Below are 72,089 nucleotides of genomic sequence, written 5' to 3'. Positions count from 1 at the left end.
CCTTGTTGATAGACTTATACCCATAAAAGACTGAGTGCTGTAATAAAATCAAAAGGTGCTTCAACAAAGTATTAGTTTAAGGGTGTGCACACTATGCAACCATATTATTTAATTTTTATATTTTTTATTCCCTCTACCTAAAAGATTTCAGTTTCTTTTTCAATTGAGTTGTACAGTTTATAGCTCACATTAAAGGTGGAAAAAGTTCTGAAATGATTTATCTTTGTCTAATTTTTTACAGCACAGAAACCTGACATTTTAACAGGGGTGTGTAGACTTTTTATATCCACTGTATATCGCACCTCTTAATCAGTATTTTGTGGAAGCTGGTATATAGAACCCCTTAATCAATATTTGGTGGAAGCAGTTATATCGCACCCCTCAATCTGTATTTTGTGGAAGCAGGTATATCAAACCCCTTAATCAGTATTTTGTGGTAGCAGGTATATCACAGGCCTCAATCAATATTAGGTGGAAGCAGGTATATTGCACCCCTCAATCATTTTTTTGGGACAACAGGTACATCACACTCGTTTGAAATATTTGTTACAATAGCGCTTGTCCCTCTATATACCTGCGGTATCGCAGAAGAACCGCACACAACTGCTGCACAATACAAATGCAGTATATACTTTCTATGTTAGAAAGTATATTATAGGTATATCGCACCCCTCAATCAGTATTTTGTGGTAGCAGGTATATCACAGGCCTCAATCAATATTAGGTGGAAGCAGGTATATTGCACCCCTCAATCAGTTTTATTTGGGACAACAGGTATATCACACTCGTTTGAAATAGTTGTTACAATAGCGCTTGTCCCTCTATATACCTGCGGTATCGCAGAAGAACCGCACACAACTGCTGCACAATACAAATGCAGTATATACTTTCTATGTTAGAAAGTATATTATAGGTATATCACACCCCTCAATCAGTTTTTTTGGGGGCAACAGGTATATCACACCAGTTGCAATTAGTTTTTCCAATAGCATGTGTCCCTCTATATAGCTGCGGTATCGCAGCAGAGCCGCACACAACTGCTGCACAATACAAATTCACTATAATATACTTTCTATGTTAGAAAGTATATTAAAAGTATATCACACCCCTCAGTATATCACACCTATCGATAGCACACCTATACCAGTCCTTAAAAGGACGTTTGTGGCCCTATTAGCTAACGTTTGACATCCCTAACAGTCTGTCCCTGCTCCACAAAGCAACCTCTCCCTACACTGGCAAAACACAGAATGTAAAATGGCTGCCAGATCGGGTTTTGTTATAGGGAGGGGGTGTGTCCATGTGCTGAAACGTCTCAATTGGCTTGTTCTGTCTTACCTAATGTGTGTGTCATGGGTCAAAGTTCGGCACAATGCAAAAGAATATGGCGCCTGCGGACATCGCCATATGTTTGCATGTTCGCAAGGCCATCTCTATTGGCAAAGCTGACACGTTTTGCACTTCAGTTGTACTTTCTGTCCTTTTCAGTTAAGATTTATTGGCAAAAAAGGGTTAATGTAACCTGATTGTGCAACAAATTTATTACAACGTGCAGGCACCTTTCAAAGTGATGCTTAGTAATGCTGGCGTGTTAGGATGGCAGTTTTTCACATGAAATTCAGTGTAGTTGGTGGCCAAGGGAAGGAGAGACTTCTGATGACAACAGACTGTAGCAATGACATCACCAGGAGTAGGAGCTGTGCTAGGGAAACTGATAAAAGTAGTTGTTTCTGGTAAAACCATGTCTGATGTTTAGAGATATGTCTGGTTAACAAGTGAAGTCCTGGTTGCAGCCTTAGAGAAAGAGATCAGAAGTGTCACCCATGAGAAGAGAGCTTGGAACCTGATAGAGTGTGTAGAAGGTCTTAGTAGAGTTGTTGCGATACCAAATTTTTGATTTGATTTCGATACCATAAAAAGGTATTGCGATACTCGATACCATTCAATACCACGTGAAAAAGATAAAACACCCAAAAAAATCCACATGCATTCCGCATTTAAAAAAATGGCGAATCGCGCAGTATTTTTTATTTTATTTTTTCTGTTCCGGCGTTCCCCGCATAGATTTTTTTTATATTTTAATAGTATGGACTTTTCAGATTTGGCGATATGTAATATGTTTATTTATTTATTTATATATTTTATATGTAAAATTCGGAAAGGGGGTGATGTATACTTAATATTTTGGTGGGGGGGGGGTTTCACTTTTTTTTTTATAACTATTTCCCGCATTTGGGGCTAGAACCTGGGATCTTTTAATCCCTTGTCCTATTCACACTGATAGATCTCTATTAGGGTGAATAGGACTCTACACTCTCCCTGCTGCCCTGTGCATAGTACACACAGCAGCAGGGAGATTACCATGGCAGCCAGGACTTCAGTAGCGTCCTGGCTGTCATGGTAACTGATCGGAGCCCCAGGATTAGGGTCCATTCACACGTCCGTAATTTGAGTCCGCATTCGTTCCGCAATTTGCGGACCCATTCACTTCCAATGGGGCTGGAACAGATGCAAATCCACATTTCCTGGATCCGCATCCGCATTTTCGGGATCCGCATCCGTTTTTTCAGGATCCCTTTTTTTTTCGGGATCCGCAATTTCGTTCCGTTCCTGAAAAAAATAGAACATGTCCTATTCTTGTCCGCAATTGCGGACCAGAAAAGGCATTTTCTATTATAGTGTCTGTGATGTGCGGTCTGCAAAACACTTACGGACGTGTGAATGGACCCTAACACTGCTGGGGCTCCAATCAGAAGCTGCCACTGCCACCAATGGGAAGGAGGGGAGGGGACCCTGTGGCCACAGCCACCAATGAGAAGGGGAGGGGACCCTGTGGCCACTGCCACCTATTATTTTAATACTGGGGGGTGTTGAGGGGGGGGGCCCACTGTGCCACCAATGTTTTCAATACTGGGGGGGTTGAGGGGGGCGGGCGCACTGCACCACTAATGATAATTAACCTTTAATACAGAAGGCGGGTGCCGCAGCAGATCAGTGGCAGTTAACTGCCGCTGATCACAGCTCCCTGTCATAGGCAGGGTGCCGGCTATGTGATTCTGCTGCCGGCACCTGCCTCTTGTATTAAATGTTAAAGACGACCTTTCATGGGTCCGGACTTTGTTAGATTAGCAGGCTACATAGAGCGGCGCCCAGGGATTTCCCTGCACTTACTATTATTCCTGGGCGCCGCTCCGTTCGCCTGTTGTGCCCCCGTTACTGTCTCCTGCTCCGTATGCTAATTACTACTATCGGAGCAATGGGGAGGAGACATCAGATTCTCTCCTGGGCATTCCTTCTCCCTGACTGTGATGTTCTGCGCTACAGCAGGGAGAAGGAGAAGCCAAGGAGAGAAGCTGATGTCTCCTGCCCATTGCTCCGATTCTAGTAATTAGCATACAGAGCAGGAGAGAGTAACGGGGGCACAGCGGGCGAACAGAGCGGCGCCCAGGAATAATAGTAAGTGCAGGGAGATCCCTGGGCGTATCGATTGGGTATCGACATTTTGATACCCGCAACAACCCTAGGTCTTAACACTAAAGCCGAAGCAGCCGGTCCCATCTGTATTTGCGTGTATTCAGCAGTCTCAGCAGTCCACTAGTCTGAGGAGTGGGTCTGTGGAAAGCCGCCATCAGCAGCATCTGAACAGTAGTATCGTGTTTTTAGAACTGTGCCCTCTACTTGTGGAGTGAAGTGTAACCATTTTGTTTCCAAACTTCTCCAGAGTAAAGCTTGCTTATGTTTGATTTACTGTACCTCAACTGTACCTGTTATGTGGTAACCACCCCGTTACAGACCAGATGAGCAAACATAAGGATATGAGAAAGGCCAAACTATCGTGGCTAGATGACTTGGGTCAGTTCATTCCCAGGTGTGCTGTAAGAGTTACAGCAGCATAAATTGTTGAGAATGTAATCCTGACTATGAAATAAAGGTGCCAGAACATGCAGCGCATTGCAGCTTGCTGTGTATTAGGCTTCATATCCACATATTGTTCAGGGTACCCATGCTGTCCCAAGCAATGGTGGCCTAGTCTGATGAATCACATTTTCTTTTACATTGTGGGGACGACTGAATGTGTTCACTTACCTGGATAAGAGATAACAGGATACACTATGAGAAGAAGAGACATTTATGGAGGTAGTGTGAAGCTCTGGGCAATATTCTCCTGGGAAAGTTTGAGTACTGGCATTTATGTGAATGCTACTTTGGCACATGCCGTTTACTTGAACTTTGCTGCAGACCAAGTACATCCCTCCTTGTTGTGGTGTTCCCTAATGGCAGTGGTTTCATTTGGTAGACAATGTTCCCTATCACATCATAAAAACCGTTCAGGAATGGTTTGAGGAACATGACAAACAATTTAAGATGTTGACTTGGCCAACAAATTTCCTAATCTGTTTGAGCACTTTACAGGAGCTCGAGTACTTTACAGGATTTAAAAGGATCTGCCACTATTCCTTGTGTCTGTTTTAGTAAATACAGTATTTTTCGCCCTCTAAGGTTTTAGATGAGGACAATAAGAAAAAATATTTTTCATTAGACCTTAGGTCAGACCAGCAATCATAACCCCAATGTTAATTAGACCATAGATCACAGCTCCAATCAGATCCCCAATAAGACCTCAGACCCCTAGTCTCAAATCAGCCCCCATGCCTCATTTGATCAGCCCACATGCCTCTTTTCATCAGCTCATTGCCTCTTTTGAATAGCCCATATGCCTCTTTTGATCAGCCCCCCATGCCTCAGATGTGCCCCATGCCTAAGATGACATAAAATTAAAAAAATCACTTACCTCTTCTGTTTCACACTCCCAGCGCTTTTCTTCCTTCTCCTCTGTCGACTGTGCTGTGAACCGGAGCGCACAGTGTGAGGTCACAGAGCGCCCTCACGCTGTGCGCAGCCACAGCACAGCTGACATCGGAGGACCAAGAAGCGGTGAGTACAGAGCCTTCACCACTTCCCGGTCCTCTAGTACTAATTAGCGCTTCCATAATGGAAGCGCTCATTAGTATTCACCCCATGAGACACAGGGACATTTTCCCCCACTATGGGGCGAAAAATACGGTAATTGAATTCCCCCTAAAATAACTAATTCTGGAAGATCTTTTCTTAGACCTCTACTTTGCATCCATCTTTCGCCATTTCTATAAATTGACAACTGGGTGATAACTGGGTGTCCTTACAGCCTGACACAGTCCAGTCAGTGCCAACTCATACCTTTGCCAAAGGTAATGGTAACACCAGTTGTCAATTTACTCTTAGATTTCTAAGAGGAACACCAGAGTAACAAAACAATTCAGAGTTCTACAAAACAATGCTCCAGATTTGTTATTTTATGGGAAATAATGGTATTTACCAAATCAGACATGTCAGGAGAACTAACATGTCCACATTAAAGGTTCTGTTGTGACTGATTTGATGCCAGATTGCTGAAATTCAGTATACAATTATAGCAAGCTATGGGCACTGTATCATAATGCAACCAAGTATTTGGGGCCGTACCTTTTTTTTTTGTTGTCATTTTACTAATGAAGAAGCTGAGGTTTCTGTAAGTAGTAAGATAGAATAATACATGGTAAAAGTGCTATGTACAGGTGTATTGTGGTATTAATACTTCTCACTCATCCAAGGTTTATATCCAATCAGGGGAGGGGGTGGAGATGTGAATATTAGGAAAAGGGGAGTGAGAACCTGACTTCTCCACTTTTAAATAATCATTAATGTTATTTCATTTTAAGAATTAAAGGGGTTGTCTCACTTCAGCAAGTGGCATTTATCAAGAAGAGAAAGTTAATACAAGGCACTTACTAATGTATTGTGATTATCCATATTGCTTCCTTCGCTGGAAGGATTCATTTACACTGCTTGTTTTCATGGCTACAGACCACCCTGCAATCCATCAGTGGTGGTCGTGCATGCACACTATAGGAAAAAGCGTCAACCTCTCTGGTGTCCAGGACCATGGGAACGCACATAGGCTAGTGTTTTTTCCTATATTGTGCAAGCACGACCACCACTGATGGATTGCAAGGTGATCTGTAACCATGGAAACAAGCAGTGTATAATGTGATGGAAAAATGAATCCAGAGATTCACAGTTCTTACGGTAAAGAAGCCTTGACGCCTCTGAAGACTGAACATGACGCCTTGTCTTTTGAAGGGATTTTATATAAAACAGCTTTTCACTATATTTTTAGTACGGACCATTTATATATTTGTATAGGTTAATTATGCCCACCCCTCTTAGATGTTTCTTCTCAACACAAATACATTTTTTGTAATCTTTCCTCATAATTAAGAATGCCAGCCATAATCTAATTCCAGCCATTTGCTGTCAGATAGTAGAGGGAGTCAACTCTACAGGGGGCCCTGCTTCAAGTGCGGCCACATGTGTATAGTTCACACCTCACTCAGCCAGCATGGAGGCTAACTCATCCTACAGGAAAAAAAAACTGTAGGGGGTTTTAGCTAATTACCCAGATCACTCAAATCCATCAGACATCATGGAACCGGGGGTTCATAAGGAATTATGAATTGCCCATCCTTCACAGGCATAAACCAGTTACATATCTGTGACCCTGGTGCCATGACGGACATGCCCCTGGTCGTAGTTTGGGGCTAGGATGCCATGAAGGGGAGATACAGATATCTCCCAGCAGGAACCTAATACCGGCGTCATGTTTGGTCTCCACCTGTAGCCGGAACCCAGGTGGATCTGTTGGTCCCAGAGCCATCTTCCTGTGACCTTCTGTTCTGGTGCTATGGGCCATATTGGGTTTAGTGGGTCTTTGGCTACCAGGATAAAGAAGGTAGGGTTGACTCCTCCCAGAGGGAGGGAGGGGAGTGATCGACTATAGGTGAAAAGGTCCAGGCAGGCCAGAGGCCAGGGTCTTTCTTTGAAGGGGGTCACATCGAGTAATGTGTTTGGAGGGACCGTGGACAAACTGCTGACATCACTTCCCCATGCGACTACAGCAAAGCATTACAGCAACCCAGAATTCATCATAACCCAAAGGACTACTCATCCACCTGGTAACTGACCCTTGCTCATTTTAACTTGTATCATACCACCTGTATTTGTACATCCGACCACTGTATATATTCTCTGTGTATATTGTGTATTGTCTAGTGCACCCTTAAGGCAATTAAATATATAATTTAATCTTGTGCTGTCCTTGTATCTCGGTCCACGAATCCCCATGTCCGTGTTTTCGGCATAGTTATACGCTACTTCGGGTTTGGTTTTTCACCCTATATAATCCTGTTAGTGGACCGGGCTTCTATCAAACAAGGAACTGGTGGCAGTTTACCGGGCTGGGAAAGCTCTGTTTCACTGAAAGTTAAAAAGATGCTCTCTCAGTTTGTCAGGGTAGTGAGCGAGTGTGGCGTTACGCCGGAGGCCGGTGGACCACCCTCTCTCACGCCTCGTGCCTCCCTGTACCTGTGTGGACAGGAGGGTTCTGTGTAACCTGTATCAAGCTGACCTTATGTGCTCCCAGGGAGGGAATAACGTCACGTCTTGGAAACCAGTCACAAACCGTATCTCGTGGGCTCGAAGTAGTTGACGTTAGGTGGGGCCGCGAGGTGCGGTATTCGTCACACCTTCCATGCCCCTTATCAGTTTAGTTGCTCTTTTTTGTACTTTTCCCAGCTCCAAGACATCCTTTCTATGGACTTGTGCCCAGAACTGCACTGCATATTCCAGATGAGTCAACCAATATTAACCGGACAGAATAAATATCAAATAAATCGAAAAAACTGACCCGCAAGGAGCCAGGTTTACTGGCGAAACGGCGTTGGGTCAGGAGTCGGCCGAGAGATCTTTGCACCACTCAGGGTATGTTTAATCTTGTCCATGCACTCTAACCTCAATCTTTACAATTGCCTCCTTTGCACTTTGTTTGGGGCGTTGCTGTCATGAGGTTTCGAGGTATGCTTTTTTAGCTAGCATTCTTTTTTCCCTGTTGTTATTTTCGTGCACTGATCTCCCGGCCTCTCCTTGGGTCCTGCTCCTCATCTGTGTGTCCTGCCTTGTGCTGCCTTCTTTTATTATGCATGTATGTATTGTTCATATATATTTATAATAAAGTATTTTGGATTTTCTTATATACGAAAGTCAGTTTCATTTTTTGGTGAATATTCCAGATGAGGATGCACCAAAGCTTTGTATTAATTATCTTCTGGTCTCTATAGAGTACCCCTGACTTATGTGTGGCTTTTCCCAGAATCATTCAGGAAAATTTAAGACAGACTTCTGCTACAACCTGCTCATTTTCTTATAGCTAGCATCCCTACTAAGCTTGTTTGACATCTATTCTTAGAGAAAAGTGCTTCACTGGATCCTTTCTTCACCTTTCACCCTTTCTCTGTCACCTATGCTTATTTTTTTAAGATAAGTAAATTGTAAAAGTAGAGTTAACAATTAACTAGCATTTAAAGGGGACCTTTCACCTCTCCTGACATGCCTATTTTAATAGCTTCTTGCATTCCCCATGTAATAACAATTCTGGAGCATCTATTCTTATGGCTCTATGTTGTGCCATTCCTTTATTATTTCTACTAGAAGTTATGAATGAATTGCTATCAGTCTGCAGTAAGGGTACTTTCACAATAGTGTTATTCTTTTCCAGCATTGAGTTCCGTCCTAGGGGCTCAATACCGGAAAGAACTGATCAGTTTTATCCTAATGCATTCTGAATGGAGAGCAATTCATTCAGGATGCATCAGGATGTCTTCAGTTCAGTCTTTTTGACTTTTCAGGATGGAGATAATACCGCAGCATGCTGTGGTTTTATCTCCGTCCAGAATTCCGGAACACTTACCGGAATGCTGGATCCGACATTTTTTCCAGTTGAAATGCATTAATGCCAGATCCTGCACCGAGCGTTCCGGCAAAAAGGATCTGGCATTCAAAAAATTTGAAAAAAATAAATGACGGATCCGTTTTTCGGAATGACACCAGAGAGACGGATCCGGCATTGCAATGCACTTGTCATACGGATCAGGATCCTGATCCGTCTGACAAATGCCATCAGTTTGCATACATTTTGACGGATCCGGCAGGCAGTTCCGGCGACGGAACTGCCTGCCACAATTCTCTGTCGCAAGTGTGAAAGTACCCTAAGGGTACAGAGGTGGGGTAACCAGTTGGGGGGGGGGGGGGGGGGTACCTGCACAGTCTGAAAATGACAGCACTGATTAGATAAAGCGAGTCTGTGCAGGTACACGCCCCCAACTGGTTACCTCCCCTCTGTACCCTTACTGCAGACTGCTAGCAAGTCAATCATAACTTCTAGTAGAAATAATAAAGGAATGGTTGCCATAAGAATAGATGCTCCAGAATTGTTATTACATAGGGAATGCATGAAGCTATTAAAACAGATATGTCAGGAGAGGTGAAAGGTCCTCTTTAAATGCTAGTTAATTGTACTTATCTTGAAAAAAATAGGCATAGGTGACAGAGAAAGGGTGAAAGGTGAAGAAAGGATCCAGTGAAGCACTTTTCTCTAAGAATAGATGTCAAACAAGCTTAGAAATAATAAAGGAATGGCACAACATAAGGCTACTTTCACACTTGCGTTCGGGGCTCCGCTTGTGAGTTCCGTTTGAAGGCTCTCACAAGCGGCCCCGAACGTCCAGCCCTAATGCATTCTGAGTGGATACGGATCCGCTCAGAATGCATCAGTCTGGCACCGTTTGTCCTCCGCTCCGCTCAGCAGGCGGACACCCGAACGCTGCTTGCAAACGGCTGTGCGGAGGCAAACGGATCCGTCCAGACTTACAATGTAAGTCAATGGGGACGGATCCGTTTGAAGTTGACACAGTATGGCTCAATTTTCAAACGGATCCGTCCCCCATTGACTTTCAATGTAAAGTCAAAACGGATCCGTTTGCACTATCATGAACAAAAAATTTTTTATTTTTTTTTGTTCATGGTAATGCAAACGGATCCGTTCTGAACGGAGCCACCGTCTGCATTAATATGAGCGGATCCGTTCAGAACGGATCCGATCGAACGCTAGTGTGAAAGTAGCCTAAAGCTATAGGAATAGATGCTCCAAAATTGTTATTACATAGGGAATGCATGAAGCTATTAAACCAGGCATGTCAGGGGTGGTGAAAGGTCCTCTTTAACATATCTAATAGAGCTCGGAAGGTTGTGAAAACTGAAAAGTGTTAAAAGTTGTTTTGGGTGATTTAGATTAGTTCATTTAAGGTAGATTTAGATGGACAGCGCTACAGCCAGGGAGACGGAACGCCCAGGGAGAAAAGCTGATGTCTCCTCCCTGGTGTTCCGATGCCGTTACTTAGCATACAGCGCGGGAGAATGTAACGGGGGCCACAGCGGCGCAACGGAGCGGCGACCAGAAATAATAGTAAGTGCAGGGACATCCCCCATGTATGCCCTACATGTCCTGCTACTTAGTTAATAAAGTATGGACCCATGAATGCTGCAGCGGCACTTGTGTTCTCCTCTTTTGCCCAGGGTCCAATCAATATTAAAGATGGCCCTGAGTGTTTCGCTCATTCATCGGGTGATCGACTGCACCTTTAGAAGGGCAGATTGTCGGGAGAAACCATTCGCAGGAACGTTCGTTCACGATAATCTGCCCGATTATTGCCCCCTCTAAATCCACCTTTACAACCAATAGCTTGGTATATGAAATTAGAAGCTACACAACATAAAATGTGCCATAAAAAAATAATATTCCCTAAAAAAAAATTAAGGAAGTATTAAAATCTGACACAAAGAAATGCACATGTGCCAGACAAGATGCCTTCCCATGCCTTCAGTAAGGAAATTCCAGAACAAACATTTATAAACTCCTTCAGTAATGTTCTTGAATAGAGGAGCCTTGGAAGCAGATTAACATTGTGGCACATGCCGTGCCATTAAAAAACATTTTTTTTTTAAAAAAAAGGTACAGTTTGAAGGGAATGTGTCATCAGAAAATGAATCAAGTTTTTATGTTAAACATATATTTTTTTAACTTCATTTTTTTCCATGTCCCTATATTTAATAAAATCATGCAGCTTTCACACTGACCACTAGGCCTGATACTATGTCAGGATATCCTGTTCTTTAGGATTTAGAGAGGTGTTTTACGACCACAATAGACTAGAGGGGACTCACTCACTTCTATTGGACAGTTTTCTAGGACTGCTTTGTGATCTGTGGTAGGGATTAGATCAGCAATGACTGGAGGATTCTGTGTTTATTATACAGAGAATATGTAATTTGTAATCCTGTCTGTGATGATAATAAGATGACTGCTCAAAAGTAATCTGTACAGACACATATTATTAGGATTATTGGCTAGTGTGAAAATTGTAGGATAAAAAAATAAATCACAAAAGAAATTCTAAAAAAATAATAAGTTTAACATGAAACCATGATTAGCAACACCAAAGAGAAAAAAGCATAGCACAACTAATAACCAATACACTTTATTTTTTACCATAAAATGGATAAAAATACAAATACAAACAATACAGCGGTGGATAAAAGACACACAGAATAAATGGAAGATCACAATCTGGATAACATAATATGACAAATAGTAGATAGGTCGTAAAAGATACAAAAATAAATAAGTGATAAATACACAGACAGGTATAAAATGCAAAATTCTGACCTAAGACCCATAAAGCACATTGCACTTTATATATGTATTTGTATTTGGCTTAGTGTAGCGCTTTATGGGTCTTAGGTCAGAGTTTTGCATTTTATACCTGTCTGGGTATTTATCACTTATTTATTTTTGTATCTTTTACGACCTATCTACTATTTGTCCTCTCATGTTATCCAGACTGTGTGTCTTTTATCCACCGCTGTATTGTTTGTATTTGTATTTTTATCCATTTTATGGTATAAATAAAGTATATTGGTTATTAGTTGTGCTATGCTTTTTTCTCTTTGGTCTTGCTAATTTGGTTTGTAGGCGTTGCGCACATACTTATCTTTGAGCTGGTTGTTATAGGCGTATATATATAAAACCACGATTGAAACAACAGGTAATTTTCTGATGTCACATTCCCTTTAACCGCTTTGTACTTTGTACTTTGAGTTAACACTGAATGCTGTAATTGTACATCACAGTGATGCCTCGGAAGCTGGGCACACACCATCACTTGTGGGTGCCAGCTGTATTATACAGCTGGCACCTTCCTCTCAGTGCCGCGATTGGTGGTAGCTCCAATCCCAGCAGCTTAACCCCTCAGATACCATGGTCAATAGTAACCATGGCATCTGAGTAGTTAGACAATGCAAAGGAGCTTTCTCTGTTCTCCAATCAGCACCCTGCGAACACAATCATGGTATGTAGTCAGCACAAAATAGGAAGGGTGATACAAAGCCCAAACCAAGGAATAGTTACAACCGTTAAAAAGGTTGTTCCATCTGAGATATTTATGGCATATCAATACGATATGGTCCCTCTGGGACCAACTACAGTCTCCAGTGCACCCGCATTGAACGGCAAGGAAGCCACCCATGCACAGCCACCATCCATTCAATACTATGGGACTTCTGTAAATAGCCGAGTACATGTGCAGAGTGCTCATTTTAGGCCCCGCTCTGGAGATAGGACTGGGTCTCACAGGTAGGACCGCACCTATCAGACATTTATGGCATATCCTATTGCCATAAATGTCCCACATGGGACAAACCCTTAAAGAGATTGTCCACCTTTTTATATTGATGATCTATCCGACTGCCGGCACCACCACCGATCAGCTTTTTGAACAGACGGCAGCGCTCATACGACCGCTGCCTTCTCTTCAATGTTTACCTGCTTGCCATCAACATTGCAGGGACTAGCAGGTTTAATTACAACCCCGCCATCCCAATGGGATAGATCCTTACTATTCAAGTGAACACACCTGCTCATTGTTGGCATTGACAAACAGAGAAGAGAAGGCAGTGCTTGTATCAGCGCCGCATTCTCTTCAAACAGACTGCTGGCACCTCTGCTGATCTCATATTGATGACCTATCCTCAGGATAGGTCATCAATATAAAAAAGGGACAACTCCTTTAAGTATTGTAGCTATTCCCTGGCTTTGGCTGTGTGTCATCCTTCCTACAGTAGATGTGCTATCATTAATGTGGTTTCCGGTATAGGTCAACTGCAGCTACATTATACCCATCATCTTTCAATGTTATGTATACTACATGGACAAAATGTATATATGTGGATAGAGGTATATAAGGCTCTTATTTTTACATGTAAAATATATTTTTATTTATTCATATCATTATTAAAAGACTGATACAATTATCCAACACCAGAGAAATTAACATTAGTTATATGTCTACCACCATAATCCGGTATTTGTTAGATATTAAAATTTTTCTATTCAATTCTAACATCCACTTTTGCAGCTTAAGGCCTCTTTCACACTACCGTTTTTTTTTACCGTTTTGCGGTCCGTTTTTTGCGTTCCGTATACGGTCCGTATACGGAACCATTCATTTCAATGGTTCCGCAAAAAAAACGGAATGTGTTCCGTATGCATTCCGTTTCCGTATTTCCGTTTTTCCGTTCCGTTGAAAGATAGAACATGTCCTATATTTGGCCGCAAATCACGTTCCGTGGCTCCATTCAAGTCAATGGGTCCGCAAAAAAAACTGAACACATACGGAAATGCATCCGTATGTCTTCCGTTTCCGTTCCGTTTTTTCTGAACCATCTATTGAAAATGTTATGCCCAGCCCAATTTTTTCTATGTAATTACTGTATACTGTATTTGCCATACGGAAAAACGGAACGGAACAACGGAACGGAAACGGAACCACAACGGAAGCAAAAAAAACGGAACAACGGATCCGTGAAAAACGGACCGCAAAACACTGAAATGGACATACTGTAGTGTGAAAGAGGCCTAAAACAAAGGTGACGAGCAAAATGGCTGCAATAAGTGAATATACAAATGACTATTTCTGTAAATAAAAGAAACATAATCACCATCCTTTGTTTTCTTCGCTAACATTTCATTTCCTAAATTTTTGAGTAGAAATCCTATAGTTGACTATTCATTTATTTTTATTTTTTTGTTATACTGACCCAATAATCATGTAACACTCGTAGTAATAGTACATCATTATCTTATTCCTCACTTGCCATCATTCCACAGAGTGACTCTGTCTTCTGGTTTAGCCCTATGGAACCACTCAAACCACGAGCCATCATAGATAGCAGTATCTTCCTTGCCCAGAATGAATGAAGCCAGTGCCAGCTGGCACGCGGTAACGCCACGTCGACAAGTAATAGTCAGAGGCTTCTTCAGATCAATTCCCTTTTCTTGAAAAAGTTGCTTCATTTCATCTGGGGACTTCTCAAACCCTTCTTCTGTCAAGAAGCTTGTAAATACGAGGTTTAAGGATCCAGGAATGTGACCAGGAAATATCACTACAAGGAATAAATGGAGATAGGTTATTATTTTAGTAAGAACTACAATTCTTAGCATACCGTTTGAAGCTTCTGAAGGTGTACATGTGCAGGAAGGACGATCGTGAGCCATGAATATCTTTGGTGGCCCATACACATTACACATTAGTCTAAGGGCTTGTTCACACGAACGCGTGAAGCCTGTGCTGTGGACCGCAAATTGCGGTCCGCAATGCACGGGCACCATCCGTGGGGCAGGCACATGGGGATCGCAGACCCATTCACTTGAATGGGTCTGCGATCCTTCTGTCCCACAAAAAGATAGAGCAAGTTCTATCTTTTTGCGGTGCGGAGGTACGGAACAGAACCCCAGAAAGCACTGTGTAGTGCTTATGTAGTGTTCCGTTCCTCTGTACCGCACCTTTCTGCATCTCTGGATTTGCGGACCCATTGAAATGAATGGGTCCGCCTCTGTGATGCAGAATGGCCATTAAACGATGCCCGTCTATTGCGGGTCCGCAATACGGCAACGGGCTTCACACGTTCGTTTTTTTTTTCTGTTTACGGGACGTTTTTTGCGTTCCGTATACGGAACCATTCATTTCAATGGTTCCGCAAAAAAACTGAATGTACTCCGTATGCATTCCGTTTTCGCATTTCCGTTTTTCCATTCTGTTGAAAGATAAAACATGTCCTATTATTGCCCGCAAATCACCTTCTGTCGCTCCATTTAAGTCAATGGGTCCGCAAAAAAAACAGAACACATACGGAAATGCATCCGTATGTCTTCAATATCCGTTCGGTTTTTGCGGAACCATCTATTGAAAATGTTATGCCCAGCCCAATTTCTTCTATGTAATTACTGTATACTGTATATGCCATACGGAAAAACGGAATGGAAAAACGGAACGGAAACAAAAAACGGAACAACGGATCCGTGAAAAACGGACCACAAAACACTGAAAAAGCCATACGGTTGTGTGAAAGAGGCCTAAAGGTGACCAAAATAGACAATTTCAATCAAAATGAACATTTGACGGTAAGGTTTAACAACAAACTACCATTTTAGCTAACCAATGACAAACCATTACCGTTTGAAAAGAAGTCGCCTATGTTTAATATTTTCGTCAAATAGTCGGGCAAAAGATCTTTCGTTCAAAGAAAGATAATTCATAAACAAAGGATATTTCTTTGAAAAAACTTTCCCAGGAAGATGTTTCGTCCATCACCTGTTTCATTGAACATGTATGGGCAGTTTGATCAACTGTAAAGCCAATATGAACTAAAATGTGCATGGCCGTGTCTGTGAAACCAACGTTCACCAGATGTTTGTTTGTTCATCTGCTGTTCAACCATCAACCAACTTCTATCTAATGTACAGTATATGGTCAGATTTAGGGTGGGTTCACATCACGTTTTTCCCATCCGTTTAACGTATACAAAAAAGTATATGTTAACCGGATGCCTCAGACTGATGCCATACAGTAGCATCCTTCACCATTATTTAAAAAAAGACATGTTTTTGTTACCATTGAAAAAAAGAAGTATATATTTTTTTACCGGACTTTGCAGGATACAAGAACGTAGTGTGCTGTGTTTTTGTATCCTTTTTTTCTAAGGTATACGTCAAACGGAGGCATAAAACGTGATGTGGACCCACCCTTAGGGACCATATTCTGCTGGGGATCCAGGAGACCTTATACTATGGGGAGGAGGGAAGGGTTTTATTTATATAGAGGAACTCATGGTACTGGAGTGCTGGTCCTACAAAGAGCACACCGACCAGTAGCTGTTATATAGCCACGGCTGCACCTACCAGCAGGGTTGTACCATGCAGGGGCGGACTGGCCATAAACCCTACAATAAAAATTTCCTGATGAGCCGATAGCTAGGAGTGCCACCCAAGCCCTTCTCGTGGCCGCCAGCCAGGTACATGATGGTCCAATTCTCTCATACGCACCTGGCTATCAGAATCTACTGTATTGCAGTTACAAGGACAGCGATACAGTTGAATAGTGTGGCGCAGGTGACAGTATATTGTGCTGCATTGTGGTTTTTTGAGTCAACTGGGGTGGTATATTGCTCTTACCTACTTCTGCTGTCTCTGCCTAATTATGTTGTCCTGCCTTCTGTCAATTTGGACCCGCCTGCAACATGGGGCCACATTTAGTTACCAGTCCGCCACTGGTACCATGCCACAGATGTGAAGCATCATGTTAAAGGTTCCATAGTAGGTGAGGGTAACATCACAGGGGGGATAAGTCCCCTTTGTGGCATGTGGTGATGTCACAGTAGTAGAGATATCAAAGGAGTCATGCCACTAGAAGTATTTAGAGCACCATCACCATCGTTCTAGACCAGTAACTATTTTTTTCAAACACATCTCTAGCTCAAGAGACCAATACACAAAACACTTCTGAAAATAGTACTTCCATCCCTGGTAAAAATAATAAGTAAAGTTATAAGGTCCTTAAACATGGGCTGAGGATCAAAATATTTATCGGGTATGAGTGTTCATATTATTGCCACCTAATGGATTTCCATCAGGTAAGTGGCTGCAACATCAGAAGTGAGTTTCTGTCAGGTAAGTTGTTGGGACATCGAAGGGGAGTTTGGAGAGGTCAGCTAACATGAGTCCGTGACATCACAAGCAGACTTTCATCATGTGGCAGGTCTTACATGGCAAGTGTGTTTCCTTCAAGTAAGGCTACTTTCACACTAGCAGCACGGACCTCCAGCAGGCTGTTCCGTCGGGTGAACAGCCTGTCGGATCCGTCCTGCCGCTAGTGACCGTGTGCCCCCGGACTGCAGCTAAAACTACGACATGTCCGAAATTTTTTCCGTCAGCCTCTCGCCGTGCCTCCGCCGGAACTCCACCCCCGCCTCCATTATAGTCAATGGGGAGGGAGCTGCAGTCCGGGGGCACACGGTCACTAGCGGCAGGACGGATCCGACAGGCTGTTCACCCGACGGAACAGCCTGTCGGAGGTCCGTGCCTCTAGTGTGAAAGTAGCCTAAGGCCTCTTCCACACAACCATATGGCTTTTTCAGTATTTTGCAGTCTGCAAAAAATGGATCCACAAAAAATATGGATGACTTCCGTGTGCATTCCGTTTTTTTGCAGAACAGAACAGCTGGCCCCTGAACAGTACTATCCTTGTCCGCTAGGGCTCTTTAAGGCTACATGCACACGACCGTATGTGTTTTGCGGTCTGCAAATTGCGGATCCGCAAAAAAAAAACGGATGACATCCATATGCCATCCGTTTTTTTTTTTGCGGATCCATTGTAACAATGCCTAAAATGGACAAGAATAGGACATGTTCTATTTTTTTTGCGGGGCTACGGAACGGATATACTGATTTTTGCGTACACACTGAAATGAATGGGTCCGCATCTTATCCGCCCAAAAAAACGGAATGGACACGGAAACAAACAACGTTCGTGTGCATGTAGCCTAACATGAACGTTATTTGCGTTCCGTATATGGGCTTTTTTTTGCGTTCCGTATACGGTCCGTATACGGAACCATTCATTTCAATGGTTCCGCCAAAAAAACGGAATGTACTCTGTATGCATTCCGTTTCCGTATTTCCGTTCCGTTCAAAAATAGAACATGTCCTATTATTGCCCGCAAATCATGTTCCGTGGCTCCATTCAAGTCAATGGGTCACATACATGTTATTGCGGAACCATCTATTGAAAATGTTATGCCCAGCCCAATTTTTTCAATGTAATTACTGTATACTGTATGAGCCATACGGAAAAACAGAACAGAACTGGAAACACTACGAAAAAAAACACAGAAAAACGGATCCGGTTAAAATGGCCCGCAAAACACTGAAAAAGCAATACGGTCGTGTGAACGAGCCCTTATGCGGACAATAATAGGACATGTTCTATCTTAGAACGGAACGGAAAAATGGAAATGGAAGGCATACAGAGTACCTTCCATTTCTTTTGCGGATCCATTGAAATGAATGGTTCCGTATATGGAACGCAAAAAAAGGAACGTAAACGGGAAAAAAAAGTGTGCAAGAGGCCTAAGGCTAATTTCACACTAGCGTTTTTTGCGGATCCATCATGGATCTGCAAAAACGCTTCCATTAAAATAATACAACCGCATGCATCCGTCATGAACGTATCCGGTTGTATTATGTCTTCTATAGCCATGACGGATCCGTCTTGAACACCATTGAAATTCAATGGGGGACAGATCTGTTTTCTATTCTGCCAGATTGTGTCAGAGAAAACGGATCCGTCCCCATTGACTTACATTGTGTGCCAGGACGGATCCGTTTGGCTCTGCTTCATCAGGCGGACAGCAAAACACGTCAGGCAGCATTTTGGTGTCCGCCTCCAGAGCGGAATGGAGACTGATCGGAGGCAAACCGATGCATTCTGAGCGGATCCTTTTCCATTCAGAATTTATTAGGGCAAAACTGATCCGTTTTGGACCGCTTGTGAGAGCCCTGAACGTATCTCACAAACGGAAAGCCAAAACGCCAGTGTGAAAGTAGCCTTATGTGCTATGAAATCAGATGTGGTACAGTCCAGGAGGCGGTCCTATCAGTGATTGACAGCCATCTCTATATACACAGTCATAGAGGGAAGGCCGTCTATCACTAATAAGTTCTATGGAATCTTTTCCCATAAAACTAAATACCAATCTGCTCAGCTCCTCCGGCTCTATAACATGCTATGTGCAGATTATTTAGCATTTCCATGGTGACCGGTTCCCTTTAAACTTCTGTGACAGGTGTGATTCCATCGACAAGCTGCCTCAGGTAAGCTCCTTCCATCAGTAAGCAGCTGTAACATCACAAGTGTGTTTCCATGAGGCAAGCTGTTCTGACAGCACAAATGTGTTTTCGTCAGGTACTATAAGGTGCTGTGACATCACTAGTGTACTGTAAGGTGCTGTGACATCACTAGTGTACTGTAAGGTGCTGTGACATCACAAGTGGCTTTTATCAAGTGAAGGTGCTAGAATATCACAAGTGGATTTTAGTATATTAAGATGACTTGACATCAGAAGTGGGCGTCTGCCAGGTAAGGGTGCGTTCTGGATTCCGTTATGGCTTTACGTTATAACATGGTTATAACGGAAAATAACGGAATCCATAAGACGGAAGTAAAAACGGAAGCCTTAAGACTAAGAGGCATTCAGTTTTGATCCGTCTTAATAGAAGTCTATGGGAATCATAACGGATCCGCCTGGGTCCCGTTATGCAAGACGGAAAACAAAGTCCTGTCGACAGAACTTTTTTCTCCGTTCTGCATAACGGAAACCAGACGGATCCGTTATGCTTCCCCATAGACTTCTGTTAAGACGAAAAGCAAAACGGAATACCTTTTAAAGGCTTCAGTTTTGCATTCCGTCATAATACTAGTCTATGAGCAGCAGAACAGATCCGTCCTTCCGTCTTATGGATTCCGTTATATCCATTTTATAACGGAAAGCCATAACGGAATCCAGAACGCAGATGTGAACCCACTTAGCTGCTGTGATATCACAGCTGGGTTTCAAATGAATCAGTTAAGCAACTGTGACATCACAAATGTGTTTCCGTCATGTTCATTGCTGTGACATCAAAAGTGAATTTCCAAAAAGTGAGCAACTTTGACATCACTAGTCTGTTTCTGTAAGGTTTACTGCTGTGACATCACTAGTCTGTTTCTGTAAGGTACACTGCTGTGACATCACTAGTCTGTTTCTGTAAGGTACACTGCTGTGGCATCACTAGTGTGTTTCTGTAAGGTACACTGCTGTGACATCACTAGTCTGTTTCTGTAAGGTATACTGCTGTGACATCACTAGTCTGTTTCTGTAAGGTTTACTGCTGTGACATCACTAGTCTGTTTCTGTAAGGTTTACTGCTGTGACATCACTAGTCTGTTTCTGTAAGGTACACTGCTGTGGCATCACTAGTGTGTTTCTGTAAGGTACACTGCTGTGACATCACTAGTCTGTTTCTGTAAGGTATACTGCTGTGACATCACTAGTCTGTTTCTGTAAGGTTTACTGCTGTGACATCACTAGTCTGTTTCTGTAAGGTATACTGCTGTGGCATCACTAGTGTGTTCCTGTAAGGTATACTGCTGTGACATCACTAGTCTGTTTCTGTAAGGTTTACTGCCGTGACATCACTAGTCTGTTTCTGTAAGGTTTACTGCCGTGACATCACTAGTTTGTTTCTGTAGGGTTTACTGCTGTGACATCACTAGTGTATTTCTGTAAGGTTTACTGCTGTGACATCACTAGTCTGTTTCTGTAAGGTATACTGCTGTGGCATCACTAGTGTGTTCCTGTAAGGTATACTGCTGTGACATCACTAGTCTGTTTCTGTAAGGTTTACTGCCGTGACATCACTAGTTTGTTTCTGTAAGGTTTACTGCTGTGACATCACTAGTGTGTTTCTGTAAGGTTTACTGCCGTGACATCACTAGTTTGTTTCTGTAAGGTATACTGCTGTGACATCACTAGTTTGTTTCTGTAAGGTTTACTGCTGTGATATCACTAATGTGTTTCTGTAAGGTATACTGCTATCACCACATGTGTTTCTGTAAGGTATACTGCTATCACCACATGTGTTTCTGTAAGGTATACTGCTATCACCACATGTGTTTCTGTAAGGTTTACTGCTGTGACATCACTAGTGTATTTCTGTAAGGTACACTGCTGTGACATCACTAGTTTGTTTCTGTAAGGTATACTGCTGTGACATCACTAGTGTGTTTCTGTAAGGTTTACTGCTGTGACATCACTAGTGTGTTTCTGTAAGGTATACTGCTGTGACATCACTAGTGTGTTTCTGTAAGGTATACTGCTGTGACATCACTAGTGTGTTTCTGTAAGGTTTACTGCTGTGACATCACTAGTCTGTTTCTGTAAGGTTTACTGCTGTGACATCACTAGTGTGTTTCTGTAAGGTTTACTGCTGTGGCACCACTAGTGTGTCCCTGTAAGGTATACTGCTGTGACATCACTAGTGTATTTCTGTAAGGTACACTGCTGTGACATCACTAGTTTGTTTCTGTAAGGTATACTGCTGTGACATCACTAGTGTGTTTCTGTAAGGTTTACTGCTGTGACATCACTAGTGTGTTTCTGTAAGGTATACTGCTGTGACATCACTAGTGTGTTTCTGTAAGGTATACTGCTGTGACATCACTAGTGTGTTTCTGTAAGGTTTACTGCTGTGACATCACTAGTCTGTTTCTGTAAGGTTTACTGCTGTGACATCACTAGTGTGTTTCTGTAAGGTTTACTGCTGTGGCACCACTAGTGTGTCCCTGTAAGGTATACTGCTGTGACATCACTAGTGTGTTTCTGTAAGGTATACTGCTGTGACATCTCAAGTGTGTTTCTGTAAGGTATACTGCTGTGACATCACTAGTGTGTCCCTGTAAGGTTTACTGCTGTGACATCACTAGTGTGTTTTTGTCATATATACTGCTATCACCACATGTGTTTCTGTAAGTAAGGTATACTCCTGTTTTAGTATACTTTTTTTTTTTTTTTTTGCAATTTAGGTTTTATTTGTACAGGTAAAAACTGCAAAAACTGTCCTGTTTACCCGATGTAAAAAAAAAAGTCCAAACAGGCATAGCAGCGAAAGGGTTAAAACTGGATGCAAAACAGCAGCTGAAATCAACACTTTATATGATAAACATGCCAGGGTGTGGTACATCCACACCCTGCATATCAGACAGGCACATCCACTGGAACACAAAATCATATTCTTCGGTAGAAAAATTAAGAAAAAAACACTAAGGCTACTTTCACACTAGCGTTCATAGGTCCGTTCGTGAGCTCCGTTTGAAGGGGCTCACGAGCGGACCCGAACGCAGCCGTCCAGCCCTGATGCAGTCTGAATGGAGCTGATCCGCTCAGACTGCATCAGTCTGGCGGCGTTCAGCCTCCGCTCCGCTCGCCTCCGCACGGACAGGCGGACAGCTGAACGCTGCTTGCAGCGTTCAGCTGTCCGTCTGGCCGTGCGGAGGCGAGCGGATCCGTTCAGACTTACAATGTAAGTCAATGGGAACGGATCCGCTTGAAGATGACACCATATGGCTCAATCTTCAAGCGGATCCGTCCCCCATTGACTTTACATTGAAAGTCTGGACGGATCCGCTCAGTCTACTTTCACACTTAGAATTTTTTCTAAGTTATTAATGCAGACGGATCCGTTCTGAACGGAGCCTCCGTCTGCATTAATATGATCTGATCCGTTCAGAACGGATCCGATCGAACGCTAGTGTGAAAGTAGCCTTACATCGCTTCTTTCCTGTTCCACATACTGTATAGAGCCAACATGCTCCACAGCGCAGTACACAGTTATTACTGATTCCTGTACCCAGTGGGTCACAAAAGAATTTCCATATCACAAACACACACACATATATACACTAGTAGTAATGTCATAGAAAGCCAATGAACCTATGGAAAACCATAGATTAAACCCTTAAAGGGAGTTTCTACCTTTTGGATATTAATGACCTATCCTCCAGCTTGGTCATCAATGTCATATTGGTGAGGGTACGACGGCCTCCTCGATCAGCTGTTTGCATCCAACAGTGGATGGAGCCGGAAGCAGAATCGTCCGTCCACTGTGTAGTGGCAGTGCCGGTGGTCTGGCAGATTTCTATACCTTACCAAAACGCTATACTGGAAGTGACGCGGCCGCACAGGAATCAGCTGGAGGAGGGTATGTGCGGCGCTGCGCAAGCACACATCCACTGAATTAGCAAACAATCATTGCAGCGCATGCACGAAGAACTTCATGCGCGTGCATGAAACCGTACACCGCGCGTGCGCACTTAGGGGTAGGTACATTTTCCAGGACAAAATGTTCCATCAGATCTCCCTACCCCTGAGTGCGCACGCGCGCACAAATCATAAGGAGCAGTTAATCCTTACCGCAGAGCTGAGTGCAGAATATCGAGGTCACCACATAGCAGAGCTGAGTGTGGGGGGGGAGGAGGAGGGGAGGAGGAGAGGGGAGGAGGAGAGGGGAGGAGGAGGGGGGAGGAGGAGGGGAGGAGGAGGGGGAGGAGGGGAGGAGGAGGGGAGGAGGAGGGAGGAGGAGGGGGGAGGAGGGGGAGGAGGAGGGGGGAGGAGGGGGGAGGAGGAGGGGGAGGAGGAGGGGAGGGAGGAGGGGGAGGAGGAGGGGAGGAGGAGGGGAGGAGGAGGGGGAGGAGGAGGAGGAGGGGGAGGAGGAGGGGGGAGGAGGAGGAGGAGGGGAGGAGGAGGAGGGGGGAGGAGGGGGGAGGAGGAGGGGAGGAGGAGGGGGGAGGAGGGGGGAGGGGGGAGGAGGAGGGGAGGAGGAGGGGGAGGAGGGGGGGAGGAGGGGGGAGGAGGAGGGGAGGAGGAGGGGGGAGGAGGGGGGGAGGAGGAGGGGGAGGAGGGGAGGAGGGGGGGAGGAGGAGGGGAGGAGGAGGAGGGGAGGAGGAGGAGGGGAGGAGGAGGAGGGGAGGAGGAGGAGGGAGGGAGGAGGAGGAGGGGAGGAGGAGGGGAGGAGGAGGGGCAGGGGGGGGAGGGGGGGAGGGGGGCTGTGCGCTTATGTGGATAGGGGGCTCTGTCCTTAGGGGTACTGTGCGCTTATGTGATGGGGGCTCTGTGTTTTGGGGGCTGTGCGCTTATGTGGATAGGGGGGCTCTGTCCTTAGGGGTACTGTGCGCTTATGTGATGGGGGCTCTGTGTTTTGGGGGCTGTGCGCTTATGTGGATAGGGGGGCTCTGTCCTTAGGGGTACTGTGCGCTTATGTGATGGGGGCTCTGTGTTTAGGGGGGCTGTGCGCTCATGTGATAGGGGGGCTCTGTCCTTAGGGGTACTGTGCGCTTATGTGATGGGGGCTCTGTGTTTAGAGGGGCTGTGCGCTCATGTAATAGGGGGGCCGTGCGCTTATGTGATAAGGGGGCTCTGTGTTTAGGGGGGATGTGCGCTTATGTGATAGGGGGGCTCTGTGCTTAGGGGCGCTGTGTGCTTATGTGATAGGGGGCTCTGTGTGTAGGGGGGCTGTGTGCTTAGGGGCGCTGTGCGCTTATGTGGATAGGGGGCTCTGTGCTTAGGGGAGCTGTGCACTTATGTGGATGGGGGGGCTCTGTGCGCTTATGTGATAGGGGGGCTCTGTGCGCTTATGTGATAGGGGGGCTCTGTGTTTAGGGGGGCTGTGCGCTTATGTGATAGGGGGGCTCTGTGTTTAGGGGGGCTGTGCGCTTATGTGATAGGGGGGCTCTGTGTTTAGGGGGGCTGTGCTCTTATGTGATAGGGGGGCTCTGTGTTTAGGGGGGCTGTGCGCTTATGTGATAGGGGGTGCTAAAAAATTCTTTAATAAAAAATGGTCCAGTGTGCGGTTCCAAAGTCCGCCCGGACCACAGAAACCTCGGAAGGCTACACTTCCCTTCAAGCTGACTTTGTAACAGCACACTGGGCCATTGTGAACGGATTTACGCTGGACACATGATAACTCAATGTAAGTTTTTTATGTTAGTTTTTTTTGTAATTCTTTTGACTTGTGATTGCTTTTATACATATGCTTGACGGCTGAGATGTGGTGGTCTTCCATGTGGATGGTCTGATGGCGACATATATAGTTTGACGGATCGGACATCATTACACGCAGTTCCCTAGGCGCAAGGCAGGCATGCACTAATTTTCTTTTACACTTACACATACTTCACTATATGATATTTCTTGTTTTTAATTTGAATATACTATTCTGAGTAGGGTTGAGCGAACCCGAACTGTACAGTTCGGGTTTGTACCGAACTTTAGGATTTTTGGAACCCGGACCCTAAAGTTTGGGTTTGGGGTTCGGCAAGTTAATGGCGCTTTTTGAAAGGCTGCAGAGCAATCAATCAACTAGTGCTTAACTTGTGTGCCCTTAGAAACCATTACAGCAATGTCTACTAATGGCATGTCTGTGATTGGCCAGTGCAGCATATGACCCAGCCTCTATATAAGCTGGAGTCAGGTAGCGCTGCACGTCACTCTGCTGTGCTTATTGTAGGGAGAGGATGCTGCTGATGTGAGGGAGAGAATAGGACAGAATCTTTAATCTGAAGTGCTTGTTAACTCTTAGCGATCTACCTAGATTTAGTTGTGTGGGTGCAGTGCACAATCTATTTACCCTGCCCTGAGCCCAGTGACACAGAAAAATAACTTTTATCTGTCTGTTAGTTAGGTGGGCGGCGGCGGCCATTTAAGTTCAGTGCACCAGCACAGCATATGTGCATTTGTGACAGTCAAATATAAGCTTGAAATACTGCAATTATATACTGGGTTTCAAAAAGCCACCCATTTTTGGCAACACCCTCCATCTGGGGTCTTTGCAGCATTTGTCAGTGTGAAATTTAAGCTTGAAATACTGCAATAATTTTCAGGGTTTTAAAAAACACCCATTTTGGGCAAAATACTAAATTTGCGGTCTTTGCTGCTTCTGTCAGTGTGAAATACACGTGTTAGATACTGCTGTTATATTCTGTTCTTCTAAAAACACTCAAGATCTTAAATTTGCAGAGAATGAGGAGAGCGTCAAATAAGGGACGTGGCTCTGGTTGTGGTGCTGCTGGTGGAGCTCCTGTTGCAGGGAGAGGACGTGGTCGATCTGTGCCAGCTACACGCACAAGTGAAACACCTTCCTCAGGTGCGAGTAGGCGATAGAACCTTCAGAGTTATTCGGTCGGGCCTAATTCGGCTCTACGAATGGTGAGGCCTGAACAAGTACAGGCGATAGTAGATTTGGTTGCTGACAGTGCCTCCAGTTCCTTCACATTGTCTCCCACCCAGTCTCCTGCTGAAAGATCCGAGTTGGCACCTGCAGCCCATGGCCATCAGTCTTTCACCTCACTCCCTTGCAAATCAGCTAAGCAGTCAGAGCCCCAAGTCATGCAGCAGTCTCTTCTGCTTTTTGATGACTCTGTTAGCAGGGTTTCCCGGGGCCATCCACCTAGCGATGCCCCAGAAGTGGAAGAGATTGAGTGCACCATTGCCCAACCACTTATGTATCAAGATGAGTACATGGGAGGACCATGGCAGCACATGTCGGATGATGACAAAACACAGGTGCCAACTGCTGGGGCTTTCTGCAGTGTGCAGACCGACAAGGAGGGGTGAAGACTGGGTGGAAGATGATGTGGAGGACAATGCGATGAGGTCCTTGACCCCACATGTAATCAAGGTCAGGCGCGTGACCTGTGTAGTTCGGAGGAAGAGGCGGTAGTCGCACAGAGCCACCAGCACAGCAGAAGAGGGAGCAGGGTGCAAAAGTGGAGCGACTGTCCTCTAGACAGTACGCCTGCTACTGTCCACCACACCAAGGGACTGAGCACACCAAAGCCAGCTCTAAGGAGTTCCCTGGCGTGGCAGTTCTTCAGACAATGTGCTGACGACAAGACACTGCAGCTGGTGTATTATCTGAACGTGTGTTTAGCATGGCAGGGAGCCCCCCTATCACATGAGCGCACAGCCCCCTAAACACAGAGCCCCCTATCCACATAAGCACACAGCCCCCCTAAGCACAGATCCCCCCTATCACATAAGGGCACAGAGCCCCCTATCACATAAGCGCACAGTGCCCCTAAACACAGAGCCCCCCTATCCACATAAGCGCACAGCGCCCCTAAACACAGAGCCCCCCTATCACATGAGTGCACAGCCCCCTAAACATAGAGCCCCCTATCCACATAAGCCAAAGCCCCCCTAAGCACAGATCCCCCTATCAAATAAGCGCACAGATCCCCCCTATCACATAAGCACACAGCCCCCCTAAGCAGAGAGCCCCCCATCCACATAAGCGCACAGCCCCCCTAAGCACAGATCCCCCCTATCACATAAGCGCACAGTGCCCCTAAACACAGAGCCCCCTATCACATAAGCGCACAGTGCCCCTAAACACAGAGCCCCCCATCACATAAGCACACAGCCCCCCTAAGCACAGATCCCCCCTATCACATAAGGGCACAGAGCCCCCTATCACATAAGCGCACAGTGCCCCTAAACACAGAGCCCCCCTATCCACATAAGCGCACAGCGCCCCTAAACACAGAGCCCCCCTATCACATGAGTGCACAGCCCCCTAAACACAGAGCCCCCTATCCACATAAGCCAAAGCCCCCCTAAGCACAGATCCCCCCTATCAAATAAGCGCACAGATCCCCCCTATCACATAAGCACACAGCCCCCCTAAGCAGAGAGCCCCCCATCCACATAAGCGCACAGCCCCCCTAAGCACAGATCCCCCTATCACATAAGCGCACAGTGCCCCTAAACACAGAGCCCCCTATCACATAAGCGCACAGTGCCCCTAAACACAGAGCCCCCCTATCCACATAAGCGCACAGCGCCCCTAAACACAGAGCCCCCCATCACATGAGTGGACAGCCCCCTAAACACAGAGCCTCCTTTCCACATAAGCGCATAGTCCCCCTAGACAAGGAGCCCCCCTATCCACATAAGCGCTCAGTGCCCCTAAACACAGAGCCCCCCTATCCACATAAGCGCTCAGTGCCCCTAAACACAGAGCCCCCCTATCCACATAAGCGCACAGTGCCCCTCCCCCTCGTCTCTCTCTCACCTAGGACTACTAGCTTGATACAGCATTTTTCCACGCACAGGACACTGAGCATGTATTATGCAAATGTAGGTGGGTCCTGGACGTCTCCTCGTATTTTAATATAGACGTGTCAGGACATACAAATAGTAAAAAGTTTCAGGATAGTGACTGGATATTTGAAGAGGTGTGTTCCTGTGTGTGAGGCTGCTGATTGGTGGATTTCCGGGTGTGTGAAAGCAGCGAGAGGAGAATCACATCTTGATAAGGTCCACCAGAATGACAGAACACCGGTGTTCTGCGGCTCAGGTCCTATTAAAATGAATGTAGTACGATGTCATGGTCACTACACAGTGGATGGGAGGTGGGTGTTGGACCCCTACAGATCCCCTGGATAGATTAATATCTAAAAGGTGGAAACCCCCTTTAAAGCACTATAAGGACCTCCAGACATGGCATTCAGCCAGTTCCCCCAGGTTCTCCAGATCCGGTTGTTAAAAGTACAGCGGCAGCTGGAGATGAGCACTTCCATTCCATCGTTTAGCTCCTTAGGCTTTTTAAAAGTTGGGTGGTATATGTGTGTATTGTATATTTGGTGTATTTATGTGTATGTGTGTTGCATATATATGGTGTATGTATATGTAAACATGTGTCGTGACGCCGCATGTCCGCCGTTGAGTAGGGAACCTGTTAAAAATTTGAATCCCACCCCTGAGGACCGCCCAAAAACCCATACACAGTCTAATAAGAGATATTCTATAGATTGTAAAAGTACCAGGACATTTTACATCAGTTATTTCCTGCAACAAAATTGTATGCAAATTCATGTATTTCACATTTTGAACAAAAAATAGGCCGTGGGGCATACAGTACATGCCCACCACATATTTCCCTAAAATGCACAGATTTGGTCCCCATATTTTGTAGCATGTGTGTTTGAATTTCTAAATCCCCTCGCACTTTACAATGGCTTTTTTACAGCAAAAACACAACCTTTTGAATGTGGATAAAATGTACCACAAATGGTCCAACAGGGACTTACCAGTATAAACATCATCTCATCTGCCTCCTGTGCTGTGAGGGGGTTAATGCTGGACTGTAGCTACTTACATAGCTGTTAATTATATACAGCTCAGTAGCTACTTGTTCTAAAGCTTCTGTCAGCTAGAAGGACAGTCACCTGTTCTGCTTCCAAACAGAGACACGTAGACTGTCCACATGCTGTTACATATCTTGCCATGTATTAAATTATGCTACTTGCTACTTGAAGTCTCACCTTCTCCAGGTTCTGGCTCTGTACCCTTGTATCGCCCTTCAGAACGTGAATCTACCAGCTGAAATTCTTTTGTATTCATGTTCCTCTGAATGTCCTCAAATGTCTTCACCAGGGCAGGGTTCAGCACTGCTCGAAAAGACTCCGGCTTCGGCTTCACCACCTCTGATGTCACAGGAAGGCCTTGCATTACCCAGTTTCTGAAGCCCCCATTCAGAACAGATACCTTACTGTGCCCGAATACCCTAAACATCCACCAGGCTCTTGCAGCGTAATAAACACCAACTTGATCAGCATCATAAATCACAACATGAGTATCATTGTTAATGCCAAGATTGCCCACGTATTTGGCAAAATAAGACTCACTGGGGATCATCACTTCATATGGAGATGTCTGGTCTTTGCATTCATCTATGTCAAAATACAAAGCTCCTGGTATATGTTTTTCTTCATACTCCTTCCGTCCATCTCTGATAGGTGGGTAGTAGAAGGAAGCATCCAGAACACATAGAGCTGGACCTGGTTTGCAGGTTTTCAAGGCCTCAGAGAGCCAGTTTATGGACACCAGGGCTCGGGAGAGAAGTTGCTGAGACATGCTGCAAGTTCTCTCTATGGTTTGGCAGAGTCCAGTGTGTTTTTTTTATAGCATGGAGATTAGGTGCAGGCGTACAACGCACACTTGGATTGCTTCCCGGAAGCTAAACTACAGCGCTGTATTTGTCAAACTTTTTCTACCTCCTCAGCCTTTTTTTTTAAACTGCATCACGAGTTACAGTCTGTGCTTCAGCTGAGAAATCTGTACAAGTATAAGGTGCAAAACACGTGCAGAAGAATATGGCATACCTCCCAAGTGTACCTCTTTTCGAGGGACAGTCTCTACTTTTGACCCAAGTCCCTTTGTCCCTCTTTGCTCCTTAAAGGGGTTATCCCATGACTAATGTAAACAATATAAATCAGACATCATATAGTACAAGTCTCTTTCTAACAAACTACCCTGTACCTCACATGGATCCAGAGATCTCCACATTCATTGCTCTGCTAGATTTATACCAAACTGACAGCTGAAGGGGAGTGTCTTCTCTGCTGCAGCTCAGGGGGCGTGTCTATGCTGCACCTATCACAGCTCAGGAGGCAGTTGAAGGATGAAACTGAGCATGTGCGGCCATCTCAGTGAGCAGGACAAAGAAATAAGAAAAAGACCAAACAGCAGGTGGTGCTATAGAGATACATTTTATTGGCTATACTAAATATTCAATTACATGCAATTACAAAAGAATTCAGATCCAGGTGCTGGTTTGAAAACTGTAGAATATTTTTTGTGGGACAACCCCTTAAAATGTCCCTCTTTTTGATCTGAAGTATAGATTTGCATTATTACATTTACATTATTGTTCCAGAAAGGGTTGTCTGGTTCCTCTCTGTATGTTAGACCCCCACCTTGTATATTATTTAATTATCTGATGGAATTCGGATTTTAGAAGTTTCTATATTCTGATAATTGTTGTACTATTGAGTAAAAGAAAACTAATAAAGTGTATAAATATGCCCAAAAAATTGATCTTTCACACAATGAACCATAAGTGTCCCTCTTTGACTTTCCAAAAAGTTGAGATGTATGATATGGGTGGTTGTGGGCTTCAACATAAGACTTTAATGTGAAACTAGCAGTAAACGGTGAATATAACTGAACAGAAAGCTAAATTCAGCAAACAATCCCGAGTTAACCCTGTCTTCAGCCCCACACCTGTGTGAGAGATGTCTCCCTCTCTCACACGTAGTCTCTCAGGGTATATCTCTGCACAGTGGAGAAGATTTATCAAAACTGGTGTAAAGCAGAACTGGCTTAGTTGCCCATAGCAACCAATCAGATTCCACTTTTCATTTTACAAAGGAGTTCTGAAAAATGAAAGTTAGAACATGATTGGTTGCTATGGGCAACTAAACCAGTTTTCCTTTGAACCAGTTTTGATAACTCTCACCCAATATCCCTTAAAAATAACCAAGGACCTAGGAACAGCTTATGAGATATTTTAACTGAATAACTGACTAACTTTAGGGGGAAATGACGCTTAAAAAACAACGTTTCATTCCTTTACCACACCCAAGAGTACTTCCCGCCCTAGGAAGGGCTACGTCCACCGTCCGTTGTGTGCACACATGTGCCACTATGGTCGACAGATCTCAGGTGCTCATCTCTGGATTCCCTGTTGCTGAACAAATGTTGGAATCCCCTGGTCCAGCTCTCACCCTCATCTGTGGCCTTCTCTGTTGGTAGAAGATGCTCCTTCAATAGTCCAGGTCCTCCACCTCTCTCCCCTGGGTCCTGGCTTTCTCCAGATAGCTGCCTACATATGGGATCGCTCCCTCTGCTATCTTGGGGGTAATCCTGTGGCATTACACAAGTACCCCCTATAATCATTTACCTATTCTGGGAGCTATGTCAGCTACTTGATCTTTAAACCACAAGTGAATTTTGTATTTTTTAGACTCCACTCCATGTTTGCAGAGGCTTCGAAGTGGCGAGCAGCAGAGTACCGCTCACAGTCACAGGGGCTTAGAAAACAACCAGTGCTGGAGGAGACGCATGCCTGTCGGTGGATAGTGCCCGTTGATACCTCTGGTGGAGCAGAGGGCCCATTACTCTGATATTAAGATACATAGATCAAATTCAAAATAACAAATCATAACTCCATCAACAACTGTATTTCAAATAATCATCAATTTTATTAGTACTCACAGAGTTTTTTCTTACATACCAGGGGCTTGCCACCGGATCTGGTTGATCTTCTGATGAGGCTATTAGACTATGTGTTGAGGCACAATTATTTTTCATTTAAATATCAGCATTATTTACAAAAGCGAGGAGTGGCGATGGGTGCGACATGCGCACCCTCGTATGCAAATCTATTTTTAGGGAATTGGGAACGACAGGTTGTACAGGTATCTATGGATAAAGTGGATGGGGAGGTAATTTCATGGATGCGATTTATAGATGATGAGACTCTCGCAGGGGTCACGAGAGTCTTTGAATTTGTTTTTGGAAAAGCTGAATAAGAATGAATGGAACATCATCTTAACTAATACGGTGAGTCAAAAGGAGATAGAATTTTTGGATATAAGTATCAAAATAACAACAAATGGTGACCTGGGAACTTCGGTCCATAGAAAATCTACTGTCGTCAACTCTCTGCTTCATGCTACCTCCTTTCACCCTAAGCATCAGAAAAGCTCAATACCCTTTGGCCAATTTTTAAGGGCAAAACATATTTGTACATCAAGAGAAGACTTTGAAAGGGAGTCGGATACCCTAAAGAACCGATTTACACAACGTGGTTACAATCAATGCGACATACAACATGGGTATATGCGTGCTATTAATACGTCGAGGGAGTCTCTACTATCTTCAAAAACTCAAAATGACTCATCAGCGCTGTCCACTGTACGTATGATAACCAACTACAATACACAGTGGCACAGCATGAGAGGTATTTTTAAAAAATTCTGGCCAATTTTGAAATCGGATGTTGATTTGGGAAGAATATTAACACCCACCCCTATGTTTGTGGCGAAACGCAGTAGGAATCTTAAGGATATCCTGGTGAGGAGCCACTACATACCACCTAAATCTGGATTTATATTTGAATCCAAGGGCCCCAAATAGGGATCAGTACCATGTGGACTCTGTACAACATGTAGAGCCATCGTGAAGACCAAAACCTTTGAGGATTCCTCTGAGAAAGTGAGTTAAAATATTGTACATTTTATTAACTGTAGTGTTACAGGTGTTATATATAATGCCACATGTCCGTGTGGCCTGATATATATTGGTATGACGACCCATGGATTACGGATTCGCATACAAGAACATCAAAAAGATATTCGGGCGGCAGCTAAGATAGGTGATGAGGACAGGGACAAACTTTTAAAGCTCAAACCGATTGCGAAACATTTTCGCCAAAAACACAACAATTGTTGGCAAGATCTAAAATTTAGGGGGATAGATAGGGTCTCCCTCGGTGCGCGGGGTGGAAACCTATTCAGATGACTGGAGCAGGTTGAAAGCAAGTGGATTGTGAAATTGAATACGCAAACACCATATGGCCTAAATGATAAGATCCCATTTGCTTTGTTCTTGCAGGGTGCAGCATCATCCTTGAATTGTGGTGTTTTAAGTAGTGTAATAATAATAAAAACTTATTGTTTTAGTATCCCTCTAGCCGGGATTGTGTGGTCATGAGTTGTGATAGTTACTAATGTGTCTTCTCCCTTACCTTCATATGTAGGATATATGTGTGATATGACCATGGAATAAGAACATTGGAAGCCCATCTCCTCCATGATGCCTTTGTCACCATTATTTGCACCTAGTGGGCTCTGTGTTAGACACATATAAGTTATAATATGATAACATTTTATAATTGGGTATAATCTATGTTTCCATATGGTGGTGGATGTGGGGGCTGGGCTTCGGGGTTGGGCGTTCCGATTTTTCCGGGGCGCGCACCCCTGGACCCCATGGATCCCCTACATTCACGAGTATATCCATCGATGTATAATTTTCTCCTTTTTTCTGAATTGTATTTCTGTAGGTTGTGATTTTGGACATTATCATTCTATGTTATGGACTGGAATGATAAGTCAGTATGGAGCACACACACATACAATCCATGTCATGCACGTGTGTATTAATTGGGTCTATGATATGGATTGTAGTGATGTAGGGGTATATATTTAGTACAATGGGTCACCCTGTGGTGGATCCGCTTAAAAGGTTGTAACAACACATGCACTGTCACTTTAAATGCATTGAGATAGATATAAAAAATGGAGGACTATATAATCAGGACAATTGATCATTATGTGACGAATTCGTCAACATTTTTAAATGATTGGATGCACTGTCACTTTAAATGAATTGTTGTAGCAAATTTCACTGTAATCTTATATATTACAATGACTTTAGATTTATTGTATTAATACAAGAGAACACTGTTATATTTGATGTCACGTATTAAGTATGGTATATTTCCTCTGGGATTCTAGTGAATATTTTATAGATGCAGTATACCTGTGTCTATTATCGTTGTGGTCTTTTAGACTTTGGGAGGGGGGAGATGGGTTTAGAATTGTGATATCACGGTCATAGTACAACTCTGTTTTTTACATGCAGCTCAAATGATGAGCTCAAATCCTGAATAATGGCGAAGTGTGAGGGTGATATTTGGACACACTGTAGGGTCGGATGAAGTCTATTCCCTTACTCAAGATGGTGTTCGTAGTGCGCGCGCCCTTCTGCTCAGCCACGGGCGTGCTGGCGCTGTCAGGGCTCTGACGTGGGACGCTCTGTGCTCCAAGGAGCGCGGCCATCCTGCGTCATCGCTGCGACCGCGAATGCAGGCACCAGCGGTGTGCGGAGGTTCGCGCTCCACATTAAATGAAATCGGTAATTTGAACTTGTGCAGATGAGGACTTATATCGCCCGTCCCATCACTGGTCTGAACATCACTTATTGGTTGAATGTATCAAACTCCGCCCACTCTTGTGGCCATATATACCTGGCTAGGTACCTAATATCATTACCCCTTGAAAAAGCTGACGGCGAAATGCGCGTCGGGGCACAGTCTGACGGGTTGTGGCAGATTTTTGGGTCAGTATGCTTATTTACCTGCTAGATAAATGTTATCCTATTATGGCAGTGTGTATGTTAAGGTCCGGTGGATCCAGGATCGGAAGTCTGATTCCGTGACCATACATTGTGGACAGGAGAACATTACTTGTATGCACTGATTGTATTTTCCCATATATACTGTTGCACTTGCACTTTATATGAATGAATTATAAATTGCCATATACCCGCAGTCTGATTAGGATTTTTAAATGTTCTTAATGTCTGTGAGGCCAGAAATGGTTATAACTCTGTGAGTACTAATAAAATTGATGATTATTTGAAATACAATTGTTGATGGAGTTATGATTTGTTATTTTGAATTTGATCTATGTATCTTAAGATTGGTTACGCTAAAGGTGATACCGGATCGCTTACGCAGTAAGTATAGGGAAACAAGTGTTGGTTGTTTACCATTAGGCCTCATGCACACAACCGTTGTGTGCATCCGTGGCCGTTGTGCTGTTTTCCGTTTTTTTTTTTCGCGGACCCATTGACTTTCAATGGGTCCGTGGAAAAATCGGAAAATGCACCGTTTTGCAGCCAAGACCGTGATCCGTGTATCCTGTCTGTCAAAAAAATAGGACCTGTCCTATTTTTTGGACGGACAACGGTTCACGGACCCATTCAAGTCAATGGGTCCGTGAAAAAACACGGACGCACACAAGATTGGCATCCGTGTCCGTGGCCGTAGGTTACTTTCATACAGACGGATCCGAAGATCCGTCTGAATAAAAGCTTTTTCAGAGCTGAGTTTTCACTTCGTGACCAGTGTGCGGCCTCCCTCGCCCCCCCCCCTCTATTGTATTAATACGTTGGTGGCACAGTGTGCGGCCTCCCCCGCCCCCCCTCCCTCCCTTGTAATAAGAACATTGGTGGCTAGTGTGCGGCCTCCTCCGGCCCCCCCCTCCCTCTATTATATTAATACGTTGGTGGCGCAGTGTGCGGCCTCCCCCGCCCCCCCTCCCTCCCTCTATTGTAATAAGAACATGTGGTGGCAGCGGAGTTCCGATCGGAGTCCCAGTTTAATCGCTGGGGCTCCGATCGGTAACCATGGCAACCAGGACGCTACTGCAGTCCTGGTTGCCATGGTTACTTAGCAATAGTAGAAGCATCATACTTACCTGCTGGCTGCTGCGATGTCTGTGTCCGGCCGGGAGCTCCTCCTACTGGTAAGTGACAGGTCTGTATGGCGCATTGCTAAATGAACTGTCACTTACCAGTAGGAGGAGCTCCCAGCCGGACACAGACATCGCAGCAGCCAGCAGGTAAGTATGATGCTTCTACTATTGCTAAGTAACCATGGCAACCAGGACTGCAGTAGCATCCTGGTTGCCATGGTTACCGATCGGAGCCCCAGCGATTAAACTGGGACTCCGATCGGAACTCCGCTGCCACCAATGATCGGGGGGGAGAGGGGAGGCCACACACTGGCCACCAATGTTCTTATTACAATAGAGGGAGGAATGGGGGGCCGGGGGAGGCCGCACACTGTGCCACCAACGTATTAATACAATAGAGGGAGGGAGGGGGGTCCGCACTGGCCACCAATGATATTCAAACTGGGGGGGGGGGTCTGCTGATCAGGGCCCCCTGTAAGAGATCGGGTGCTGCCAGGCAGCAGGGGGCAGTCATGTACACAGTTTGTAGTATATTTTAACTAGAAACGTCCCCATCACCATGGGAACGCCTCTGTGTTAGAATATACTGTCAGATATGAGTTTTCACGATGTAACTCACATCCGACAGTATATTCTAACATAGAGGCGTTCCCATGGTGATGGGGACGCTTCAAGTTAAAATATACCATCGGATTGGAGAAAACTCCGATCCGATGGTATAAATGGGACTCCAGACTTTACATTGAAAGTCAATGGGGACGGATCCGTTTGCAATTGCACAATATTGTGTCAACGTCAAACGGATCCGTCCCCATTGACTTGCATTGTAATTCAGAACGGATCCGTTTGGCTCCGCACGGCCAGGCGGACACCAAAATAACTTTTTTTTTATGTCCGTGGATCCTCCAAAAATCAAGGAAGACCCACGGACGAAAAAACGGATCATGGACCAACGGAACCCCGTTTTGCGGACAGTGAAAAAATACTGTCGTGTGCATGAGGCCTTACTCTGATAGACCCCAGAATGTCTGTGGTCTACTTGGGTGGAAGTCGGCTGATGAAGTCAGTGCCCAGCACAGGTGGCACAGGGGCGTCACTGCATTGTGCTGCCAGAGACGGACGGCAGGAAGAAGTGAGTGGGGACTGGGATAGGTGAGTTTCAGCTTTTTTAAAATTTCCATTTGTGCAGCAATTTTCTATGTTTGCATTTTCATTTTTTACTCCCTGCCTTCCCGGAGCCATAACTTTTCCGTTCACATAGACGTATGGGGGCTTTTTTTTGCGGGATAAGTTGCACTTTCTATTGGCACTATTTTATATCGCGAACGTTATAGCGGGAAGCTGAAAAGAATTCCAAATGGTGTGGAATTGGAAAAAAATTCAATTCCGCCAGATTTATGGGTTTTGTTTTTATGGTATTCCCTGTGCCGTAAAACAGACCTGTTACCTTAATTCTCCGGGTCAGTATGATTACAGCGAAACCACATTTATATAGTTTTTCTTGTGTTTGAAAATAAAAAAACTTTGGGAAAAATAAGTTTATTCTTTGCATCTCCATTTTTTGACCCTCATAACTTATTTATATTTACATCTAAAGAGCTGTGTGGGGGATAATTTTTTGCGGGCTGATCTGTAGTGTTTATTGATACCACTATGGGGTGTTGTATTACTTTTTAAAAAATTATTTTGGGAGGTGAATCGACAAAAAAACACTAAATCGGCTATATTGATTTTTTTTTTCATTATGAGTTTCACTGTATGAATAGCTACGACTATTTTTATATTTTTTATCTTTATTTTTACTTTTTTGACACTCAGGATAGGTCATCAATACCTGATCGGTGGGGGGCTGACACACAGCACCCCCTGCCAATCAGCTGTACGAAACCACATCAGCACTCGGGTGAGCGCCTCAGCCTCCCAAGAACAGCGCCCTCCAATGCATAGCGACTGTGCTTGCTATTGCAGCTCAGCCCCATTCACTTGACTGATTTATGTGACTGATTTATGTGATGTCAAATGACCTAGGGAGAGGTCGCAGTTCTCACTAAAATGCCGCAGTCTCTTCAAACAGCTGATCAGAGGGGTTGCCGGGTGTCAGATCTCTACTGATCTGATATTGATAACCTATCCTGAGGTTAAGTCATGAATATTAAAGGGCATCTGTCAGCAGATTTGTACCTATGAACCTGGCTGACCTGTCACATGTGCGCTTGGCAGCTGAAGACATCTGTGTTGGTCCCATGTTCATATGTATCTTTATTGCTGGGAAAAATTTATTAATATATGCAAATGAGCCTCTAGGAGCAATAGGGGTGTTACCATTACACCTGGAGGCTCTGCTCTCTCTGCAACTGCCGCGCTCTTCACTTTGATTGACAGGACCAGCCAGGCATGATCACATTTTTATTGCAGATCCATAGAGAGCAGAGCCTCTAGGTGTAATGGCAACGCCCCCATTGCTCCTAGAGGCTCATTTGCATATATAAAACATCATTTTTCTTAGCAATGCAGGCACATGAACATGGGACCAACACAGATCTATTCAGCTGCCATTAGCGCACATGCAACAGATCAGCCAGTGTCACAGGTACAAATCTGCTGACACATGCACCTTTAAAACTCCTTTAAGGAGTGACTGGGGCCCCCAGATATAATTTTGCTTGGGGCCCCAGAGAAACCAAATACACTCATGTAGTGGTTGAATCCTATGCATTCCTTTCTACAACTTACTAGGCCCTCTGAGGAAGCCACACATGTTCCATGTTCCTAGGAGCTAATAATTGTTATTCTACTACTTCCCCACGTGACTGCAGCTCACATTGATCACGTGACATCGTCTCCTTCACTGGAAAGAGTCCAGGCTCCATTCCCCGGATCATACCATTGTAGCGTGGGGGACACTATCGTTGCGTGCTCTCTTCGGGCGAGCTTATTTTTATTTTCAATGAATTCTTTGCCACCTCCCTCAGTTACCGAAGTGAGCTGCTCCTACACTACTGTGTTGTGTGGCTGCATTCCTCTTTCGCACCCCATCCCCTTTTCCCCAATTGGTTTCGTCCTGAGACGTGCTGTGCTGCAGGCGGTGAGTGGGCACTGACCAGGAAGTGTCTGGTACTGGAGGCCGAGGAGGGAGGGAGGCGGGACCCGGGATGTGACAGGAAGGACAACGACAGCTGGCAGAGGTGACAGGCTGTGGTGAGTGCTCCGAGGACCGTGCCGGGATAACATATGCAGTATATACCTGTACTGCAGCTATTTTAGCTCAGCTTGTTGGAAGCAGTATGTAGCAGACTTGCTGGGCGTTGTAGTACTGCAGTTATGGGCTCCAGGCTTGCAGGGCAGTCCCTCTTGCAGGTTTGCAGCCACTGTGCGGTTGCATTTGCACTAGTTTCAGGGTCTGGGGTGCAGGGCGTCTTCAGGTGCCGCTTTAGGAGTAGTTTGGGGTGTATTAAAGGGAGTCTACACCTAAAATCACCATTATAGAGCACTAACCTCAGGATCTCCATTCCAGTCCCCATATTAGAATGCTGCCTTCCATATTGCCGTCCATTGCAGTTTTTTCTCAGGAAAAACACTTTTTTCATTCAATTTGTTAATTAGCTTCTATAGGTGCCCAGGGGCGGCGTTCATGCGGCCTTTGCCCAGGCCCCTCGTCGCTTTTTATACCAAACCCCTCCCCTTTCACCCCTCTCTCCTGCCCTGGGTTCTGCTGATTACGTCCTCCTCTTAGTGAGAAACCCAGCGCCGTTCAACAGATTTGCCGCGCCTGCGCACTTCATTCCCCATTATGGGCAGAGGCACGAGGCCGGCCAGATCGGGATGAACGGGCTGGCACATGCGCATTAAACGCTCTTGTGCCTCTGCCCATAATGGGGCATGAAATGCGCAGTCTTCTGGATGTGGAGGACCCAGGGGGCAGAGTTATCAGTGAATCAACACCATTTCCCCCCCCCCCCCCCTTTTTTTTGTAAATATATCAAAGTATCATTTTCAGATTGATCACCAAATTTACGAAGCCACTGGTGCTAAGAATGGGTCTGGAAAAGTTGACAGGACGGAGGACAATAGCAGACTTAGGGGTCATTTATCAAACTGTTGCAAAGTAGAACTGGTTTAGTTGCCCATAGCAACCAATCAGATTCCTTCTTTCATTTTCCAAAGGAGCTGTGAAAAATGAAAGGTGGAATCTGATTGGTTGCTATGGGCAACTAAGCCAGTTCTACTTTACCCCAGTTTGATAAATGACCCCATTAGTCCTCACAACTGTATTATTCATCCATGTGCTAGGCGCTTATTTTGCAGAGGGCACACTGACCCATTCATTTCTATAGGGCAGGGCTAGACAAATTTCCTTGGTATCTAGGAGCCAGCTAAAAAAGTTAGGAGCCAGGCGGAGCCGCATCATAAAGCCCCCAGTAGATGCCCCCATAGTGCTCCCCGCCCCCCAATAATGCTGTATACCATGGTACACATGCAGTGTACATGTGCTGTATACCATGGTACATATACCGTGGTACATGTGCTGTATACCGTGGTACATGTGCTGTATACCGTGGTACATGTGCTGTATACCGTGGTACGTATACCGTGGTACATGTGCTGTATACCGTGGTACATATGCAGTGTACATGTGCTGTATACCGTGGTACATATGCAGTGTACATGTGCTGTATACCGTGGTACATATGCAGTGTACATGTGCTGTATACCGTGGTACATATGCAGTATATAGGACTATGACATTCAGTGTACGTGCTGTATACCATGTTACATACGCAGTATACAGGACCATGATATATGTACAGTATATAGGACTATGGCATACACTGTATACTGTGGTACATATGCAGTGTACATGTGCTGTATACCGTGGTACATATGCAGTGTACATGTGCTGTATACCGTGGTACATATGCAGTGTACATGTGCTGTATACCGTGGTACATATGCAGTGTACATGTGCTGTATACCGTGGTACATATGCAGTGTACATGTGCTGTATACCGTGGTACATATGCAGTATATAGGACTATGACATTCAGTGTACGTGCTGTATACCATGTTACATACGCAGTATACAGGACCATAATATATGTACAGTATATAGGACTATGGCATACCGTGGTACATGTGCTGTATACCGTGGTACATGTGCTGTATACCGTGGTACATGTGCTGTATACTGTGGTACATATGCAGTGTACATGTGCTGTATACCGTGGTACATATGCAGTGTACATGTGCTGTATACCGTGGTACATATGCAGTATATAGGACTATGACATTCAGTGTACGTGCTGTATACCATGTTACATACGCAGTATACAGGACCATGATATATGTACAGTATATAGGACTATGGCATACAGTGTACATGTGCTGTATACCGTGGTACATATGCAGTATATAGGACTATGACATTCAGTGTACGTGCTGTATACCATGTTACATGCGCAGTATACAGGACCATGATATATGTACATTATATAGGACTATGGCATACAGTGTACATGTGCTGACACCTCAGGCTCCTGCCTCACTTGGATGAGAGTAGTAGTAATGTGTAGGGGTGCACCGAAATGAAAATTCTGGTGCGAAACCGAAAATTCAGGATACCCCTTAACCGAAACCGAAACTGCCTTTTTGCCCAAATACTTTTAAAAGACCCCCCACCCCATAACAGTGCCATCCACAGACCCCCCCACCTCATAACAGTGCCATCCACAGACCCCCCCACCTCATAACAGTGCCATCCACAGACCCCCCCACCTCATAACAGTGCCATCCACAGACCCCCACCCACCCCATAACAGTGCCATCCACAGACCCCCACCCACCCCATTACAGTGCCATCCACAGACCCCCACCCACCCCATAACAGTGCCATCCACAGACCCCCACCCACCCCATAACAGTGCCATCCACAGACCCCCACCCACCCCATAACAGTGCCATCCACAGACCCCCCCACCTCATAACAGTGCCATCCACAGACCCCCCCACCTCATAACAGTGCCATCCACAGACCCCCCCACCTCATAACAGTGCCATCCACAGACCCCCCCACCTCATAACAGTGCCATCCACAGACCCCCCCACCTCATAACAGTGCCATCCACAGACCCCCCCACCTCATAACAGTGCCATCCACAGACCCCCCCACCTCATAACAGTGCCATCCACAGACCCCCCCACCTCATAACAGTGCCATCCACAGACCCCCCCACCTCATAACAGTGCCATCCACAGACCCCCCCACCTCATAACAGTGCCATCCACAGACCCCCACCCACCCCATAACAGTGCCATCCACAGACCCCCACCCACCCCATAACAGTGCCATCCACAGACCCCCACCCACCCCATAACAGTGCCATCCACAGACCCCCACCCACCCCATAACAGTGCCATCCACAGACCCCCACCCACCCCATAACAGTGCCATCCACAGACCCCCACCCACCCCATAACAGTGCCATCCACAGACCCCCACCCACCCCATAACAGTGCCATCCACAGACCCCCCCCCCCCCCATTGTACAATTAATAGAAAATAGCGGGGAGGGACTGGGAGGAGGAGCTGGGGGCCGGTGCGTTCACTGTGCTCCGGCCTCCAGCTCCAGTAGTTATAAAATGTTGTACAATTAATAAGCATTCTATTCATGAGGCCCCCTCTGCAGTATTACATTCAATACAGCCACATCCTACTCACAGGGCTGTGCTGGCCGGCCGGGCAGAGGAGCGGCAGCGTCACGACTGACGTCATGTGCCCGGCCTACTTTCTGAATGAAGGAGGCGGCGCAGGCATGTGACGTCAGTCGTGACGCTGCCGCTCGGCTGCCCGGCCGGCCAGCACAGCCCTGTGAGTAGGAAGTGGCTGTATTGAATGTAATACTGCAGAGGGGGGCCAAATGAATAGAATGCTTATTAATTGTACAACATTTTATAACTACTGGAGCTGGGGGCCGGAGCACAGTGAACGCACCGGCCCCCAGCTCCTCCTCCCAGTCGCTCCCCGCTATTTCCGGCCGATATGTAAAAATATCGGCAGAAACAGATTAGGTGCATTTTCGGCCGATATTTTCGGCCCACCCCTAGTAATGTGCACTGGGGGTAGTTACCTGCAGGTGAACCTGAGAGCCACCAGGAGGGCGCAGGTCAGTGCTATGGCCCCGCACAGCAGGCCAGGCCTCCGGCCCATCAGACACAGGAGCCGCTTAATGTGCTGCCAGGCCGGACTCTGCATTCCGCTTATAAAGCAGATGGGAGGCCCGAGCCCGCTGGGAGCAGGACGGAGCTTCTCCTCATCACACCCCGGGGCCGCCACCAGCGCGAACCAAGCGCCGCCACAGTGGACTTCCGCCGCGTACGCTCAGCCATGGGCGGGGAGCGTGTCCAAAGAGCAGCTGGGTATAGGGAACCTAAGGCACCGTCGCACAGCCCTCCGCTCATCTCCACTCCTGTGCTGCCTCCGGACAGAACGGCGCTCCGCACCCATCGCCCATACCCAAGCGCCAGGACTAAATTCCTGGTCGCCATGGCAACCTGGCGCCTGGGATTTGTCGAGCCCTGCCATAGGGTTATGCACACGTCCCATATTTTTTTGCAGATTCGTGTGTCTGTTTTGCAGATTATAAAACATGTGCTATTCTGCTCCGTATTGTGGAGGAGGATAGTGGGAATATGGCCGCCTTATCATGTGCTCGCTGCCCTATGTGTGCCGTAAGTAGTTGCCTGCAGCCAGTCAGTTAGAGATGAGCGAATTTCTGCTTATGAAATTCGTTCACGCTTCGTTTGGTGGTAAAAGGTGAATTTCATTATGGAGTCCGTTTAACACGGACTATAATACAATTCTATGAGGGAATGCCTTTAGAAGGCATTCCGTTATTAATTCCGTCATAATAGAAGTCTATGGGCTGCATAACGGATCCATCCCATTTCCGTTATGCAGGAGAGGACTTCTATTATGACGGAATTAATAACGGCATGCCTCTAAAGACATTTAGTCATAGAATTGCATTATGGTCCATGGTAACGGACTCCATAACGAAATTCACCTTTTACAACCAAACAAAGCGAGAATAAATTTCCGGTAATGAAATTCATTCTCTGTGGTCAGTAGTTTCCCCCCCCCCCCCCCCCCTCCCCCCTGCTCCTGCAGAAATGGCTCCGCTCTATTACATATGAGCAATTTAACACTGTGTCCGCTGCACTTTGCCGCCTCATTAGCTGCAGTTGCCAGTGTACACAGTCCTGATAAAGTCCAGGGAGTGTTTATCTGCTTTTTTTATGGCCAGGCCATTGCCCTTCAGTGCCCACGTCATGCCACCATGTGCACAGGGCTCACAGCTGCTCTATACACTGAGAGAGAATACAATCCAGACCTTGTGCGGTAAAATGTATAAAAAGAGGAGAGGGGCGAGGAGATGTATATGGATTTTTACACTGAAGCCTCAATTACACATCAGTGATTGTGAGCCCAGAACAGGTGCCAATCTTGCCCCTATACCTTATGTCTGTGGAGGCTCCAGTCCTGGTTTTGACCGAACAGTGATGTGAGTAAGGGATAGGGGGGGGGGGGGGGGGGGGGGGTTCACATCAGCGTTATGTATTCCGTTATAATGGGAAATAACGGCATCCATAAGACCGAAGTCAAAACGGAAGCCTTTAGGAGGCATTCCGTTTTGATCCTTCATAATACAAGTCTATGGGCAGTATAATGGATCCATTATGCAGGAGTCCAGTCCTGCATAACCGAAACTAGGACGGATCGGTTATGCTGCCCATAGACTTGTATTATGACGGAATGCAAAACGGAAGGCATTCCGTTTGATCAGTCATAATAGAAGTCTATAGGAATCCTAACAGACCCGTCTGGTTCCCGTTATGTAGAACGGACACAACAGTTCTGTCGACAGGACTTTGTTTTCCGTCTTGCATAACAGGAACCAGATGGATTCATTATGATTCCCATAGACCTCTATTATGACGGATCAAAACGGAATGCCTCTTAAAGGGGTTATCCAAGTTATTTTTTTTGTTCTTTCTATGTTCCTAACTAAGCAAATATAAAAGCTTTCCAATTAACTCACTTATCTCCAGTGGCTGGTTTCTCATGTGTCACTGAGGGTCACATGACCTGTACTGTCAGCTTCTCTCCCTGCTCTGATAAAGGTCGTTTATAAGCCTGTAAACAAGTCACTGTGCTGGCCACGCCCCCTTAACTGCCGTCTTCTCTCTGCTAGGATTCTTAACCCCGTCAGCTGCACATACTGGGTAGCTCTGCAGGCAGTGAGGAGACAATTCTGGGCACAGGAGCTGAAGGACTAGAGAGAGCATTGCACAAGAAGCTAGGGGGAAGATCCTGTGTGTATTAGCAGTGTCATTATACAGCTGGGACTTGTAGTCCTACACATACAACATGCTGCAGAGTCTCCCAGCAGGCAGACATGTCACTCAGGGCAGCTCTTGTAGCCACTCCCTTAGCAGTGCAGGGCCAGAACAGAACCAGGGAAATTGGGAAATTAGGATATATATATATATATATATATATATATATATATATATATATATATATATATATATTTTTTTAAACTTGCTTAGCTTAGTTGCCCATCAGATTTTCAGTGTGTGAGCCGCCGCCATCAGCAGTGTGTGTCAGCTCTATGCTGACACTGCTGTAACCCCATAGATGCCGCAGTAGCATCCATGGGGTTAATAGAGGGAGGGGGCTTTGCAAAGGCTTCCGGTTGCCATGGCATAGGCGTCCGGTGCTGCCACCTACAGGGCATCTGATTGTATTATACTTTGCAATGCAAGATCCAAGAGGGAACTGATAAATAATAAAAGTTAAAATAAATAAATAAAAATTTAAAAAATTAATTGCCTTTTCCTATAAAAAACAAAACAAAAAACACACATATTAGGTGTCACCGCGTCCGTAATGACCATCTCTATAAATATATCACATCATCAACCCCGTCCAATAAACACCATAAAAAATAAAAACGGTGTAAAAAAATAAGCCATTTTTGTCACCTTACATCACAAAAAGTGCAACACCAAGCGATCAAAAAGGCATATATACCCCAAAATAGTACCAATGAAACCGTTACCTCATCCTGCAAAAAATGAGCCCATATTTAAGACAATCGCCCAAAAAATAAAAAAGCTATGGCTCTCAGACTATGGAGACACTAAAACATCATTTTTGTGGGATTTTAGAAATGCTATTATTGTGTAAAACTTAAATAAGAAAAAGTATACATATTGGGTATTGCCACGTCCGTAACGATCTGCTCTATAAAACTGTCACATGACCTAATCCTTCAGATGAACGCTGTTAAAAAAATTAATAAAAAACTTTTACAAAACAGCCAATTTTTGGGCCACCTTGCCCCATAAAGTGTAATAATGAATGATCAAAAAATCATATGTACCAAAAATGGTACAAATAAAAACCTCAACTCTTTCTGCAAAAAACGAGCCCCTGCACAAGACGATCGGTAGAAAAATAAAAAAACATATGGCGTTCAGAAAACCAATCCAGCAAAATCTGCCTTCCAAAAACCATACGGTGTTCCTTTCCTTCTGCGCCCTACCGTGTGCCCTTACATCAGTTTACGACCACATGTGGGGTGTTTCTGTAAACCGCAGAATCAGAGTAATAAATATTGAGTTTTGTTTGGCTGTTAACCCTTAATGTGTTAAAGAAAAAAATAAATAAAATAGAAAATCTGCTAAAAAAAAGTGAAATTTAGAAATTGAATCTTCATTTTCCTTTAATTCTTGTGGAACACCTAAAGGGTTAATAACGTTTGTAAAATTGGTTTTAAGTAACTTGAGGGGTGTAGTTTCTACAATGGGGTCATTTATGGGGGGATTTCCACTATGTAAGCCCCATAAAGTGACTTCAGACCTGAACTGGTCCTTAAAGTGGGTTTTGGAAATTTTCTTACAAATTTTAAGAATTGCTTCTAAGCCTTGTAACGTCCTAAGTACAATGTGTCACGAGAAAACAATCTCAGAATGGCTTGGATAAGTAAAAGTGTTCCAAAGCTATTACCACATAAAGTGACGCATGTCAGATTTGTAAATTTTGACCTGGACACTAGGGCATCAATTCCCTTTGGTCATGAAAGGGTTAAACAGGAGTAAAAACTACTCCAGTCAGGCACAGACCTCATCATAAATTGGGTCATTTGTCTGGCAGCGCAGGGGGGAAACGAAGAACGGTGTAACATGTAAACTAACCCTACTGTGCACAGAGCCTCAAAGGGGTTTTCTGGATTCAGATCTGAACCTGGACATACTCATATTTTCACCTAGACAGCCCCACTGATGTTAGCATCGGAGAAAGACATGACTGGATCGCGCAGGGCAAGGGCTCTTTTATTTACTACTTGCTGAAGGACGGTTTTTCTCTTTTGCCTGATGCATCCTGAACGGATTACTCTCCATTCAGAATGCATGGGGATATGCCTGATCAGTTCTTTTCCGGTATAGAGCCCCTGTGACGGAACTCTATGCCGGAAAAGAAAACCGCTAGTATGAAAGTAGCCTAGGATGCAGAATCGCACAAACGTGACATTTTACAGATTTTGAAATTTTACAAAACTATGCAGTGTGTGTGAAGATGAGATTTGGCACATCGCATTCTCACATTCACTTTGCTGGTACTGTATAAGGCCTCTTTTACACTGGCGTGTGCGCCCCGTGGTCGTGCTGCGGCCCGCAAAATGCGGGCCGCAATGCACGAGCACAGTCCGTGGGGCAGCGGATCGCGGACCCATTCACTTGAATGGGTCTGCGATCTGGCCATTCCGCAAAAAGATAGAATAGGTCCTATCTTTTTGCGGAACGGAAGTACAGGACGCAACCCCACGGAAGCACTCCACAGTGGTTCCGTTCCGTGGTTCCATTCCGCAACTCCGGATTTGCAGAGCCATTCAAGTGAATGGGTCTGCATCCGTGATGCGGAATGGCACCCGTGTATTGCGGATCTGCAAATGCGGTCCGCAATACGGCAACGGGGCGCACGCGCCAGTGTGAAAGAGGCCTTCCTTTTTTCTTTTTTTTTTTTTCTGTGCAGAAAAACTGCATGTAATCTGCAACGTGTGCAGTGACCATTTAGGTTATTTTGGTTCATAACTCTAGTGTCTTTTATAGATGCTTTATGCAAAACTAAGTGCAGCCTATTTAACAGCACGTTCCTAAATTAGTTTTTTGTTGGCCTACGTATGTACCTAGTTCTCCTCTGTGAACAGCTCTTACATTTATCTGTATTTTTGTCTTAGTTCTGTTCTAGTACTTTCATCATGACCCAGCTTCTGCCCCGTGCCGTGGTTTCTCCTCGATGGCTGTGGGAATCTATACGGCCTGGCTCATCTGTAAAGGGAACCCTTCGTATTCTTGATGCTTCATGGCATCTTCCCAAAACTGGACGGGACGCATGGCGTGAGTACAAGGAACGCCATATTCCTGGAGCTTACTTCTTTGACATTGATGCTTGCAGTGATCGTACCTCCCCATATGACCATATGCTACCCACCGCAGAACAGTTTTCTGAATATGCAGGACGGCTTGGGGTATCCAATAACAGCCATGTCATTGTATATGATGCAAGTGATTTTGGCTCTTACAGTGCTCCTCGGCTGTGGTGGATGTTTAGAGTATTTGGACATCCCCGTGTCTCGGTGTTGGATGGTGGCCTTAAAGCTTGGCTTAGAGAAGGACATCCAGTAAACTCTGGGAAGGAGCCCCGTCCACAGCCAACTGAGTTCCAAGCAATGCTGAACACATCCCAAGTTGTAGGACATGAGGAGATGGTAGAGAATGTGGAAAACAAGACATTTCAAATGGTAGATGCAAGAGTGGAGGGAAGATTCAGAGGGCTTGAACCTGAACCCAGAGAAGGTGAGGTTGGGTTTGTATGTAAATCATATTTGTTGTTAGTTTAATGTCATCATGCTTTAAACACCTTATTTTTATTCTGATTATCATCACGTGTAAAAGAACGGTAGGTTTGCACTTCTTTAAATGCCATTAGGCTGCCCTCCTCACTTAGGTATACCGCTTTTCAGTCATAAATAATGACTGAAATCTACAGCACCTACAGGCGGTATAGATTTCATTCTGGGTGCACGGACAGCTGGAGGATCTATTTTAATTTATGGCAAGGCGTGCACACAGGTCTTGATAAATCTCGCCCTTAAAGGGAGTCTGTCACCACATTTTGACATTATAGACCGCTTGCATAGCGCTGTAGCATGACTGTAGATGATTCAAATGGTACCTTTTTGTTGTGTTCTTCTAAAGTTCACCCGAGGCAAAAAACGGGGGATTTTTCGTATGTAAATTGGAGCTCGCAAGTGCCCAGGAGCGGCATTCACTTCGTTGGAGCCCAGGTTGCTCTGCCTCTTTTTTTGCTCTTATCTCTGCTGGCCATACATTTTAGTCTTTCGTCAGCCGAACCTGCTGAGAATGGGTAGTTCAGCCAACACACTAATTTGTGTGGGGCACTATTGACTCACCTGACAGATAATGTTGGGGGGGAGACAAGGATCAGACAAAGCCACCGGAGAAGTGTCTGCCAGAGGCTTTCTCCACTCTCCCAATAGAATATACAGACACGTTCATCCAAACGTGTATGGGGAAGACTGGAGGGAGGCGGATAGCGGTCAGCCAAATAGATCATGCAACAGTTATTCAAAGTGTATGGCCAGTTTTAGCTTCTATGCTTTAGGATAAATCATTGTGTTTGATGCTGTGGTGCCTTCATGCTCACGATCCAGACCACCACAGATCATATATATTGCTTCCCCACCTTAGTTTTCGCTTCCCGGCTACCCAATTGTGCAGTAAAAGTATCACCGAGGTAGAGAAGAGCTGTGGCGCCTTAATCTCAGGATTGGTTGGGGTCCCAGTGAATAGACCCCACAATTCGTAAAGTGATGGCTTATCATAGCCATAAGCCATCCCTTTACAAGATGGGAAAACCACTTCAGTAAGCGTTTAAAGGCACCTGTAAGTTACTAAGGGTCCACAAAGTGCATAGGATCTTGTTAAGCAGGTAGAGTAGACCATGTATTACTTAGACTTGGGCTACATTCACATGAACGTATTTCGTTTGTGTCCGTTACGTTTTCTTCTTTTTTTTTTTTTTTTTTGTGGATAGGATGTAGGCCCATTCATTTCAATGGATCCACAAAAAATAATAATAAAGTGTACAGCTCACCGTGTGCTATCCGTATGTCTGTTCCGTAGCCCTACAGAAAAAAAAATAGAACATGTTGAACATGTCCATTTTGTTACAATGGATCCGCAAAAAAATGGCTGACATCAGTGTTTTTGCAGTCCGCAAAAAGTCTTTTTTGCGGATCCATTGTAACAAAATGGATGTAATTTTAAATTATTATATATTTTTTTTTTTTTCTTTCAGATCCATTGAAATTAATGGGTCTGCATTCTATCCGCAAAAAAAAAGATTTTAAAAAATGGAACGGACACAGAAACCAAATACGTTCGTGTGAATGTAGCCTTAACCTCTAAGTCCCCATATTGATGGACTCGTCACTCACACGGTCAGCATTTGATTTTGATTTTTCAGAGAAGAGCCATAGATCTTTCTACTTTTGCCCTGGGGTTCACTTCTGGTTTTAGCTTGCATTTGGCTGGAAAATCTGCCTCAAAACCTCCTCCAAAAAACTTCGTGAACCTACCCTTAGGCGCCTTTTGCATGAGCGAGTTTTCCGCGCGGGTACGATGTGTGACGTGAACGCATCACTTGTGCGTTGCGTAAAAATCGCAGCATGTTCTATATTCTACGTTTTTCACACAACACAGGCCCCATAGAATTAAATGGGGCTGGGTGAAAATCGCAAGCAAGTGCGGATACGGTGTGATTTTTCACGCACGGTTGCTAGGAGACTATCGGGATGGGGACCCGATCATTATTATTTTCCTTTATACCATGGTTATAAGGGAAAATAATAGCATTCTTAATACAGAATGCATGGTACAATAGGGCTGGAGGGGTTAAAAAAAAAAAATATAAAATAATATAACTCTCACCTTAATCCACTTGATCACGCAGCCATGCTTCTCTTCTGTCTCCTTCTTTGCTGTGCTCAGGAAAAGGACCTTTGATGACATCACTATGCTCATCACATCATCCATCACCATGGTAAAAGATCATGTAATGGACCATGTGATGAGCGCAGTGATGTCATCAAAGGTCCTATTCCTCAAAGAAGAAGACAGAGATGCCGGCTGCGCAAACAAGTGGATTAAGGTGAGTTAAATTATTTATTTTTTTGTACTATGCATTCTGTATTCAGAATGCTCTTATTTTCCCTTATAACCATGTTATAAGGGAAAATAACTCTGTGAAGAAGTTCGGGTCTGGGTACCACATTCAGTTTTCTTTTTCACGCGCGTGCAAAACACATTGCACCCGCATGATAAAAACTGAACAACTGAACGCAATCGCAGTCAAAACTGACTGCAATTGCGTACCTACTCGCACGGGTTTGGTGCAACACATCCGGACCTTATCCAGACACACTCATCTGCAAGGGGCCTTAGGGTGCATTCACACGAACCTAGTTTGGTTCCGCATCGGAGCCGCAAAAATGATTGATCATGTCCTGTTCTTGTCTGTTTTGCAGACAAGAATAGGCATTTCTATAATGGGCCGCCCGTTTCGTTTTGCTTTTGTGTCCTCCGTTTATGATTCGTTCCTGGCTTTGGCTTCAAAAACTGCATAAAAAAAAAAACTTGCACATCTTATGGAATTTAACAAATATCTGTCTACTTTATTTGCTTCGTTATAAGGATGGAGTCAGTGTAATCAGCCATCCGTTTAACTGTCTTTCTGTATCTTCATTTTGAAGGCATTGAACCTGGACATATCCCTGGGTCATTAAATCTCCCTTTCCCAAGCTTCCTCACAAGTGATGGCAGTGAGAAATCACCTGAAGAGCTCCGGAGTCTGTTCCAGGAGAAAGGCATCGACCTCTCTAGTCGTCTTGTAGCCTCGTGTGGCTCTGGAGTCACAGCCTGCCATATTGCCCTGGCCGCGTTTCTCTGTGGGAAAGAGGACACTGCCATATATGATGGATCTTGGGTTGAATGGTACATGAGGGCAAAGCCAGAAGATGTGGTTTCAGAGGGTAGAGGAAAGACTGTATAAATAACTATGACCACCTGCCTTTTTTTTTTTTTTTTTGGACCAGTGTATTAACACTTGGTGTGTCTAGCATATTTGTGTCAGTGCCTTAACTGTCTTACTAGAAGTCCGCATGTCCACTCGTGGTGGGTGGGTGATATCTGAAGATCACACAAGGCTTATAATATCTTTCAGTGACTGTGGACACAAGCAAAAACTTCTGTACCAATCCGAAAAAAGACGGCAGAATGAATTGTTCTCTCTAATAATCCTGACTGTGATAAAGCTGAAATCTGTATGACTAATCATTGATAAGAAAGTCACCTGTCTACATGCTCCCTGGCGTGACATTATGTATGTGAGTGGAATGCAATGATTCTGTATGGGGGACTGCGCAGCGATACACTTGGTGATGGGTGCTTATGAAGTTGTCATTTCCTATAACTAATTGCAACGTTTTGTAGTAAGCAGCGGTTATTGTAGTGGTTGTTGTGACTGACAGTATATGGGGATTATTATGTATTAAATCATGGCTGATGGTATGTCAGGTATATAGACTAAGTATACCAACACAGAGTTGTGAAGGTTCAAGCAATTGCCATAAATCTATTTTGTACACGTATTAGAAGAAAATAATTGTTTGAGCTCATGTGCCCCTTTTATGTTCTTGCCAGTTACATTGTAAAGGTAATAAACTGGTTGGCCACTTTTGGTCAACTTCTTTTAAACAGTTCAACCTAGCAGATTTACATATAGGGGCTCATCTACTATACAGAAATTAGCCTACGGTTGCAAGAAAAAGTATGTGAACCCTTTCGAATGATATGGATTTCTGCACAAATTGGTCATAAAATGTGATCTGATCTTCATCTAAGTCACAACAATAGACAATCACAGTCTGCTTAAACTAATAACACACAAAGAATTAAATGTTACCATGTTTTTTTTATTGAACACACCATATAAACATTCACAGTGCAGGTGGAAAAAGTATGTGAACCCCTAGACTAATGACATCTCCAAGAGCTAATTGGACTCCAGTTGGCTGACACCTCCAATCAATGAGATGAGATTGGAGGTGTTGGTTACAGCTGCCCTGCCCTATAAAAAAAACACACACCAGTTCTGGGTTTACTTTTCACAAGAAGCACTAAAGAGCTCTCAGAAGACCTACGATTAAAAAGTATCTCCAAAAGCCTTGCTGTTCATCAGTCCACGGTAAGACAAATTGTCTATAAATGGAGAAAGTTCAGCACTGCTGCTACTCTCCCTAGGAGTGGCCGTCCTGTAAAGAGGACTGCGAGAGCACAGTGCAGACTGCTCAATGAGGTGAAGAAGAATCCTAGAGTGTCAGCTAAAGACTTAGCATATGCCAGAGACTTTTGTCACATCCCTGTTAGCGATTCTACGATACGTAAAACATTAAACAAGTACATTAGCTTAAAAGTACCGGAAACCCTCTTTAAGGATAGATGACTTCTCAGAGTAAGGCCTCATGCACACTAGCGTTTGTTTCCGTGTCTGTTCCGTGTGTTTTTTTTTTTTTTTTTTGGCGGCTAGGATGCAGACCCATTCGTTTCAGTGGGTCCGGAAAAATCAGTATGTCCTATTCTTGCCCGTTTTAGGCATTGTTACAATGGATCCGCCCAAAAAAAAAGTATGGCATTTTGTGGACCGCAAAACACATATGGTCGTGTGCATGTTGCCTTATCCATAGTGTAGAATGAGTATTTTGCAAAATTAGTGTTATTGACCTAAATGTGCAACGAGGCCCTGCATTTAACGAAGTGCAGGATTTTAATAATATTTTTTTATTGCTGTAGCATCAGCATATGCCGCTTCACTTTTCAGAGCCTCCACATATATAAAAAAAATAATAATCAGAGTTTACAAAGTTAGTCAACTGTGGGCCTCCAATTATAGCATTTCTTTCATATGGACTTCTCCCGATATTACGCTGCCATTTGCCAAAGGCTTTTTTCAAAGGTGAATCCTGGTCATCCATGAGTCATATAGAGGGTTGAGACCGGCTTAGTCACTCGCACCCTAGCCAAACTGAGACATACAAGCATGGTGGAGTGCCTAATCCTGATACCAGGCAGTATCTAGTGAAAAAGATCAGCACTCGACTTCTACTCCGCACAGGAAAAGAGAGAGCTCCAAGACAGCAGTAAAGGAATCCCAGCGGACAACGGCGTCTTCAATTCATATGCTTGATATTTATTCCATCAATATTAACAATAAATGGACGCGCTTTGGCCCGTCCAGCCTTCGTCAGCAAAAATTTTGCAAAATGATGCTAATCTCAAGTTATAGTAATTCCCCCCCCCCCACACACACACACACACACACACGTGGGGTGATGTCATACGCCCAGATAAGGCGGCCATAGCCATCTGTCAATCACAAGTGGTAGGTGTATACACCAGCCTACACAGAAAGTAATGGAATCTATACAAAGTATAACAATCTAATACCAAAATTATTCATAATCAAATACAAACTTGCAAAATGATAATAAAGATAAAGTATCAAATATAAAACGATCCGCAAAATCGCAAGTGTCATCTTGAATACGCCGTCTGAAAGGGGAAACAAATAACCATTAATACATTATATACATCATGTGTAGGGATGAGCGAACTCGAACTGTATAGTTCGGGTTCGTACCGAATTTTGGGGTGTCCGTGACACGGACCCGAACCCGGACATTTTCGTAAAAGTCCGGGTTCGGGTTCGGTGTTCGTCGCTTTCTTGGCGCTTTTGTGACGCTTTCTTGGCGCTTTTTGAAAGGCTGCAAAGCAGCCAATCAACAAGCGTCATACTACTTGCCCCAAGAGGCCATCACAGCCATGCCTACTATTGGCATGGCTGTGATTGGCCAGAGCACCATGTGACCCAGCCTCTATTTAAGCTGGAGTCACATAGCGCCGCCCGTCACTCTGCTCTGATTAGCGTAGGGAGAGGTTGCGGCTGCGACAGTAGGGCGAGATTAGGCAGATTAACTCCTCCAAAGGACTTGATTAACTGATCGATCTGCAGCTGTGGATCATTGAGCTGCTGATCCTCAATTGCTCACTGTTTTTAGGCTGCACAGACCGTTTGTCAGTCTCATTTTTCTGGGGTGATCGGCGGCCATTTTGTGTCTTGTGGTGCGCCAGCACAAGCTGCGACCAAGTGCATTTAACCCTCAATGGTGTGGTTGTTTTTTGGCTAAAGCCTACATCAGGGTGAAGCTGTCACACCAAGTGCATTTAACCAGCAATAGTCTGTTCATTTTTTGGCCATATACAAAATCAGGGGCAAGCTGCGCCTGTCACCAAGTGCATTTAACCCTCAATGGTGTGGTTGTTTTTTGGCTAAAGCCTACATCAGGGTGAAGCTGTGACACCAAGTGCATTTAACCAGCAATAGTCTGTTCATTTTTTGGCCATATACAAAATCAGGGGCAAGCTGCGCCTGTCACCAAGTGCATTTAACCCTCAATGGTGTGGTTGTTTTTTGGCTAAAGCCTACATCAGGGTGAAGCTGTCACACCAAGTGCATTTAACCAGCAATAGTCTGTTCATTTTTTGGCCATATACAAAATCAGGGGCAAGCTGCGCCTGTCACCAAGTGCATTTAACCCTCAATGGTGTGGTTGTTTTTTGGCTAAAGCCTACATCAGGGTGAAGCTGTCACACCAAGTGCATTTAACCAGCAATAGTCTGTTTATTTTTTGGCCATATCCCAGTCTAATTCTGTCACTAAATCCATACCGGTCACCCAGCGCCTAAATACTAGGCCTCAAATTTATATCCAGCTAAATCTGTCCCTAGTGCTGTAGCTGGGCGAGTTATTTAGTGTCCGTTCAAGCACATTTCTTGTTCTGGGTTGAAATACAATTCCCAATTTAGCAATTTCATAATTTAGTGGTTCCTGCTATATCAGAGCTATTTGAAATCTATCCCAAAAAGGGTATATAATATTGAAGGTGCACATTGGGTCATTCAGAATAACTTCACACACACCCGCTACTGTGTATTTCCAAGTCTAATTCTGTCACTAAACCCATACCTGTCACCCAGCGCCTAAATACTAGGCCTCAAATTTAAATCCCTCTAAATCTCTCGTTACCGCTGTACTGTTGTTGCTGGGCAAGATATTTAGTGTCCGTCAAAGCACATTTTTTGTTCTGGGTTGAAGTACAATTCCCAATTTAGCAATTTCATAATTTAGTGGTTCCTGCTATATCAGAGCTATTTGGAATCTATCCCTAAAAGGGTATATAATATTGAAGGTGCACATTGGGTCATTCAGAATAACTTCACACACACCCGCTACTGTGTATTTCCAAGTCTAATTCTGTCACTAAACCCATACCTGTCACCCAGCGCCTAAATACTAGGCCTCAAATTTAAATCCCTCTAAATCTCTCGTTACCGCTGTACTGTTGTTGCTGGGCAAGATATTTAGTGTCCGTCAAAGCACATTTTTTGTTCTGGGTTGAAGTACAATTCCCAATTTAGCAATTTCATAATTTAGTGGTTCCTGCTATATCAGAGCTATTTGGAATCTATCCCTAAAAGGGTATATAATATTGAAGGTGCACATTGGGTCATTCAGAATAACTTCACACACACCCGCTACTGTGTATTTCCAAGTCTAATTCTGTCACTAAACCCATACCTGTCACCCAGCGCCTAAATACTAGGCCTCAAATTTAAATCCCTCTAAATCTCTCGTTACCGCTGTACTGTTGTTGCTGGGCAAGATATTTAGTGTCCGTCAAAGCACATTTTTTGTTCTGGGTTGAAGTACAATTCCCAATTTAGCAATTTCATAATTTAGTGGTTTCTGCTATATCAGAGCTATTTGAAATCTATCCCTAAAAGGGTATATAATATTGAAGGTGCACATAGGGTCATTCAGAATAACTTCACACACACGCTTCTGTGCATTTCCAAGTCTAATTCTGTCACTAAATCCATACCGGTGACCCAGCGCCTAAATACTAGGCCTCAAATTTATATCCCGCTAAATCTCTCGTTACCGCTGTACTGTTGTTGCTGGGCAAGATATTTAGTGTCCGTCAAAGCACATTTTTTGTTCTGGGTTGAAGTACAATTCCCAATTTAGCAATTTCATAATTTAGTGGTTCCTGCTATATCAGAGCTATTTGAAATCTATCCCAAAAAGGGTATATAATATTGAAGGTGCACATTGGGTCATTCAGAATAACTTCACACACACCCGCTACTGTGTATTTCCAAGTCTAATTCTGTCACTAAACCCATACCTGTCACCCAGCGCCTAAATACTAGGCCTCAAATTTAAATCCCTCTAAATCTCTCGTTACCGCTGTACTGTTGTTGCTGGGCAAGATATTTAGTGTCCGTCAAAGCACATTTTTTGTTCTGGGTTGAAGTACAATTCCCAATTTAGCAATTTCATAATTTAGTGGTTTCTGCTATATCAGAGCTATTTGAAATCTATCCCTAAAAGGGTATATAATATTGAAGGTGCACATTGGGTCATTCAGAATAACTTCACACACACGCTTCTGTGCATTTCCAAGTCTAATTCTGTCACTAAATCCATACCGGTGACCCAGCGCCTAAATACTAGGCCTCAAATTTAAATCCCTCTAAATCTCTCGTTACCCACCGCTGTACTGTTGTTGCTGGGCAAGATATTTAGTGTCCGTCAAAGCACATTTTTTGTTCTGGGTTGAAGTACAATTCCCAATTTAGCAATTTCATAATTTAGTGGTTTCTGCTATATCAGAGCTATTTGAAATCTATCCCTAAAAGGGTATATAATATTGAAGGTGCACATAGGGTCATTCAGAATAACTTCACACACACCCGCTACTGTGTATTTCCAAGTCTAATTCTGTCACTAAACCCATACCTGTCACCCAGCGCCTAAATACTAGGCCTCAAATTTAAATCCCTCTAAATCTCTCGTTACCGCTGTACTGTTGTTGCTGGGCAAGATATTTAGTGTCCGTCAAAGCACATTTTTTGTTCTGGGTTGAAGTACAATTCCCAATTTAGCAATTTCATAATTTAGTGGTTTCTGCTATATCAGAGCTATTTGAAATCTATCCCTAAAAGGGTATATAATATTGAAGGTGCACATTGGGTCATTCAGAATAACTTCACACACACGCTTCTGTGCATTTCCAAGTCTAATTCTGTCACTAAATCCATACCGGTGACCCAGCGCCTAAATACTAGGCCTCAAATTTAAATCCCTCTAAATCTCTCGTTACCCACCGCTGTACTGTTGTTGCTGGGCAAGATATTTAGTGTCCGTCAAAGCACATTTTTTGTTCTGGGTTGAAGTACAATTCCCAATTTAGCAATTTCATAATTTAGTGGTTTCTGCTATATCAGAGCTATTTGAAATCTATCCCTAAAAGGGTATATAATATTGAAGGTGCACATAGGGTCATTCAGAATAACTTCACACACACGCTTCTGTGCATTTCCAAGTCTAATTCTGTCACTAAATCCATACCGGTGACCCAGCGCCTAAATACTAGGCCTCAAATTTAAATCCCTCTAAATCTCTCGTTACCCACCGCTGTACTGTTGTTGCTGGGCAAGATATTTAGTGTCTGTCAAAGCACATTTTTTGTTCTGGGTTGAAGTACAATTCCCAATTTAGCAATTTCATAATTTAGTGGTTTCTGCTATATCAGAGCTATTTGAAATCTATCCCTAAAAGGGTATATAATATTGAAGGTGCACATAGGGTCATTCAGAATAACTTCACACACACGCTTCTGTGCATTTCCAAGTCTAATTCTGTCACTAAATCCATACCGGTGACCCAGCGCCTAAATACTAGGCCTCAAATTTAAATCCCTCTAAATCTCTCGTTACCCACCGCTGTACTGTTGTTGCTGGGCAAGATATTTAGTGTCCGTCAAAGCACATTTTTTGTTCTGGGTTGAAGTACAATTCCCAATTTAGCAATTTCATAATTTAGTGGTTTCTGCTATATCAGAGCTATTTGAAATCTATCCCTAAAAGGGTATATAATATTCAAGGTGCACATTGGGTCATTCAGAATAACTTCACACACACGCTTCTGTGCATTTCCAAGTCTAATTCTGTCACTAAATCCATACCGGTGACCCAGCGCCTAAATACTAGGCCTCAAATTTATATCCCGCTAAATCTCTCGTTACCGCTGTACTGTTGTTGCTGGGCAAGATATTTAGTGTCCGTCAAAGCACATTTTTTGTTCTGGGTTGAAGTACAATTCCCAATTTAGCAATTTCATAATTTAGTGGTTCCTGCTATATCAGAGCTATTTGAAATCTATCCCAAAAAGGGTATATAATATTGAAGGTGCACATTGGGTCATTCAGAATAACTTCACACACACCCGCTACTGTGTATTTCCAAGTCTAATTCTGTCACTAAACCCATACCTGTCACCCAGCGCCTAAATACTAGGCCTCAAATTTAAATCCCTCTAAATCTCTCGTTACCGCTGTCCTGTTGTAGCTGGGAAAGTTATTTAGTGCCCGTCAAAGCACATTTTTTGTTCTGGGTTGAAGTACAATTCCCAATTTAGCAATTTCATAATTTAGTGGTTCCTGCTATATCAGAGCTATTTGAAATCTATCCCAAAAAGGGTATATAATATTCAAGGTGCACATTGGGTCATTCAGAATAACTTCACACACACGCTTCTGTGCATTTCCAAGTCTAATTCTGTCACTAAATCCATACCGGTCACCCAGCGCCTAAATACTAGGCCTCAAATTTATATCCCGCTGAATTTGAATACAATACATTGGGCCAAATAATATATTTGTTGTTGTGGTGAACCATAACAATGAGAAAAACATCTAGTAAGGGACGCGGACGTGGACATGGTCGTGGTGGTGTTAGTGGACCCTCTGGTGCTGGGAGAGGACGTGGCCGTTCTGCCACATCCACACGTCCTAGTGTACCAACTACCTCAGGTCCCAGTAGCCGCCAGAATTTACAGCGATATATGGTGGGGCCCAATGCCGTTCTAAGGATGGTAAGGCCTGAGCAGGTACAGGCATTAGTCAATTGGGTGGCCGACAGTGGATCCAGCACGTTCACATTATCTCCCACCCAGTCTTCTGCAGAAAGCGCACAGATGGCGCCTGAAAACCAACCCCATCAGTCTGTCACATCACCCCCATGCATACCAGGGAAACTGTCTCAGCCTCAAGTTATGCAGCAGTCTCTTATGCTGTTTGAAGACTCCGCTGGCAGGGTTTCCCAAGGGCATCCACCTAGCCCTTCCCCAGCGGTGAAAGACATAGAATGCACTGACGCACAACCACTTATGTTTCCTGATGATGAGGACATGGGAATACCACCTCAGCATGTCTCTGATGATGACGAAACACAGGTGCCAACTGCTGCGTCTTTCTGCAGTGTGCAGACTGAACAGGAGGTCAGGGATCAAGACTGGGTGGAAGACGATGCAGGGGACGATGAGGTCCTAGACCCCACATGGAATGAAGGTCGTGCCACTGACTTTCACAGTTCGGAGGAAGAGGCAGTGGTGAGACCGAGCCAACAGCGTAGCAAAAGAGGGAGCAGTGGGCAAAAGCAGAACACCCGCCGCCAAGAGACTCCGCCTGCTACTGACCGCCGCCATCTGGGACCGAGCACCCCAAAGGCAGCTTCAAGGAGTTCCCTGGCATGGCACTTCTTCAAACAATGTGCTGACGACAAGACCCGAGTGGTTTGCACGCTGTGCCATCAGAGCCTGAAGCGAGGCATTAACGTTCTGAACCTGAGCACAACCTGCATGACCAGGCACCTGCATGCAAAGCATGAACTGCAGTGGAGTAAACACCTTAAAACCAAGGAAGTCACTCAGGCTCCCCCTGCTACCTCTTCTGCTGCTGCCGCCTCGGCCTATTCTGCTGCTGCCGCCTCGGCCTCTTCCTCCGCCTCTGGAGGAACGTTGGCACCTGCCGCCCAGCAAACAGGGGATGTACCACCAACACCACCACCACCACCTCCGTCACCAAGCGTCTCAACCATGTCACACGCCAGCGTTCAGCTCTCCATCTCACAAACATTTGATAGAAAGCGTAAATTCCCACCTAGCCACCCTCGATCCCTGGCCCTGAATGCCAGCATTTCTAAACTACTGGCCTATGAAATGCTGTCATTTAGGCTGGTGGACACAGACAGCTTCAAACAGCTCATGTCGCTTGCTGTCCCACAGTATGTTGTTCCCAGCCGGCACTACTTCTCCAAGAGAGCCGTGCCTTCCCTGCACAACCAAGTATCCGATAAAATCAAGTGTGCACTGCGCAACGCCATCTGTAGCAAGGTCCACCTAACCACAGATACGTGGACCAGTAAGCACGGCCAGGGACGCTATATCTCCCTAACTGCACACTGGGTAAATGTAGTGGCAGCTGGGCCCCAGGCGGAGAGCTGTTTGGCGCACGTCCTGCCGCCGCCAAGGATCGCAGGGCAACATTCTTTGCCTCCTGTTGCCACCTCCTCCTTCTCGGCTTCCTCCTCCTCTTCTTCCACCTGCTCATCCAGTCAGCCACACACCTTCACCACCAACTTCAGCACAGCCCGGGGTAAACGTCAGCAGGCCATTCTGAAACTCATATGTTTGGGGGACAGGCCCCACACCGCACAGGAGTTGTGGCGGGGTATTGAACAACAGACCGACGAGTGGTTGCTGCCGGTGAGCCTCAAGCCCGGCCTGGTGGTGTGTGATAATGGGCGAAATCTCGTTGCAGCTCTGGGACTAGCCAATTTGACGCACATCCCTTGCTTGGCGCATGTGCTGAATTTGGTGGTGCAGAAGTTCATTCACAACTACCCCGACATGTCAGAGCTGCTGCATAAAGTGCGGGCCGTCTGTTCGCGCTTCCGGCGTTCACATCCTGCCGCTGCTCGCCTGTCTGCGCTACAGCGTAACTTCGGCCTTCCCGCTCACCGCCTCATATGCGACGTGCCCACCAGGTGGAACTCCACCTTGCACATGCTGGACAGACTGTGCGAGCAGCAGCAGGCCATAGTGGAGTTTCAGCTGCAGCACGCACGGGTCAGTCGCACTACAGTACAGCACCACTTCACCACCAATGACTGGGCCTCCATGCGAGACCTGTGTGCCCTGTTGCGCTGTTTCGAGTACTCCACCAACATGGCCAGTGGCGATGACACCGTTATCAGCGTTACAATACCACTTCTATGTCTCCTTGAGAAAACACTTAGGGCGATGATGGAACAGGAGGTGGCCCAGGAGGAGGAGGAGGAGGATGAGGAAGAGGGGTCATTTTTAGCACTTTCAGGCCAGTCTCTTCGAAGTGACTCAGAGGGAGGTTTTTTGCAACAGCAGAGGCCAGGTACAAATGTGGCCAGCCAGGGCCCACTACTGGAGGACGAGGAGGACGAGGATGAGGAGGAGGTGGAGGAGGATGAGGATGAAGCATGGTCACAGCGGGGTGGCACCCAACGCAGCTCGGGTCCATCACTGGTGCGTGGCTGGGGGGAAAGGCAGGACGATGACGATACGCCTCCCACAGAGGACAGCTTGTCCTTACCCCTGGGCAGCCTGGCACACATGAGCGACTACATGCTGCAGTGCCTGCGCAACGACAGCAGAGTTGCCCACATTTTAACCTGTGCGGACTACTGGGTTGCCACCCTGCTGGATCCACGCTACAAAGACAATGTGCCCACCTTACTTCCTGCACTGGAGCGTGATAGGAAGATGCGCGAGTACAAGCGCACGTTGGTAGACGCGCTACTGAGAGCATTCCCAAATGTCACAGGGGAACAAGTGGAAGCCCAAGGCCAAGGCAGAGGAGGAGCAAGAGGTCGCCAAGGCAGCTGTGTCACGGCCAGCTCCTCTGAGGGCAGGGTTAGCATGGCAGAGATGTGGAAAACTTTTGTCAACACGCCACAGCTAACTGCACCACCACCTGATACGCAACGTGTTAGCAGGAGGCAACATTTCACTAACATGGTGGAACAGTACGTGTGCACACCCCTCCACGTACTGACTGATGGTTCGGCCCCATTCAACTTCTGGGTCTCTAAATTGTCCACGTGGCCAGAGCTAGCCTTTTATGCCTTGGAGGTGCTGGCCTGCCCGGCAGCCAGCGTTTTGTCTGAACGTGTATTCAGCACGGCAGGGGGCGTCATTACAGACAAACGCAGCCGCCTGTCTACAGCCAATGTGGACAAGCTGACGTTCATAAAAATGAACCAGGCATGGATCCCACAGGACCTGTCCGTCCCTTGTCCAGATTAGACATTAACTACCTCCCCATAACCATATATTATTGGACTCCAGGGCACTTCCTCATTCAATCCTATTTTTATTTTCATTTTACCATTATATTGCGATGCTACCCAAAGTTGAATGAACCTCTCCTCTGCCTGTGTGCTAGGCCTAAATATATGCCAATGGACTGTTGCAGTGGTGGCTGACATGAAGCCTGATTCTCTGCTATGACATGCAGACTAATTCTCTGCTGACATGAAGCCAGATTGTCTGTTACGGGACCTCTCTCCTCTGCCTGGGTGCTGGGCCTAAATTTATGACAATGGACTGTTGCAGTGGTGGCTGACGTGAAGCCTGATTCTCTGCTATGACATGCAGACTGATTCTCTGCTGACATGAAGCCAGATCCTCTGTTACGGGACCTCTCTCCTCTGCCTGGGTGCTGGGCCTAAATTTATGACAATGGACTGTTGCAGTGGTGGCTGACGTGAAGCCTGATTCTCTGCTATGACATGCAGACTGATTCTCTGCTGACATGAAGCCAGATCCTCTTTTACGGGACCTCTCTCCTCTGCCTGGGTGCTGGGCCTAAATTTATGACAATGGACTGTTGCAGTGGTGGCTGACGTGAAGCCTGATTCTCTGCTATGACATGCAGACTGATTCTCTGCTGTCATGAAGCCAGATTGTCTGTTACGGGACCTTTCTCCTCTACCTGGGTTCTGGGCCTAAATTTATGAAAATTGACTCTTACAGTGGTGGGTGACGTGAAGCCTGATTCTCTGCTATGATATGAAGACTGATTCTCTGCTGACATGAAGCCAGATTGTCTGTTACGGGACCTTTCTCCTCTGCCTGGGTTCTGGGCCTAAATTTATGAAAATTGACTCTTACAGTGGTGGGTGACGTGAAGCCTGATTCTCTGCTATGATATGAAGACTGATTCTCTGCTGACATGAAGCCAGATTGTCTGTTACGGGACCTTTCTCCTCTGCCTGGGTTCTGGGCCTAAATTTATGAAAATTGACTCTTACAGTGGTGGGTGACGTGAAGCCTGATTCTCTGCTATGATATGAAGACTGATTCTCTGCTGACATGAAGCCAGATTGTCTGTTACGGGACCTTTCTCCTCTGCCTGGGTTCTGGGCCTAAATTTATGAAAATTGACTCTTACAGTGGTGGGTGACGTGAAGCCTGATTCTCTGCTATGATATGAAGACTGATTCTCTGCTGACATGAAGCCAGATTGTCTGTTACGGGACCTTTCTCCTCTGCCTGGGTTCTGGGCCTAAATTTATGAAAATTGACTCTTACAGTGGTGGGTGACGTGAAGCCTGATTCTCTGCTATGATATGAAGACTGATTCTCTGCTGACATGAAGCCAGATTGTCTGTTACGGGACCTTTCTCCTCTGCCTGGGTTCTGGGCCTAAATTTATGAAAATTGACTCTTACAGTGGTGGGTGACGTGAAGCCTGATTCTCTGCTATGATATGAAGACTGATTCTCTGCTGACATGAAGCCAGATTGTCTGTTACGGGACCTTTCTCCTCTGCCTGGGTTCTGGGCCTAAATTTATGAAAATTGACTCTTACAGTGGTGGGTGACGTGAAGCCTGATTCTCTGCTATGATATGAAGACTGATTCTCTGCTGACATGAAGCCAGATTCTCTGTTACGGGACCTCTCTCCTCTGCCTGGGTGCTGGGCCTAAATTTATGACAATGGACTGTTGCAGTGGTGGCTGACGTGAAGCCTGATTCTCTGCTATGACATGCAGACTGATTCTCTGCTGACATGAAGCCAGATTCTCTGTTACGGGACCTCTCTCCTCTGCCTGTGTGTGTGCTGGGCCTAAATATATGCCAATGGACTGTTGCAGTGGTGGCTGACGTGAAGCCTCATTCTCTGCTATGACATGCAGACTAATTCTCTGCTGACATGAAGACAGATTCTCTGTTACGGGACCTCTCTCCTCTGCCTGGGTGCCGGGGCCTAAATATCTGAGAATGGACTGTTCCAGTGGTGGGTGACGGGAAGCCAGATTCTCTGCTATGGAACCTCTCTCCAATTGATTTTGGTTAATTTTTATTTATTTAATTTTTATTTTAATTCATTTCCCTATCCACATTTGTTTGCAGGGGATTTACCTACATGTTGCTGCCTTTTGCAGCCCTCTAGCTCTTTCCTGGGCTGTTTTACAGCCTTTTTAGTGCCGAAAAGTTCGGGTCCCCATTGACTTCAATGGGGTTCGGGTTCGGGACGAAGTTCGGATCGGGTTCGGATCCCGAACCCGAACATTTCCGGGATGTTCGGCCGAACTTCTCGAACCCGAACATCCAGGTGTTCGCTCAACTCTAATCATGTGTCATCCAATTGAGTAATTTCATAATCCCTATTGAGTCCCCTGAGCTGTAAAGTGCCCAGGATATGGATCCAATAGGCTTCCCTACGTAATAATCGTTTCTTAATATCTCCACCTCTCCTATGCCTTGTGACCTGCTCCAATACTTGAAGTCTCAATTGAGAAATGGAATGACATGCACTATGAAAATGGGCTGGTATTGGTAATAATAAATTCTAAGTCCGTATTGTGGACTTATGTTTACATATACGATCCCTTACAGTCTGCATGGTCTCCCCAATATACACTAGGCCACATGGACATTTAATTAAATGATTACCTTAGTTGATTCACATGTAAAGAAGCCCTGTATATTAAAAGATTTACCCGTATATGGATGGTGGAAAGAATCACCCCTAATGATATGGGCACAATGTAAACAGGGGTAAGTACCATTTCTCTGAGTCGTCAGCATGCTTTGTCGCATGCTCTTCTTAAAGGGGCCAACGTCAGCTTTAGCTAGATGGTCACGATAATTCTTCATGCGTGACCAATGTTTCCGAATAATATAATTAAATTTCCTATTAAAGGGATGAAATTTATGTACAAAAGCCACTCTAGGGCCTCTATCAAATTTTTTTAAATCTTTTACCTGCGTAAGAGCAGCTTCCATCAAGATCTTATCTGGGTATCCTCTCTAAATCTATCCATCATCTCATTCAATCTCATTTCCTGAGTATCTGGATCCGAAACGATCCGTTTAACCCGTTGTATTTGGAATTTTGGGATAGACCTCTTTAAAGACAAAGGATGAGCACTCTTAAAATGTAATACACTATTTCTATCTGTTTCTTTTCTAAACAGATCCATGTGTAAAAAAACATCATTGTCCTTGATCAACATCGTATCTAGGAAACTGACTTGCGTCTGACTATATGTGATAGTAAATCTCAAACCAGGTACCACGTTATTGATGTATTCATGGAAGACCAGGAGGGCTTTAAGTGGCCCCGCCCACACGCAAACAATATCATTAATAAATATTTTCCATAATAAAACGTTTTTTTGATAGTTCAAATCCGTATATACAGGTCCTTCTAAAAAAATTAGCATATTGTAATAAAGTTCATTATTTTCTGTAATGTACTGATAAACATTAGACTTTCATATATTTTAGATTCATTACACACCAACTGAAGTAGTTCAAGCCTTTTATTGTTTTAATATTGATGATTTTGGCATACAGCTCATGAAAACCCCAAATTCCTATCTAAAAAAATTTGCATATCATGAAAAGGTTCTCTAAACGAGCTATTAACCTAATCATCTGAATCAACTAATTAACTCTAAACACCTGCAAAAGATTCCTGAGGCTTTTAAAAACTCCCAGCCTGGTTCATTACTCCAAACCGCAATCATGGGTAAGACTGCCGACCTGACTGCTGTCCAGAAGGCCATCATTGACACCCTCAAGCAAGAGGGTAAGACACAGAAAGACATTTCTGAACGAATAGGCTGTTCCCAGAGTGCTGTATCAAGGCACCTCAGTGGGAAGTCTGTGGGAAGGAAAAAGTGTGGTAGAAAACGCTGCACAACGAGAAGAGGTGACCGGACCCTGAGGAAGATTGTGGAGAAGGACCGATTCCAGACCTTGGGGGACCGGCGGAAGCAGTGGACTGAGTCTGGAGTAGAAACATCCAGAGCCACCGTGTACAGGCTTGTGCAGGAAATGGGCTACAGGTGCCGCATTCCCCAGGTCAAGCCACTTTTGAACCAGAAACAGCGGCAGAATCGCCTGACCTGGGCTACAGAGAAGCAGCACTGGACTGTTGCATGTCATTCGGAAATCAAGGTGCCAGAATCTGGAGGAAGACTGGGGAGAGGGAAATGCCAAAATGCCTGAAGTCCAGTGTCAAGTACCCACAGTCAGTGATGGTCTGGGGTGCCATGTCAGCTGCTGGTGTTGGTCCACTGTGTTTTATCAAGGGCAGGGTCAATGCAGCTAGCTATCAGGAGATTTTGGAGCACTTCATGCTTCCATCTGCTGAAAAGCTTTATGGAGATGAAGATTTCATTTTTCAGCACGACCTGGCACCTGCTCACAGTGCCAAAACCACTGGTAAATGGTTTACTGACCATGGTATTACTGTGCTCAATTGGCCTGCCAACTCTCCTGACCTGAACCCCATAGAGAATCTGTGGGATATTGGGAAGAGAAAGTTGAGAGACGCAAGACCCAACACTCTGGATGAGCTTAAGGCCGCTATCGAAGCATCCTGGGCCTCCATAACACCTCAGCAGTGCCACAGGCTGATTGCCTCCATGCCACGCCGCATTGAAGCAGTCATTTCTGCAAAAGGATTCCCGACCAAGTATTGAGTGCATAACTGAACATAATTATTTGAAGGTTGACTTTTTTTGTATTAAAAACACTTTTCTTTTTTTGGTCGGATGAAATATGCTAATTTTTTGAGATAGGAAATTTGGGTTTTCATGAGCTGTATGCCAAAATCATCAATATTAAAACAATAAAAGGCTTGAACTACTTCAGTTGGTGTGTAGAGTTGAGCGAACACCTGGATGTTCGGGTTCGAGAAGTTCGGCCGAACATCCCGAAAATGTTCGGGTTCGGGATCCGAACCCGATCCGAACTTCGTCCCGAACCCGAACCCCATTGAAGTCAATGGGGACCCGAACTTTTCGGCACTAAAAAGGCTGTAAAACAGCCCAGGAAAGAGCTAGAGGGCTGCAAAAGGCAGCAACATGTAGGTAAATCCCCTGCAAACAAATGTGGATAGGGAAATTAATTAAAATAAAAATTAAATAAATAAAAATTAACCAAAATCAATTGGAGAGAGGTTCCATAGCAGAGAATCTGGCTTCCCGTCACCCACCACTGGAACAGTCCATTCTCAGATATTTAGGCCCCGGCACCCAGGCAGAGGAGAGAGGTCCCGTAACAGAGAATCTGTCTTCATGTCAGCAGAGAATTAGTCTGCATGTCATAGCAGAGAATGAGGCTTCACGTCAGCCACCACTGCAACAGTCCATTGGCATATATTTAGGCCCAGCACCCAGGCAGAGGAGGGAGGTCCCGTAACAGAGAATCTGTCTTCATGTCAGCAGAGAATTAGTCTGCATGTCATAGCAGAGAATGAGGCTTCACGTCAGCCACCACTGCAACAGTCCATTGGCATATATTTAGGCCCAGCACACACACAGGCAGAGGAGAGAGGTCCCGTAACAGAGAATCTGGCTTCATGTCAGCAGAGAATCAGTCTGCATGTCATAGCAGAGAATGAGGCTTCACGTCAGCCACCACTGCAACAGTCCATTGGCATATATTTAGGCCCAGCACACACACAGGCAGAGGAGAGAGGTCCCGTAACAGAGAATCTGGCTTCATGTCAGCAGAGAATCAGTCTGCATGTCATAGCAGAGAATGAGGCTTCACGTCAGCCACCACTGCAACAGTCCATTGGCATATATTTAGGCCCAGCACCCAGGCAGAGGAGGGAGGTCCCGTAACAGAGAATCTGTCTTCATGTCAGCAGAGAATTAGTCTGCATGTCATAGCAGAGAATGAGGCTTCACGTCAGCCACCACTGCAACAGTCCATTGGCATATATTTAGGCCCAGCACACACACAGGCAGAGGAGAGAGGTCCCGTAACAGAGAATCTGGCTTCATGTCAGCAGAGAATCAGTCTGCATGTCATAGCAGAGAATGAGGCTTCACGTCAGCCACCACTGCAACAGTCCATTGGCATATATTTAGGCCCAGCACACACACAGGCAGAGGAGAGAGGTCCCGTAACAGAGAATCTGGCTTCATGTCAGCAGAGAATCAGTCTGCATGTCATAGCAGAGAATGAGGCTTCACGTCAGCCACCACTGCAACAGTCCATTGGCATATATTTAGGCCCAGCACCCAGGCAGAGGAGGGAGGTCCCGTAACAGAGAATCTGTCTTCATGTCAGCAGAGAATTAGTCTGCATGTCATAGCAGAGAATGAGGCTTCACGTCAGCCACCACTGCAACAGTCCATTGGCATATATTTAGGCCCAGCACACACACAGGCAGAGGAGAGAGGTCCCGTAACAGAGAATCTGGCTTCATGTCAGCAGAGAATCAGTCTGCATGTCATAGCAGAGAATGAGGCTTCACGTCAGCCACCACTGCAACAGTCCATTGGCATATATTTAGGCCCAGCACACACACAGGCAGAGGAGAGAGGTCCCGTAACAGAGAATCTGGCTTCATGTCAGCAGAGAATCAGTCTGCATGTCATAGCAGAGAATGAGGCTTCACGTCAGCCACCACTGCAACAGTCCATTGGCATATATTTAGGCCCAGCACCCAGGCAGAGGAGGGAGGTCCCGTAACAGAGAATCTGTCTTCATGTCAGCAGAGAATTAGTCTGCATGTCATAGCAGAGAATGAGGCTTCACGTCAGCCACCACTGCAACAGTCCATTGGCATATATTTAGGCCCAGCACACACACAGGCAGAGGAGAGAGGTCCCGTAACAGAGAATCTGGCTTCATGTCAGCAGAGAATCAGTCTGCATGTCATAGCAGAGAATGAGGCTTCACGTCACCCACCACTGCAACAGTCCATTGGCATATATTTAGGCCTAGCACACAGGCAGAGCAGAGAGGTCCCGTAACAGACAATCTGGCTTCATGTCAGCAGAGAATCAGTCTGCATGTCATAGCAGAGAATGAGGCTTCACGTCACCCACCACTGCAACAGTCCATTGGCATATATTTAGGCCTAGCACACAGGCAGAGCAGAGAGGTCCCGTAACAGACAATCTGGCTTCATGACAGCAGAGAATTAGTCTGCATGTCATAGCAGAGAATGAGGCTTCACGTCAGCCACCACTGCAACAGTCCATTGGCATATATTTAGGCCCAGCACCCAGGCAGAGGAGAGAGGTCCCGTAACAGACAATCTGGCTTCATGTCAGCAGAGAATTAGTCTGCATGTCATAGCAGAGAATCAGGCTTCACGTCAGCCACCACTGCAACAGTCCATTGTCATAAATTTAGGCCCAGCACCCAGGCAGAGGAGAGAGGTCCCGTAACAGACAATCTGGCTTCATGTCAGCAGAGAATTAGTCTGCATGTCATAGCAGAGAATGAGGCTTCACGTCAGCCACCACTGCAACAGTCCATTGGCATATATTTAGGCCTAGCACACAGGCAGAGCAGAGAGGTCCCGTAACAGACAATCTGGCTTCATGACAGCAGAGAATCAGTCTGCATGTCATAGCAGAGAATCAGGCTTCACGTCAGCCACCACTGCAACAGTCCATTGTCATAAATTTAGGCCCAGCACCCAGGCAGAGGAGAGAGGTCCCGTAACAGAGAATCTGGCTTCATGTCAGCAGAGAATCAGTCTTCATATCATAGCAGAGAATCAGGCTTCACGTCACCCACCACTGTAAGAGTCAATTTTCATAAATTTAGGCCCAGAACCCAGGCAGAGGAGAAAGGTCCCGTAACAGACAATCTGGCTTCATGTCAGCAGAGAATCAGTCTTCATATCATAGCCTAGAATCAGGCTTCACGTCACCCACCACTGTAAGAGTCAATTTTCATAAATTTAGGCCCAGAACCCAGGCAGAGGAGAAAGGTCCCGTAACAGACAATCTGGCTTCATGTCAGCAGAGAATCAGTCTTCATATCATAGCAGAGAATCAGGCTTCACGTCACCCACCACTGCAACAGTCAATTGTCATAAATTTAGGCCCAGCACCCAGGCAGAGGAGAGAGCTCCCGTAACAGAGGATCTGGCTTCATGTCAGCAGAGAATCAGTCTGCATGTCATAGCAGAGAATGAGGCTTCACGTCACCCACCACTGCAACAGTCCATTGGCATATATTTAGGCCTAGCACACAGGCAGAGCAGAGAGGTCCCGTAACAGACAATCTGGCTTCATGTCAGCAGAGAATCAGTCTGCATGTCATAGCAGAGAATGAGGCTTCACGTCACCCACCACTGCAACAGTCCATTGGCATATATTTAGGCCTAGCACACAGGCAGAGCAGAGAGGTCCCGTAACAGACAATCTGGCTTCATGACAGCAGAGAATCAGTCTGCATGTCATAGCAGAGAATGAGGCTTCACGTCACCCACCACTGCAACAGTCCATTGGCATATATTTAGGCCTAGCACACAGGCAGAGCAGAGAGGTCCCGTAACAGACAATCTGGCTTCATGTCAGCAGAGAATCAGTCTGCATGTCATAGCAGAGAATGAGGCTTCACGTCACCCACCACTGCAACAGTCCATTGGCATATATTTAGGCCTAGCACACAGG

At 45.2% G+C, this 72,089-nt stretch overlaps 2 protein-coding genes across 2 annotated transcripts; one reads left to right on the top strand and one right to left on the bottom strand.

The window, feature by feature from the left end:
- Positions 1 to 13,764: 13,764 nt before the first annotated feature.
- LOC122943485 (thiosulfate sulfurtransferase-like) lies at positions 13,765 to 29,910 on the bottom strand. Its single transcript, XM_044301263.1, has 2 exons — positions 29,220 to 29,910; positions 13,765 to 14,409 (listed from the first exon to the last, which is right to left on the bottom strand). Exons 1-2 carry the CDS (start codon positions 29,809 to 29,811, stop codon positions 14,114 to 14,116), a joined length of 888 nt encoding a protein of 295 aa, XP_044157198.1. The 5' UTR covers positions 29,812 to 29,910; the 3' UTR covers positions 13,765 to 14,113.
- Positions 29,911 to 39,045: 9,135 nt separating this feature from the next.
- On the top strand, positions 39,046 to 52,906 carry MPST (mercaptopyruvate sulfurtransferase). The gene is made up of 3 exons (XM_044300885.1): positions 39,046 to 39,200; positions 48,302 to 48,920; positions 51,899 to 52,906. The coding sequence occupies exons 2-3, from the start codon at positions 48,323 to 48,325 to the stop codon at positions 52,195 to 52,197; spliced, it is 897 nt and encodes a 298-aa protein (XP_044156820.1). The 5' UTR covers positions 39,046 to 39,200; positions 48,302 to 48,322; the 3' UTR covers positions 52,198 to 52,906.
- The last annotated feature ends 19,183 nt before the right edge of the window (positions 52,907 to 72,089 follow it).

Source organism: Bufo gargarizans, chromosome 7 (assembly GCF_014858855.1).
Source record: "Bufo gargarizans isolate SCDJY-AF-19 chromosome 7, ASM1485885v1, whole genome shotgun sequence".
Classification (NCBI taxonomy): Eukaryota; Metazoa; Chordata; class Amphibia; order Anura; family Bufonidae; genus Bufo; species Bufo gargarizans.
This window is presented reverse-complemented; position numbering and strand designations above follow the sequence as displayed.

Excerpts from the sequence above, each read along its gene's own strand:
- MPST (XM_044300885.1), top strand. The coding sequence starts at position 48,323 with ATGACCCAGCTTCTGCCCCGTGCCGTGGTTTCTCCTCGATGGCTGTGG. Across the intron at positions 48,921-51,898 it reads TGAACCTGAACCCAGAGAAG|GCATTGAACCTGGACATATC; the intron begins GTGAGGTTGGGT and ends TTCATTTTGAAG.
- LOC122943485 (XM_044301263.1), bottom strand. The coding sequence starts at position 29,811 with ATGTCTCAGCAACTTCTCTCCCGAGCCCTGGTGTCCATAAACTGGCTC. Across the intron at positions 14,410-29,219 it reads AGAGCCAGAACCTGGAGAAG|TGATATTTCCTGGTCACATT; the intron begins GTGAGACTTCAA and ends TATTCCTTGTAG.